Below are 63,717 nucleotides of genomic sequence, written 5' to 3' on the forward strand. Positions count from 1 at the left end.
ATCAATCATTGATTTATAATCCAACCACTAGAAAGAGGTGAATCTAACAACTTACTTGCTATGTCTAGTATCTATACAAAACGTCACAATAAATCATATGTTTTTGCAACTTCTATCCTTGATTAACCACATCTATCAACTTACAAATTTCAACAACTCTAACATAGATTACAAATCAAAACTAGCAGCACAACATTGACCTTGCAAATTGTAGGATATGTATACTACCAAACTTAATCCAAACATGAAATTCCACGTTTAAAACTTGTATCCATAAAACCAAGTGTAAGAGGTGAGAGGAGAGAAATTGTACTAACAAGCTCAAATCCAACAACAATACAATCACAAGCTTTAATAGAAGTTCTACAAAAAAAATAAAAAAATGAAAAAATAAAATAATTATAAACTTATTAATTAAACCGAATACAAGTATATTAAGAAAGATGCAAGCTTTCAAACTAGCATTGAATTAAGGTATATATGGCATTAGCTCAATAATATAAGCCATAATTGCATCCATAACTACATATAAATTTGGATAGTACTAGAGCATTAAAGCAAGCATTGATGTCCATAACTCAAGTAAAGTGATTTCATCCTAATGTCCACAATTCAACCAAAGTAAATTTATCATGATATTTATAATTCAACTAAAGCGATATCATCTTGATGTCTATAACTCAACTAAAATAATTTTACTATTATGTTTATAACTTAACTAAAGTAATTTTGCTTTGATGTCTACAATTCAATGAAAGTAATTTCACTATGATATTCAAGATCCAACTAAAGTAATTTTATCTTAATGTCCACAATTCAAACAATATCCATAATATCCACAATCCAATTTATTCAACAATAGAATTTAGTCAAATAAAAAGATAGAAGAGGAATGGCAAGGAATTCAAAGCCTTTTTTTTTTTTTTTTTTTTTTTTTTTTTCACCATAAATCTTAATTTATAAAAAATTAAAAAAATATATATATTTTTAGCTTCTTTAAGTGAGAATAAGAAAATTAAAATAAGGTGCAAGATTTTAAGATCTTCTCTAAGACTTTGGTTATTGCTCTTGCTATTTGTTATGCTATAATTTATGCTTATTCAAAAGTATATTTTTGTAGAGTTCCAAGTTCATTTTTTTTTTATATTCATAATATTCATAATTTTCAATAGCTAAGCAAGGATGGAACCTTGTCCTATATACTATCAAAAAGCCTTGGAGTGTATGTGACACATAGTTTGATGCTAGCACAACAAATAAGTTTAAAGATGGAATTCAATAAGATATTCAAATAAAAAAGATTGTGCCATATTAACAAATATGTGTAGAATTCTTTTATAAGAGATAATAAAGTGTTGAATTTTATGTGGATATAAGTGCCTTAGGTGATGAAAGTAAGATTTCGAATCCAATAATTATACTGATAAGACTTATTATGTAATAATATAATAAGTAGATTTAAGAAAGTTGTGCCAATAAAAACCATTTTGATAACTAGTAGTATCACCATATCAAAAGTAGGATTTATTTTGTACTTGAGAGAGTTTTAGGCTTTAAAAACATCAACAAAGAAACTTCAAGGCTCTCTCTTTTTTTGGGATTTGAATGTGTGGCAATTTGTATTGTAGCTTTTAATACATTGTTAATTTCATCAAGTCTCGTAAGCATTTGGTGTACTCAAAAATATAATTTTTTTTGCTTAAGTAATAAAAGAAGCATGATTTTCTAGAAATTGGTATAATCTTAGTACTAAAATATCATTATAAATGTATTTCATATTAGTTCAAAAGTAGAATTATTATATTATAAAATTACCATTAAATAAAATAAAAAATAATAATTATATTTTAAAAGAAATTAAATATAATAATATAATAAATATCTGAAAAATATAGGTAATAGATAAAGAAGTAATATAAATTAATAAATGTTAATACTATTGTTTTGTAAAAAAGACTTCTATTTATTTTGTAGAGCTACAAATGAAACAAATCAAAGTATGTAAAAAAATCATTTATATAAATAAATAAATATATATATATATATATATATATATATATAAAATAATTAAAAATATTTTTTAGCCAAAATTACCTTAATAAATCAAAAATTCATATCCAAAGAAGACAAGTTTTGAATAAAGATTAGAATAAGACCTCAAAGTACAAAATTAGGCATCTATAATAATTCAAGGGTTTTTTGGTTGATCAAAGTACAAAATTTGAAAGCATACAAGATAGAGGTTCTTTGGGCATTGATTTGGAGTAATTAGAATATGTATTGACTTTATGAAGGCTTTGCAGAGTCAAGGTTATTTTACAATGACTTTGAATTTTTGAAAAATATATAAAGCTTATTCTTTGGAGATTTTTGTGATATTAGTGGATGATCCATAGGTGAAAATTTGTGATTTTGCGATCAATATTGTTTTGAATTCATTTTGTAAGTTTAAGCTTAATCCAATGGTTTATTCAAAGGTTATTTAAATATAAATATATTGGAATCTTAGAAATTAGAATTTAGATGATCAATGAGGATTTCTAAGATTTTCAGCAATCTATTGATTGAATTAAATTAAATTTTTCTCAATAGTAGTAGACTTTATTTCCAACATTTATGAAACTTTTAAAAGCCATTAAATGGTATAATTAAATAATATTGATGCTAAGAGATTAGCACCAAGGTTAGAAAATGAGGCCGACCAATATCCAAGTGGATTTTAGAATTTAACTTCTATTTGATAAATTAGATCTTTTTCAAATTAATTGTGCTTTTATTTAATTTGATAATTGAAAAGTTTGAAAATTTTGAGTTAAAATCTAAGATTATAAAAATAATTATTAAATTTTCAATTTATTATAGGATTAATTAAGAATTTATTTAAGATTTAAAATTTAATTAAGGTTTTATCAAGGTTTGATTTAAGATTTAGAATTTTATTAGGATTTGATTAAGATTTATTTTAGAATTTAAAATTGTATTAAAATTATATTAAGATTTTATAAATTTTAATTTTATATTTATTTAGAATTTTTAATTATAATATTTAAAAATATTTTTAAAAATTCTTTATGATTTCTTTAAAAATTCTTTATGACTTCTTTATAATTCTTTTATAATTTCTTTAAGACTTCAATTGGATTTGATTAAAATTTGATTGAGATTTTTAAGCTTTAATTGGAATTTATTTAAGGTTCTATTAGAATATTAGGACCTTATTGTTTCAATTTCCAACTTAGCTTTCACAGCCAAGTGTTTGATGTATTCTAAGGCAAGGCTTCTTGTAATGTAATAGCATACAAGTTTACAAATGTAACAATAAGTCATTATAATTGTTCTACTAGACAAAGATGAGTTTTTGACTATCACAATCCAAAGATAATAGTAGATATGTGGAATGAATGTACATAAGATACTACCAATAAGAAAGTCCACCAAAATCAGTGAAGTAAATTACATTATGAGGATGCGCAACCATGTGAGTAGAATTGAATTTTGGCCTATACTGCATGGTATGTTTTAACAATGGTTGATGATTTGAAGCTTCAAGTTTTTCACTTTATATCTTATTTATGAACATGTCTCTTAACATAGAGACTTATGGCTTTGTAAGTAGAAAGGATCCTTTGTCATATAAAAAGTTCACTCGCAAAGACTAAATTTGTGAGTTTCAACAACTTTATTTTATTTGTTTTTAGGAGTCTTTTATTTTTACTTGTCTTTATTCAAAAAAATTACATCTAAGATTAATATTAATCTGGAGATAAGACATCTAAGCTAGATGCTAATATCAAAGTAATATTTTAGTAGAATTTTGTTTTATATCAAATTCCTAAGAAGATGTAATATGCTATCAAGATTATATTTAATAGAATTTAGGATCTCTTAAATAACATTGATATTTTTCTTTTGTTGGAATTTAGCCTTATTTTTTTATACTTGTATAGATATTCCATCTATTTAAAATTAATTAGGTGGATTCTAAAATTTGCATATAAATTAAGCAATACAAAGATAATCTTACCAAAACATTCAAATTTTCTACTGATACATTCACACCTCTTGTAAGTTTTTATGCTCTCATCTTTTATTTGAATGTTATTTTTTTAGATATAGTTCTATTTTATCATTAGTTGAAGACTAAGTTTAATAAGTCTTATACATAACAAAATTTATGTATTCTATTGAACATGATAATCAATTGAATTTAATCTTTTAGTATCATTACATATAACAATAATTTTAAAGCTTTTAAAAATGGACGAATTTATAAGCCACTTAGAGCTAAAAATAATCACTTAAATATTATGCTAATAGCAATCAAAGAAAAATAACATAAAAAATAGCTTATAAAGTTGGTAGTATATTATATTGCTAGACATTGCAATTTGTATCTATTAAGCATTGTGCTAATTTCTTTTACATAATATGAAAAAACCTTGGTAGATTTTATGGATGATAAAGTACATGTACTTAGATATTGAATGAAATGACTCAAGGCATAAATGTAGAGGGTCTTGCAAATGTGATCAATTGTAATACTTTTTTTTTCATATACCAAGATATTTCTATCAATGGTTATGGATATTTAATAATATAGTGTTGAGATGAAAGAGTGAAGGTATCTTGTATAAATATAATAAGATTAGTTTATAAGTGCATAAATAAAAATCATATTAGCTTACATAAATACATAAGTTTCTATAAACATAAATCATATTAGCTTGTATAAATACATAACTTTTGATAAACGAATAAGTATAAATCAAATTATATTAGCTTGCTAGTGTGGTACTCCAATTTCAACTTACATTCAAACTACTCAACAAGAAAATTATTATAAGCCTAAATTACACTTAAATGAGGTTACAAAATCTTTATTATTAACATAAATTAATCAAAAATAAATCCAAGTTAATTGGCAATGCAACAACAAAAGATTATAAAGTATAAACACCACAAGTATAATTATTATCTCCAATGCTTTTTAAATTTTTGCAATAGAGTATATTTGTACTTATGCCTTCAACATATTAAAATTATGAAAGAACATGTTGTGTAGAGTATGGATTTCACATATTTTTTGTGTTGCACAAACAATCTTTTTGACAACTTACTATTGGATTCTACAAATCTATGGTGATTGTTGTCAATTCCAAAAAACTGTCACATATCTTCTTGTCATGGATATACATATTTATCTAAATAAAAAAATATCAAATAGAAGATAAATATAAATAAATTTGATATTATTTATAGATACATATTAGATTTTATACACGTTTATAGTTAATTGATAGGTTAGAAACTTGGCCAACAAGTTAACCATGTATTGCATATGTGGATAACTTGTGATACAAGCTAATAATATAGTGTACGTATAGAAAACTTGCCTTAAAAGTTAAGACATGTGTCTTACAAATTGGACACTTATTAGAGGACTTATAGATTGTCGCTATATAGTTTTTAATTAAATAGTATATATATAGAAGCAAAAATGAAGCCTTCTTCACTCTTATCAATATTTTTTTAATTGGTAGTCTTATTTCAAGATTTTCCAAGCTTTTTGTCTTTAGCAATAGCCATTTTAGTTTAATATTATACCACCTTTTGAATGATTTTTTAGTTGTTTTGAGTGATATGAGAGTGTATTGGTCTATTAACTCTGTGAAATTCATATCCTTGATACTTCTACTATTGGTTTAATGCAACAAGCTTGAATGTTGGACCAAATTCTTTAAATACAAAGTTTAATTTGATGGAAGCAACAAATCTCTTTGGAATAGACTAAGCCATCAAAAGTAAAAAATTCACCAAGTAATATTAACTATAGAAATTATCAACCATTAAAACTACACTATTGTGCAATATTTTTTTAATTTGATATTAATAAAGGAGTTCTAATGTGGTTGTAAATGTGCTTGAATATAGACTGTTGTTGGTTTCCAAGGAAGTTATAGCAAACTAAAAGATGTATTGAAATTTGTGACATTCACGACATGCAAAATAAATATTCTAAATCTATTTTTTTCATAAGTATATTCCATAATTATATTATATTATATATATATATATATATATATCTTTTTGTAAGTTTTATATATCTAAGATGGATAAAAAATATATAACTAATCTTATTTGTTCTATTGTATTTATATGTATATTATTATATAATATTATAAATAATTATTTTAAAAAATAAAAATTGACAAAAGACCATAAAAATAAATTCTATAAAGACATTGGTTCTTATAATAGATAGTATGTACAACCACATAACTTACAAGATCATTTTGGTACAATACAGTAATCATATTCTTTTGAGCTACTTCTATAAGAAGCATTTAAGCAATTAATGCCTTTAGTGCAAGTTGGAGGCAAAAACCATTAGAATGTCCTTCTAACAATTGAAAAAGACCAGGATTATGACTTCTATATTGAATCAATAAGTGCAAGTGTTTGTCAATATGGAAACAACATGTATATAGCTCAAATGGCCAGCTTGTCAGCCATATGATTGACCTAAGGTGACAAAGTAAGTTAGCATCATGTCTATTATATGCATAACCTTTGTTAAACTTAAAGACAATAAGGCACCTATAAGCATAATGTCTACAAATAATATAACCTAAGGCATGTATAAATCTATCTAATTTTTTTTAATATCTTCAAATGTGTAATATAATCTTTTTAGAAGGTCTATATTAAGTGGATTTTTTATTTTAAAATGAAACGATCTCAAAGTAGCCAATACTCTTTGCTTCCTACCTAAATTGTAAGTAATGTAGTAAAGAATTATAAAACTAATATTATTAAAACATAACAGATTGAAAGAGGGTTGCGCAAATTCAAAGTTGTAATTAAGAAAAAAACACAATGATATTTAAAATTGCACATATTACTACATTTTTACCATTTAATGCATCAATCTATTCGAAATTCTTTCATTAAATGGTATTTCCATGATTGTATTACTTTTATACATCTAATAACTATAATTATTCCAATCAATCTTTTAATGATAGTTATAACGACAAAGTTTACCTTAATAATTTATTTTATAATTTTTGATAATAAATAGATTAATTTAAAAATAATTGGAATTAATTTAACATCTTATTAAAAAAATTATATACGTAAAATAAATACTTTAAAGTAAAATATTCTTCTATAATTAATTTTAAATCAGATTAATTTTGTCTTTATGATATTTTTTATTATGTAATTTAATAAAAAATTTAATATTTGATAAAAAATTTATAAAATATTTTAAATATATTTTTTGAAGCCCTATAAATAAATATAATATTATTAGAATTTAATTTTCTTAGTTATTAATCAAATGTCATTTTGTGGTGAAAAATAAAGTAAATTTTATGTATGTATTATAAATTCTCTTTATTTATATTTTATATTTTTTAAATTTTAGGTAATTTTAAAGACAATACAATTAATATAATAAAAGAAATTAAATTCTTATAAAATCTTATTTTAAATTTTTAATGAAAGTATCATTTTTAATAATATAATTATTTTTCTGAAAAAAACTTTATTTGAACTGATTTTTTACCAAATTAATACAAAGTCGGTACAATTTTTTTTATTTTAATTTATATTTAATCTCAAATAAATTCATCAGAAAATATTCAACTAATCAACTAAATACTTGGAAGGCATAAAGTAATATAATGTGAAAATATTACACATTGATCTTTTAAATCTATAAGATTATTTTATAGTTAATTCAAATGATTTATATTAGATTAACATATTATGCTATCGTTTATTTCTAATTAGTTGTCATTAAGTAGAAAACTTATTGCTCTCTTAAAATAGCTATAAAAATATTTAGGTTACTTTTTTAATAATTAAAACCAAATATATTTCTATGATTATAGGTATCTTAAATTTATTTTTTACTTTGATTATCTTTGTAATTGTTTATCTAACATAATTGCTTAGTATATTTTTATAAGTAATAAAATAAATTAAGTAACTAATTCTTGTTTGTTGAATTTAATTCTATATTAGGATCTAAGTTGTTATTATTTATTTTTTTATATATATAATCAATATTGTACACATAGTCTTAAAAATATTTATTATTTTGCTTCAAAATAAGCTTTATACAAGAGATCTTGCTAAACTTCAATACTATTTAGTTCTTTAATTCAAGTAGAGTTGCACATTTATAAGATTGAAATTCTGAGAATCTAGATACATTTTTTTTTTTTTTTTTTTTCATTTTTCATTTGGATATAATGATATATTTTATTTATTAATAAAATACATGTATAATTTACAAAACTTAGCACCATTCCTTTGTTGTTCTAAAAAAATGACCGAAATTTCAGAGTTCATTCTCTCGTATAAATCAAAAGCCTAAAAGAAGTAAGAATTTTGAACAAATTAGTGTATAACATGCATGACTTTGGTCAAACATGAGTTTTAAAATTAAAAAAGAAAGAGAGAATCGTGCTGTTAATGTGAGATGGACGTTTAAGTGCAATGTGGTGTTATTCTTCTACTTTTTGGTACATTTTGTGCTTGCACAAGACCATGTTTCAGTACACCACGATCGAAAAATAACATCCATGTTGCAGCCGTTATCACATGGTTTCCAAGTGTTGGGTTCCATTTTCTATTTGTAAACACCGACTACGCAATAAACAGCAAACCCATCAAGCTCTGACACTCTTCGACAATAACTCCACACCTGCCAAAGCATTTGTCATATTCTGAACTTGAAAGTAAACCGTTCTTTTTGTCAAGAGCTTGACACTTGCCCATTGACCTTGCTTTGGATTCCTCAATCTTGCTGAGTTCTAAACTTTCATTCGTGAGGTGCAGTAGTACTGCTTTCCTGGAGCAACTCATTAGTCAAGTTACAAGTTGTGATTTTACACAACATTAACTTGTGGAATTTCAACAGAGTTAACACCAGTACACAAGCTCATCTAGATAGCACGTGAATCATGAATTCTGGCCTTCGATTTTTTAATGTTGATGCATCCGTCTTGAACAATCAAACAGCTGGTAACTTTTCGAAGAATCAGCCAGTTCTTCAACAGATGCTTTAGCTTCGCATCCAGATCAGGTTCAAAGTTCTCATGTGATGCTACCTTTGGTACCACATTCAAGACAACTGTGGTTCTAAATCTCAAGGCTGTTCCGCTGATCAGTGTCTAGTTTCTGTAATCGTGATCCCGGAAGGTATGTTTATACCACAGGGTTATTGCCTGATTTGTGTTGATTCAAGTTAGATGCGTCGACCAGCACCTCCGCCTTTGAATGTAAGCTCTTATAGCATATTAACGCAAGAGCTTGAGTGGACAATTTAGTGCTTGTAGACGGAACTGATTTCTTATCGGGCAGATATAGTGGAGAGAGTCTGCAAATTACTTCAAACAGACTTATTCTCTTTCAAAAGTGGCAAGGGAGCAGCCAGCATGTTTGCTACTCGAACGTTGTTCTAACTACAAGAGCTGCAGTTCCTCGAACAACAATAAGCTCTTTCATTAACCGATTTCAATGTCTATCGTGAAAGGTTTCATCCCGTGTATTCCTCACCCACCAACCAAGGCGCGTTCTGAGTAATTAAACTACGTTTTCATTCACTGCTCCATGCAGGTGTATCGCTGCGTGTGAAGTTACCCATTCTGGGATAAAGTAGTGATGCAAAAATATTTTCGCGAGTTTGGCTTTGGCTCAAAAAATATGAAATGCATTTTCCTTAAAACAAGTAGACCCTGTGAAAATAACCTGTTAATCTACTCAAGTGGCAGGGATCACAATTTCCGTGCTCACTTTCTGACCTTATCTGTCGTCCACTTCTACCCAGAGCAGATCCGATTATGCACTATCATCGAAGGTAGTTGATGTTGCAATGTGTCACCATGCAGGATCTGCGTCACAGAAACTTGACAAGGTATTTCTTAGCAAAATCTTTCTCTAGATCCCGAAACCTATCTATACCATAAACCGCTACACGCTACCTCGCAGAGTTGCAGTCGAAGATTCCGCCGTCTCTTGGGGGAGCGAGTAGCCAAGGCCGAAAGTGAGTGACTGGTCAAGCGACCAAAACCCTATTCCAGGGAGGCTTAATTCCGACACTTGATGACGAGCAGCAAGTTAGTTATAGCCGGATGATCAGGATATTGGCCTCCGTTCTTTTGCTTTTTAAATTCTCTTCCAGCACTGTCCGTAATAGGACATAAGATGCACGTTCTGGTGGAATACGATTCAAGTGCACCCCAAAAAAAACCCCCACATGAGCATTGTAGCCTTTTTTGCAGCATCTGAGCTCGGTGTCATGATTATTGCACATACACGTCAAAACACCATCAGGATCAGACGTTGTGATCATTCACGGAACTGTACTTCAGTCCACGGCTCTACCCATATATAACCTAACAGTCCAAATTTACCGATTTAGAAGTAAAAAGTGCTTCTCCTTTTCTTTTTTATCCCCAATCGTGAATGGACGAATCGCAGCTGCGCGAATGGGCTGCCAATTCACGAGCATCTCCCGCAACATGGGTACTTTTCAGGGCTTTTGTGCTTCGACGCCTCTGGTCCTTCAAGACCCAGCATCGCATGAATCCACAGTCGCGTCTTGGCCTGGCATCAAATCTGACAGCAGTGACCTGCGCTCGACGAGCGAGCGATCAGACCCCCGCTGATGCTGCGATGAGGTATCGCTAACGACCAGCATCCCCGCTTGTCTGACAGCCTCTAGTTTGACGAAACTGAACCGCATTCTCCACACCGCATCGTCAAATCACGTGATTTGAACTACGAAACTGAGAGACAACCATATCAAATCGACAGATCCTGCAATCTTAAAATCTCCAGAACTCATTCCACAGCCGCAAATCTTTACTCCACCACTTCCTCCTCCCCCTAGTGAACTGGTTGGTCATGCACACCAACCACAGCACATAGTTCTATTTTGTTACTTAAATTTATTCTTTCCCTTTCTTCAAGAACCTTAACTTTGATTAGACGTCACTGTAAAGATCAGCAATCTCAAGTTTCCACGGAAGGCTGCAGGCAGGCACAGTCAAGTTTGTATAAGGCTCAGCAAAGCACAGAGACTGTGGGTTCTGAGCAGGAATCCCTGCAGCAGCTTATTGAGGAGGCTCAGTGAACAGCAGCATGTGAAGACCCAGAGCCGTTGCAGACCTTTGGGCGACTCACATCGTAGGCAGTGATTCATGACATGATAAACACATTGGTGTTGCTTTTTAGGCCTGCACTTTCTGAGTGGTATGACGACATAACCTCCCCTTCTCTTCGTCGTCTTCTTTCTTGTTCTAGCCCTATATCTATCCATTCAACCACTTTCCCTGCAAAGGGGCCCCAGAAAACTGGGCTTCTGCAGTCAGGGCTGGAAAGGAGTTGCAATCCTTTCTCTCCCCCAAACAGTGTCCCAGCACTTTTGGGGGGTCTAGGTAGATGCTTTTAATGCACTGTGATGAATACTCTAGGTTCCAGATTCCATTCCCTCCTATTCACCTAAGAATAGTAGTTCGTAGATATATGAACAGTGAATTCGGTGCTGACAGAGACATATGCAGCTGAGTGTCCAAAAATCTGGTCTAGATTTTAGTGTTTGTTGCGGATAATGTCGTTTGTTGAATCATGGATGGCCGCATACAAATTGGGCATAGGAATCGTTTTGAAACTGTGTTGGGATTCTTAAGAGACACAAAATTGCTTAATGATCCATGAAGTAGATGGGATTTAGCAAGTATTAGGAGAGTTATAGTAGGGCCTGATTCTCCTCAACTTGCCCTGCTGTGGTTAACAGGGTGTTACAGCCATGAATGCCTAGTTTTTTTTTTTTTTTTTTTTTTTTTTTTTCTCTCTCTCTCTCTCTCTCGCTCTTTTCTTGAGTAAGGTGTGTTCCACTCACAAGTGAAAATTTTAAAATGAGTAAAAACCATTGTATCTTGTTTTGTTGTTTTCTTACCTCTGCAGACCCTTTATTTTCTCTCTTTCACAATTACACAATACAAAAAAGACATGAAATTTTGGATAAATAAGAAAACAAGATAAATATTGGAGATCTGCAAAGGTAGGGGAACAACAAAACAGTGGACACCATGACCAGAAATTGTGACCCTCCCAAACTCATCTGCCTTTTCAAAGCCCCAGAGGCTCCAGCAGCACCCAACAGAGCTCATGTATTCAATACAAGTTGAAAGCCCAACTAGGATTCCAAGGGTCAATGAGCTTATCAGAATCCTATCATGATTTTATCAGAAAAACAGCTTGTGAGTGGGTTCCAGCAGCAAACAGCCACACACCTGGATATCAAAACAACAATGTGCGTTTTGTTTGGAATTCTTTAGTTAATTCTCCTGAGCATTGAACAGTCACCACATGGCAAGCTTTGTGAGCACACATTACAGAGGGCCACTTGCCAGGAATGACCAAGTAGGTACCCAGTTTGTTGCATTGTCAGACAGAGAACAAGTCTAACAGGAACCATCACCACAAGTTTCACTGAAATTGCGACAGAAAAAAAAAAAAAAAAAAAAAAAAAATCATAGTTGAAGGTCGAGTTTTAAAGGACAGAGAGAAAAAGACTATGAGAATGAGAGGAATCAATGGGCTTTGGAATTGCACATTGAATGCAGATTTACAAGACATGCTCATGCACAGTGAATGTTGGCAAAAAAATCTAGACTCCCATGCACTTATGGTTTCATACTTTACAGCTCAATCCTTGTTTGTTCCCTTTCAGATTCTTCTGCATGATGGATGCATCAAATATTTTAGATATTTTCCATTCTTTTTGTTATTTTTGTTGTTCACTACTGCATGTGATGGTTGTGTGTCAAAAAAATGTGTCAAGTGGTTCATGTTTTGTGAGGTTGTGTGCAGTTCTTAGCAAGAAAAGGTACTGTCTTTTAGGAGAAAAGTTACATGATTTAGGAATATCAATTCCCATTTGACTTGGATTTATTGTGTTTTCTTAAAACTTTGAAACATTGTCCATTATTTTCTAAATAGACTTGTATCAAAGGAGATGGATCAAAGCCTTCTCCATAAAGTTTGAGTTGTCCTCATTGTCTTCAAATGCCATTTGCCACAAGCCAATAATTTTCTAAAATTCTATTTTGTTTTCCTTATTGTATTTCACATGTTTGTTATTAATGTTTTCTCTGCCCTTATCTTTTTCTGTGTTGCATCTCTTTTCTCACCATGAAAGTTACAGTAGATATTTTCCTTTCACTCCAACCACATAAAACCACAGATTGTGTAAGTCAAACTAGCACATTCTTCAAATATTATGGTTTTCTTTTTTTCAGATACTGTAGGGTCAGCTCCTGCAAAGAGAGCAAGATTGGCCCCATTACAAATATGCTGAACCCAGTCATGTGCAATAGCAAATAAGAATGACGCACTGGCAGCTGTTGGCACCCAATTGGGTCCCAAAGCCTGGGCATGAAACAGGTCCCTTGGAAGGAAGTTTATTAATTTATCATACTTATGTCTCAAGTATGTATATATATATATATATATATATACATACTTATATAAAACATAAAGAAAAAGTGACTACTGCTCATAGGCATGCATTGTTTGCTCTACTATGGAACAAAGTTGATGTCTAAGTTGTTTAGGTGTTAAGACTTGCTTCCTTTGGGATGAGATTTAACACCTTTTGACACTAGAGGCCGTCATTCATGATGTAGATGTTAGGTGTGCTTTGAGTACAAAATTTGGCAATGGCCACCTATGGCCGTCACATTCTTGAGGACCTTGAGCAAGGAAGATATGCTTCACAACTAGCATATTCTTTGTTCTTAGAAAGAGAGAAAAAAATGAACATGTTCTCATAGTGATGAAATGACATTTGTTGGTAAGTGTGTGGTATGTCTATCATTTAATGTTATCTTGTTGTAGTACAATGGATGGCATAAAAGGAAAAAAATTGTGCAGAATTTGTATGTATGTATTTTGTATTTTCTAAGGTTTGATTATCTACATAATTTTACAAATATAAAATATAAAGAATGAAATAAAAAATTGGTATTTATTTTGTTGTGTATAGAGTGAACTGATTTTATAACAGTTCTTCAGAAAATAACCTTGAAAAATTATAGCAATATTTCTTTAACATCAGTTCAAATATGCAATGCACATTAAAAATTAGTACTCTAATCAAAGATTTTTTAATTGATTTTTTTTTTTTTTATTTTATTTTTTATACTTAGAATTTCCAACATTAAATAAATAATTCAAAGTTTGCAATGGTTATACAACAACAATGCCTTATTATACACTTACATATCTATAATAGTATTGCCATCTCACAATACATTCTCCAAATAATCTTTATTAGTATTATAATATATTTTACTTACTTCCATGCCACATTTAATTGTATTTAGAAACACTTTAAGAATTGTCAAGACTTCTTTTCCAGTGTGATAGTGCATATTAGATCTCAAATATAACTTAATTTAAAGTAAAAATCAAATCAAATCAAACCTTGTTAGATTCAAACTTACAAAAAAAAGAAAAAGAAAAAGAAAAAGAAAAGTTAAGTAGTTATTTACTAACTATAACATATTATCAGTTAGTAAGAACAAAAAATAATCTGACATAGATAATATCTTTGTTATAAAAAGAGTACAGTCTAGAAATGAGCTTTTCATCATTTTTTAATAGCGAAATTTCTTTTATGATTTTTTTTTTAGTTTAATTTTACTGCTATTTACTGATACTAAACAAAAAATCTAAACATTATAAATTTTTATTATTTTTTTCTAAATATTGTTGATTTTTTTTCATTTTACTAAGAAATATGGATTCTCTATCTAATTTATTTTGATACTATAATAATTAAAATTTTACAGTTATATTTGAAATATAATTAATTTTAAGCAATTCTATATGCTTTTTATGTTACACTATCTTGTATAAGGTTATAACCAATAAAAATCGTAATATCAAAACTAATTAATGTATGTTCAAAAGCATTGAATCATAGCGCATATTTTTGCATCTGGTTAATTATATAAAAAAATATTAGAACTTATTTTATTCTCCTAGTATTATTATATATATATATAGAGAGAGAGAGAGAGAGAGAGAGAGAGAGATATAGAAAAAGTAATTAGAAAGTGTTTGTTAAGTAACTGAATACAGAATTATACACATAGGGAAATACACATATGATAGAGTTGTTTTATTCAAATTTTATATACCCTAAACACCTATCAAATAAGATATATATATATATATATATATATATATATAGTGTTAAAGGGCAATACCTTCAAACTCCTTGCCAACAGAGGGCTACAAAATAGCACCAACTTCCTCCACCCCCCTATCTTGTGAAACTCTCAAAAGACCAATTGTAAATACCCAATAATGCCAATATATTGATAAATGTTTTTTAGGGCCTAAACAATACTCTACTAAAGACATTTTTAAAGATATGGGTTTAAAATATTTTTTTTGAAAAATCTTTATTACGAATAGGTTACTATACAATCATTGCAAATATCGTCCAACTTTGATACCTGATTGGTTAATTCTTTTTTAATGTTTTTGATTATGATTTTTGTCAAAAATCATTATAAGTATTCAAAATTTTACTTTCCATATTGTCTTAAAAAATAACGAAATATGTAAAAAAATTCAAACAATTTCATATCAATTGCGATTTAGTCAAAAAGAAATTGACTGAAGTTAATAGTCACCATTTAACAGTTGGAATTCAAAGAAATGAGTAAAATTTGAGGATAAATTCCAAGTTTATCTTATACAAAGAAACTATCTTGTTATATATATATATATATATATATATATATGGATTAGAAAAATATAGATATTTTTATAATATTCATCATAAAAAAATGTTCATTCATAAATTTATTATTTTTTATGATATATATATATATATATATATATATATATAGAGAGAGAGAGAGAGAGAGAGAGAGAGAGATATTATATTCTTATTAGACATTATAAATTGTGATATATTAAGCATTGTTAATATTTTCTGGAAAAGCACCAATACATAATTGGATTTCAAAGAATATATATATATACATATATATATATATATTACTCTACTAATAATTATATAAAAATTTTAAATTTAAAAATTTAAAAATATGTAAAAAATAAACATTTATCTGAATTCTTTATAAAAAAACTGAACCTAATTTAGATAGAACAATCAAATTATACTTTAACATAATTTAAGAATTGGGATGACTTTTAAATCCTTAATTGCTCCAATTAGATTCAGATTGGTATTGATTTAAATTTAAATATTTTGATTGAGCTTTAAAATACTCCGAGTGGTTTTTGGTTATAAAAAGTTTGTTAATTATAAAGAATTGTTTATAAATCTGATATATGTTGAGAGAGAATATAGTAAATTAAACCAAATTAGATTCTTTTTGGAAACCATTTAGTGGACATCTTTTTTTAGTATGTAGCCACCTCCTATGCCACACCATAACAACACCATTAATAAAAGTTTTTTCAATGAATTAGATACTGATGAAGTTGAAAGGTATTAAAAAAATTAAATAAAAAAAAAGAACCAACAACAACAACAACAACAATCCACACATTAATATTAGCAATATTAATAATAAGAAAATATATAAATAAAGGTGATGTCCACGTGGAATTTTTGCTAATTGGACATCTCTCTTTTATTTGAACTCTCTAAATTTCAATAAATAACTTTAACACAAGAAAAAAATAATATAATTTCTATTCATGCTTTTTTGTTAATTTGAAATAGTATTTTATTTTTTTTATGATTCTTTTATATAATTGAAGAAATCAAGATTCTACTTACTGATAGAATATTATAGGTTAAATTCTTATTACCAATTTAAATTTCATAAATAAAATTAATTTTAAAATTTATGTATTTATCAATAAATAAATAAAAATATCCTAAAACATTATTAATCCATATTTGATTGCTAAATTATTTTAAAAAAAAATTAATAATCGAGTATACAGTATATCAAGCTTCAACTAAGTTAAATATGTAAATTTTACTTTAAAAAAATTATACAAATGTCTTTAAAAAATTAATGTAGCTGTTTATGTTGTATTTATTAAATTTATTATTATATAACAAAATAAATTCTGCCTTTACATTGTAATATTTTTTTTCAAAAATAGATTAATTAAAAATTATAAAGCCACATCAATACTTAAATAATTTATAATCTTTTCTTCTTTATGCATTATATTTTATATTTCATATTTTAATTCTTAAATTTATTTGTTGCTTTGTATTAAATCAATTACACTAATACACATGATTATAATTATTTTTAAAAAATAAGGAAAGTTCAGCTTTGTAATTAGTATAGAGGAATGTAAATAAATAGCATTTTTCAAAAGCAGATTGAATATACATATCTTGCACCTAAATTGAAGCAATTAAGCTAGAAATTTGTACAAAATGTATTAGAAGCCATCCAAAGCAGAGTCAGATGGCATTTTAAAATAATAATATTAACAAGAGTTTTAGGGAATTGCTAAATCAACCCACCTTTTTACTAAGTCAATCTACCCTCTGCCAAAAATGGTTATTAGCTCTTGCGACTCACTAAGAAAATACATGGGATTGGAGGGAGGTGGGTCTATTTAGTGAAAAAGTGGGTTGATTTAGTAATTTTCCATTTTTATATCATTTGCCAATCTTGTAGAAAAAATAACATGCAAAATATTGTAGAATACATTATTTGAAGGAGATACTTTTGTCCAAAGTATTTTGGTGGTGAGGTGGTGCCTACAATAGATGTTGAAGTTTTATCATCACAAATCAAGTTATTGGCATTGTAATGTGCACCAAAGGATTGTTTAGTCCACCATAAATCTTAAGGAACATGCAAAGTCTGACTTAAGCCTTAGAATGTGTCTTCTCAAAGGCTTGCAAAGCATGGGTTATTTATAGGACCTACCAAGATTCAATATTAGTTTTACTAAGCATGTGTGTGTATCAGATAAAACTTTGATAATGATAAGAAAATTATTAATTGTGAATCTTAACAAAATGGGTATGTATTAAATAAAGCCTTCATGTTGGTAAGAACCCATTCATCATATGCTCAATCAATACAAAAAGAGACATTTAAAGATTTCACTTGGAGTATTTTGTGGTCAAAAAATTTTTAAAATGATTTTTGTTTTTATTCAAGTATGTGTATTTTTCAAGAGCTAATTTTGACAAGATTTGGAATACATGGGTCAAGCTTAAAGCAATATTTTGAATTGATCTAATTTTAACACTACATCTTTCACAAGAAAACAATTTCAGTATGTTTGAAGTGTTGGATTGGGAACCATATCATTTGCTGGTTTGTTGTACAACTGCTTGTTACGTTGTTGGATTGTATTCCTTCCTAAAATCAATAACCAATGGAGTGTAAAGCCAAAACAAGCACACAAAGCATGCTGTAAATTAGCACCTCAGGTCTAGTTAACCAAGCAACCATGATGGAATTTACCAGCCATATACCATATTAAGTTAGTACCCAGATCTTCAAACTAAGAAAGAATCAATCAATCACTACAGAAGCAAAACCACAAACCCTAAAAACTAACAGTGCAAGAAATAAGGCTACACAAGTCAGATGCTTCTAGGTGATTATTTATTATTATTTTACTATTTCTATTTCCAACATTTTCATCTCCAGAGCACGTGAAAGCCATGCAAGCCATGCATTTCAAGGCACACATCATGCAAAAGAGAATCTCCAACATGAGATTCACAAGAGTGGAATCAGAGATTCCAGCACCTGTCTGTGTTGTGTGTGTGTGTCTATGTGTGTCTGTATTTGTCTGTCTGTCTGAGGACAGGAATCTGACAAAGCCCATGATTCACTCACAATTGGAGTAATTCCATGCTTCTCACTCACTCACTCATGCTCTTCACAAATGCATCAACATAAAGAATCAATTGGACAGTTTTTTTACTTTTTCTTAACTTTGATAATTGTTATATTCGTTGCATTATAGTTGTCCAATGCTTCTATGTATAGACACCCATTTTTGTTCCAGCCATCAGCCCCAGACCATGACACACCTCCCACACACATGCTAGTTGTGCCTCCTTCTCCACTCTTACAATCTTGTCCCTGTTCATTTTTTTTTGCTGGTCAAGCTGTACCTCACCATGGATAGATGTATATGTGTGTATAAATTTTAATTTATTTTTATTTTTATTTTTTGGTAGTTTTTTGAAACATAATGTTGTGAAAGGTATGATGGGCAGTATTGTGGATTGTATCTTTGACTGTGCATTTTTTGTTCGAGTGAGAGATGTTTATGTGTATTTTGTTTGCTTCCTTTTTTGCAATAGCAGTATGTCTGCTGGCAATGGATGTTAGGTTGTAGGTTTCCATGTTGGTCACATTCAATAGTATGAAAAATTGGCTAAGGACAAGGATTTTAATGAAAAAAATAAAAATAAAAATTAGTGTTTAAAGGTTTGCAGTGTGTCAGATTGGAGGAGGAGGAGCTTATTAAAGTGGGTTAAGCTTCTGATTTAAGGTGCATAGTCTAGAGTGAAAGTTGCTGTGAGTGTGTCTGCTCTCTTTACTTAAATATACATACATTTTGAGGATGCTGTGAGGGATTTATCAACCAAATGCATAATCAAATGTTTTCTGCAAATTGATTTAAGTGTAGTGTTTTTTTGAAATATGTTTATCATTTGGCAACATGAAAGCAAAGAAAAATAAATTGTGTATTAACTTGGTTGTTGTACAATAAAAGAATTGCTTACTTGTTCAAATGGCTATGTAAGTGCTTCTACTTGTTACAAAATCAACACAACAGAAAATTAGTAAAAACCAAACATTCTGCAGAAGTATCATGTATTATTTGAGAGCTTAGTTAAGAATCTTATTGTACATCAAAGTAAACCAAATAAGAAACAATTAAACTTTTAATGTATAATGAATAAATAAATAGCTACAGACATACATACAAAAATACATGAGTGAGTTTGACAAGATGCTACTTGTCCTTATAATATTTGCTAACCTTCAAAAAAATTCATCAACAAACATGAACTAAACTTGCTAGGAAAGTTCTTTTCTCTTTTATCCTTTGGGTGACACCAAACTAATATCTTGTATGCGAATTTGATTATCTTGCAGTGCCTTGCAAATCATTGAATGCCAAAAGAGCATTCTCTAGCTTCCATTTATGATGGAATCTACACTAAATAGCAAATAAGAAATTCTCATGAGGGAATTATGCAAGTCAAAAACCTCCTGTTTATATTTGACATTTTGTTGTGAGAAGGAAAAAGAAAAAGAAAAAGAAGAAGCATGCTTTTAGGATAGATTAGTGTGGCTTAGAGTTAGGGATTCACACAAGCATTACTAATATTGCACCTGGCATATGTTTCACACAAGGCTTATAAGGGAACTATCAGTGAGTAAAAGAAAAAAAAAAAAGAAAAAAGAAAAAAGAAAAGTGATCTCCAATTAATTATTGTTGGACTTGCTTTCACTCTTCAACTAAACTAACTCTCAAAATACTCAATAAACCAAATTCTCAGCAAAGCAACCCTAAAGCCATTTTCAAACTTATCATCAAGGTATTGGGCCGGCTCCCAAAGCCAACCCCACGACGTGTAAAAGTAAATTTTCCAAGTCGCTCATGCTTCACGCATAGTAAACGAATGTTCCCATGGGGTAAAAAAACATGCGTCACAATAAAATTGAGAAAGCGCGGCTGGAGCCCGTTCCACTGTCCGGGCCCAGCGGGTGATGGATATGGAAACCAGACCCTTTTACCGGGGAGCCTAATACCGTCCCACCTTCCTCTTTGGGAGATCCGTTTCCCACACACTGCGCGCAAAGCCAGATTCGCTTTATTTCTCATGGCGATGGTGGTGCTCGCGATTGCTGAATTGTTGTTTACATTCCAGCAATTGATTTTCAATCTAGCGCAGGATGGTTAGATGTAAAAGATGTGCTCATGTGGGGTCCGCCGAGAGAGCCGGGGATTTGACGAATATTTACGGCACTCTTGCGGACTCATGGGTGCTGTTTTCGAGAAGGTTTTCACGGGTAGTTGGTCGAGGTGTTCATTCCAGCGACGTAATTCGTTGCTTGATGGGAGCGGCGTTGGTGGCCGCATGAAGCTTTGAGTCCTCCTTGGGTTAATAGTCTTTTGTGGATTGCTTTTGGCTAATCGAGGCGGAGGGTTGGTTCTTTTCCGAAGTCGGTGGAGGTGGCCCTGCGTGGCTGCGTAGATCTGGACTTATTGGGATTTGTCTAATTGTAGTGAGAGAACAGGACGTCCAACCGTAGTGGTTGAAAGAGATAGATTCATCTGGATCTGTTGTTTCGCTGTTGTGCGTTTTCCAGGAGTGCAGAATGGTGTGAGTTTTTTTTTTTTTTTTTTTTTTTTTTTTTTTTGAACTGCTGCGAGGATTACGAGGGGGCTATGAGGTGGATAACCATGGTAAAGATTGTCATCCAGGGTTTGAGCTTCCACAAAGCGTTCTGATCCCAGGTCTCTCGTGTTGCTTGCGGGTCGATGTTGGCGCGACTGGCGGCTTTCAAGAGAGCTCGACAAGTTCTCTTCGATTACGTCGCTGAGTGGGAGCCGCTGAACCTTGTTGGATACACATCAATCCTCGCAGGAGAATAGAGGGTAAGGAGCCCTACAACCCCCAGCACAGAAGGAAGGCATAGATGAGATCGTGTTTGAGTTGAGTTTGGGTAAGTCCTGCCACTCTTTTGTGAAAGGACTAGCAGGAGTAATGACGCTCGAGAGAAGGAGAAACTCTGGAGGGATATTTGTTTTTTGCATGTCGCTGATCACTCAGATCCATATGATACGTGTGTCGCAATATGAGGGGCGTTATTAGTCAGTGTGCTCAAAGAGAGCGGAAGTAGGTGGATCAGTTTAGCCAAAGTTTTTCGGGAATGGCTGGGAATTGACGTCACACAGCAGACTGGAGTTTGAAAGCTTTTTCTTCAAATTAGTGTCTGCGTTAGGTGAGGGATGATAATCAGTGTTTGTACACGAGAAACACAAATGCGTCGCTGGCAGTGCATATAAGTCCATGCACTTCCAGTTTATATCGATGCTGTTCCTAGAGTGCTTGAAGGTGGTTGGCTGCAGAAAACCTGCCAGTTCGAGCACGAATGCTTAGAGTTGAAGAGAATTTTGAAGCACACTTATCGTTGACCTCTCTCTAGCCAAGGACCCCCAGGGACTTGGCAAGGTTTCAATTACGCGTGCGTTGAGGAGCGAGCGAGTGCTTGTTTCGCAGGAAGAGTACAGGATTGTGATTAGCCACCGATTTTTGAAGTTCGAAGCTTGAAACTTGACGTACAGCACAAAAACTCGAGGCCAGTACGCGCTGTGGCTTTGACCCTTCCCTTAACCGCAGCATAGACTTTCTTTCTTTGATACCTTTAGAGTTCTTTACAATGTTAAAGTTGCGGGAGAGCCTGAGAATACGCCTACCGCGTCGGGTCGGTTTCCTGAGAGTTTGCCGTTTTTCTGAGAAACAGAACCTTGAATTTTTAGTGCTGGTTACGTTGGAAATTCTTCGTGCTTGTGTTCGCTCATTTAGGGGTTTTGAGGGTACTGCTTTTTTGACCACCTGAAGGAAGCTTGATTGATGATTTCGTATTCTTTTTCAACTGAAGATAATGCAGGTATTGTAGAATTTGAAGAACTTTTTGCGATTTCATGTAACTGTCGATAGATTGGAGATTCTGTGCTATATTACAGAGTTTTATCGCGTCACGGTTCCAGTACAAAAGCCAGTTCGACAGGGTTTTACCGTGATTTGACAACTATGAAGTTGTATGTATTATACTCGCCTCCTGCCGTCAGAAATTACTTGCGTGGCGTAGCTGTGTAGTAACCTGACTGTAAAAGCGCTACAAGATGGGAAGGGAAACATCGGGTGGTTAAGATCACATTGATGCTCTCGATTTTATCAGTTCAAATAGTTGCTTTGCTGGCGAATCTACTGGGTTCGGAGCGAACGAGTGAGGTAACCAGATTCCTTTAATTTTGATTTTTGATTTTTTGATTTTTTAAAAATTTATTTAAGAGAACCTGCATCTATTGCTTGCTTTGACTGACGTGGCCTTTTTAAAGGAAAAGGTTGTGAAAGAATTTAGAACAATGAATTGAGACAATGTCTTCGTCTGTGCAAGTCAGGGGTGCCTCACGTTTTGAAGTCGCTTCGTTCCGTGAGGCCTTAGATGTCTTTTTTTGGTGTACAACGTTACCACGACGTTTTCAGATATTGGTACACACTGATATTCATTTCGACACTGATCTTGACCTGTCCTTGTGATTCATCAGGGGTATGATACAAGCAGCGAATCACTGCCTCACTTTTTTAGTAAATCTGCACCAATTGTTGAGAAGCTGGACTTAAGTAAATTACCTAGACAAGATGGTGCATTTTGGACATTACATGCTAGCCAGCCAAATACCCGGTTGGGAAGAGTACGTCTTTTCTAATTCCTTTTCTGAGAAGAGAAAGTAAAATGAAGTGTGGTACTGATCTTTGCGTGCATTGAGGGTCCATGTGAATGAGTAATGTGTTTGCCATTTCACTGAGCAGCGAGTGGTGTGTGATCAGGTATTACATCGGATACAAATCACTAAAGAAAAGGATCAAGCACTACTCTGGTCGTGTTCGTGCGTCAGGTGTGACAGACGATGAGCGCCATGAAATTGTCAAAGCTTTTTCGGAGCTTCTGGACTCTCAGGTTTTGCTCTGTTCACTTGCCATTGCACATTTGGTTGGTCAATAAGTGATCAGTGGGAGGGATAAAACCTTTGTAAATATCGATTTGCAGAAGCAGATTTTTATGAGTGAATTCAAGAGAACACTATGACAAGTTTTATTGGGAATCTATGGGTTCTGAGGGATTCTGCATCATATTTGTGAAACAACTTTTCTTGGGGCGGTGCTGCAGGTAGAGAAGATCGTGTTATTTCTAATTGAGAGGCAAGGTCTTTTAGCGGAGCGTTTGCAAAGATTGCGCGAACGGAGAGAAGTTGCATCTCGAGAGTATTATGAGGCGGATGAATCTGGACTTTGTGAGCCTCCATGTAGCCCGGTAATAGTCCCCTGGCAAATGATGGATGAGTATAGGTAACATTCTGCAGAGCTTCATTCTCGTTACATTGTGATGTCTATACTCTTGCAAAATGCAGCTCAAATCTATAATATTGCGACAGCTTGATCATTCAAGAATTTTGGCATTGCAGGAAAATTGGTTACGATCTCCTACAGCTATTACATTTTGTAGAGCTCAATGCTACAGGGTTACGTAAAATATTGAAGAAATTCGACAAGCGGGTTGGGTTTCGCCTTGGACATCAATATATATCCTCAAGGTCCAATCACCCCTACTCACAGCTTCAACAGGTGTTTCGACAAGTGGTATGTGTACCGATTTTTCACCCCCTGGCTTAAGAAAACACCGTCTCTTATTCAGTCCTTTTTGTCTCCAAACGCTTGCAGATACGTCCAGGGCTTTGTTCATCTTTAATACGATTGATATGTTGTTTTGGGTAATTTGTTTCTTTTATTATCTCCAAATCTTGCATCATGCTGTGTTTTCTTGCTGGTTGCAGGGGTTAGGGGCAATGGTTGCAACTATATCTCGTAATCTTGCTGAGCTAAGACACGAGAGCTTAGAATCAGCATCAACAAGTAGTGCTGTTTCTCTCTTCCGCAATTCTTCCCTTCCTAAGCGAATTGTGGAGCAGGAGCCTGTTATTCAGGTATCTTACTTTTAAAATTTAAAATTATTATTATTATTATTATTATTATTATTATTTTGGGTATGCGTTCAATATTTCTCTAAAAAGAACAAGTTTAACATTTGTATCAATTTTTTTTTGGTTCCTTCCTCATTACAAAATATGTGGTAGAACACTAGTACGTTACAGACTCCAATGACTCCAATGCGGAAGCTTGCCGATGAGATCAACGTGGAGGTTGCGGGTGCTTGTTTTTAGAAGTCACTGAAATTAATGACTTCGCTCGTTTTATCTATATTCGTGCAGTTATATTAATTTGAATTTCTGTTTCGTAGTCTATTGTAGAGACCATGCATCGTTTGACCCAAGAGGTCAGCATTCAAACGTTCGTGGCAAATGAGCTTCTCCTTCCAGCTCCGAATGGCGGAATATCTGGGATGCTCCGGAAGCAGGAGGTTCATGATTTCATGTCTATACAACTAAATCTTATGAATACCTTCCTCTACATGGTACTTGCTCTTCATCTCTCCGTCGTGTACAGGTTCTTACCTGTGCTCTGAGGTTTAACATTCACATGTGCAGTTATTGTGATTGTTCAAATTGATTGTCGAATATACTAAATGCCTGTTTCAAATGCTCAAGTATCAGAGTACGTGTTCTCTCTTCTGTCAATTTATAAGTAACAATTAGGGTACGTATTCTTTCAGGTGAACTACTACATTGTGGTACCATCTTCAGATGATTACGCCCAGCTACTACATGCTCCAGCCACTATGTGTGGATTTATCATAGGGTCCATGCCTTTGTCGGCTCTGGTATCCTCACTTGTCTACAGCTGGTGGTCCAATTTTTCTTACACAGCTCCTCTCATCATCAGTACTCTGATCTTGATAACGGGAAATTTGATGTACGCCTTGGCGCTCTACTTCAACTCCATTTGGCTCCTTCTCCTCGGGCGCTTTTTGTGTGGGTACGTGTAGACCGAGGTTTTCTCTTCAACTGTTTTTTTAAAATCTCCTCTGAATATGTTACAGATTCCTGTGATATAAAATTTTATAAAAATAACGACGTAGTTCCGTCTATCCAGAATAATGTGATTGATTTGTTTTGAATGTGGGTACTTGTTTGGCATCAATTGTTCAGGATGGGTGGTGCGAGGGCTATCAACAGGAGATACATTTCTGACCACGTTCCAATGAAGCAGCTGACTAGTGCGTCTGCTGCTTTTGTGAGCGCTAGTGCTCTAGGAATGGCGGTTGGACCAGCTCTTGCTGGTGCTCTTAGTAACCTCAATTTCGAGGTATCTGACTTGTTCACTAGAGTGTACTCTTCTTCTTCTTCTTCTTCTTCTTATATATATATATATTTTTCTCAATGGACTTCTAGCTTTAACTCAAATGGCACATCTGCTAGTGGTTGGGTGTGTACCTCAAGTCCTATCTTAGTATTAAATTGCGTTGCTTGTACAGATTCATGGAGCACCTGTAAATTTTGTCACTGCCCCAGGATGGGTAATGTGCCTTGCTTGGGTTGTATATTTACTTCTTATTATTCTTTTTTTTAAAGAGCCTGAGAGGCCTGCTCCTTCTGGACCCATCTCAAGACAAGCCTCTGAAAACAATCTGGAAGGCATTCATGACTCTGCACCGTCTCCAACGTTGAACCAGCCTTTGTTATCAACATTATCGGGAAATCTTCCGAGTTCATTGGCTGCTGGGTTGCCCAAGTATCAGCAATCAGACGAAGAAGAGGGCGAGATGGATGACTCAGATTATGGTGATGATAGGGCGGTTGAAACAGTGGGTGAGCTTCTGAAGGAGCTGACAATGCCTATCAAAATATTGTTGTGGATCTATTTCATGCTCAAATTTGCTTCGGAGCTTCTCATATCTGAATCCAGCATATTGACTACGTATTATTTCAATTGGTCAACATACCAGGTAAGGATACTTTGCGTTTGCTTCCTCTATGCTTTTTGCCGTCACCCCGAATGCTCTTCACAAACTGCGCCTGTAATATGTATGTATCCTTCGTTTTAATCAATCCCTTCTGTTGTTATTTCTCCTATTTTGTTATCAAATTCGAACTCGGTTTGGTTAGTCACTGTTAGAGTTCTCGCTTTTTATAAGTTAGGCAAGTAGAGTTTTAGTGCACAACGTAGAGGTTTGCATCCCCATAAAGTCCTTAACGTGATTGATCTGGGATCGCAGGTTTCCATCTTTTTGTCGCTTCTTGGATTAACTGTACTGCCGATTAGTGCGGTTGTTGGAAACTGCATCAGTAACATCTACGAAGACAGGTCAGTATAGCGTTTAGAAGTGTGATGAATACCGTTAAGGACCAGACGAACAAGAACGCATAAGTGAATTACTCTAATTGAATTACACTGATTTGCTCTTGTGAATTGATGGTTCATTTTCAAGAAAATGACACATGTCAGGGACTCTTCTAAACTTGAGGACTTGTGTCTGGCAGGGTGGTGATTTTGTGGACGCAAATCACTACTGGCGTTGGTGTTCTTGCTATCTTATGCTACAGCCCCTTTTTCCATTACACCACATACCAATATGTGGCAGCTGCAGTCGTTATATTTGTTTCTACGAACGTTCTTGAAGGTATCAAAATTTTCTCGTGCCTGGTTTGAAAGCTCTGTTTTTTTGTTTCTTGATGTTTTTCAATTATATTTCACTCTGAGAATTCTTTGTTTTCTACGACATGGCTCTGACAGATCTAGGCCAGAATGAATAGGTGAAAAGTAGAATTGGAGCTGATCAAGACAATCTCAGTTTCTCCTACATAATATTCATTTGATATGGCTCTGCTCCAGTGCACCTAAATAATAAATGATCTCTAAATCCTAAACCTGACCTTCATGGGCTGGATTGATTGCGCAGGAGTCAACATGTCACTGTTGTCTAAGGCAATGTCACCACGCTTGTCTAGAGGAGTATTCAACTGCGGGCTCCTCTCTACTGAAGCAGGTACACTTGCGCGAGCTTTGGCGGATGGGATGATCACCGTTGTAGGAAGACTTGGAATGGAAAACATCGTGAATTACACCATGCTTCCGACGTTCTTAATCGTGGCCTTTACAACTACTTACACATGGGTTGGCTATTACTCCCTATATTAAGTATTTATTGTTATTATTATTATTTTATTAACTCGTGAGATAGAGGTCATTTCTAGAGCGTCTACCAATTTAATTTAATTTCTTCTCTCCTGTTCTCGAATCATAACTCTCATGGTCTTGTCGTTATTTTTCCTTCGAGTACATGGGATGGAATGAGAGATAAAGGGTCACCATTAAACTCCTTTTTTGATGTTTCCTGAGAATTGAAATGGAAGTAGAGGTATCAACAGCTACCTGCGTATACTGCACCATTATTGGATAAAAAAACGAGTCTTCTCTGTTGTAGCTGTTAAAAACAATTGTCAACGGCTTGTACAATTGCAATGCAACATAAGCATAGCACGCTCGTGTGGGTGAACCTTGTGAACGAAGGTCATCATTTGCCACTTCAACGCCACATTCTCAATTTTAATCACGAACTTGTGAATACTGCAATTGATGATTAAAAATAGATCTTCAGGAACAAAAAATTTTCTTGGATTAAGTGATTGATAGTTAGACCATATATGTTCAATGATTGGGAAGTAATTATGTATAAACTATTAATTGGCATATTAATGAAAACCAATGTTATTTTTGAATATTATTTGTATTATGACCAAAATGTAAGACATATGAAGTCAAGATATAAAATTTAATGGAAAATAATATTTAAAATATAATTATTCAATTTCTTGTAATTTGTTTGTACTTATATAAATCACCTCAAAGTTATTGCCAAGTTCTTGTAATGCAATTCATTTTATTAAAATGTAGTGCGATGTTCTCCATAATAGCTCATCTAATATAGGAAAATTAAGTAGATGAACAAGGTGGTTTAACTCTAGTTAAATACTACTATGCAAGGAAATATCAATTGATATGACTTCAGTATTGTTACAAATAGGATTGATTTCAAAAGATGATTTAGTATTATTTGGTGCTGGTTATAAATAGTGGCTCCAATTGTCCTACCAAACTAGTGGATCTTAATGCCTTTTGTTGAGAGCATTAAATGTAGTCGGCGCTCTCTATTATATTTATGTAGTTACATTGAATAGTATAGCTAGAGTATTAAGAATGTAGTGAAGAGAAACTGCTTATCTTTTCTTCCTTTTCTTATATACAAGTGAGACAATTACATCAATACATAGTTTTGTTTAGAAGCTCTCTCTCCTTTTATATACTCTCTTATGTGTATGTATGTGTATGTGCATTACTTCTAACTCTTGTGTTTCTTTCTAAAACATTCTTAACACATTATCAGTATGACTGCTCTTATGTACTACTCTTGGTTCTTAAAAAATTGTGTATACCTTATCCTTCATCTTTCTTTCATTTTTTTCATTACACTGAATTGCCTTGCTTGCTGCTTGCTCTCACCTACCGTCGTCACCATCATTGTTACCATCATTGTCATCGTCACCACCACCATTGTTGTTGTTGTGATGTAACATGACTAATAGTTGAAAATGGTGAAGGAATTATTATATTATAGAAGATCTTACTTCAAATATTGTAGCAAGTTATCTTAGAAAATAGATAATAGTCAAAGAGAAAGTAAAACTAAAGGTGTAAATACTATCTTTTTACAAAGTAAGCTTCTACTTATTTTATAAGGCCATAAATAAGGCAAAACAAGATAGATTAGAAAATTAAAGGATATAATCAAATGTAGGAAGAAGTTAGGAGTTGATTTTAGGAAAAATTAACTCAAAAGGGCAAAATTTATTACCTGGAGATGATTGGTTATTAACCTCGGTCAAAATCAGACCCTCAGGCACAAAACCAAGCACCTATAGTAATTTTGAGCTTCTTTTGTAAATTGAAGGGTGAGATTTGAGAGAAAACTTAATAGGGTTTCTTTGAGCATTGATTTTGAGTGATTTGAGTATATGATGAGTTTGTAAGAGCTTTGCAAAATCTCAGTTGTTTTGGGTGATTCTAGAATTTGTGAAATAAAAAAGATATTATATTTTGGAGAATTTTGTGAATTTGGTAGTAGATCTATAGTTTAAATTTTGAGGACTTATAAAAATAGTTGTTTGAAGTATATGTATACATTTGTGAAATTTTAGAACAATTGAACAATTTGAAAATGAGATATTGGCACTAGAAGTTCAACATTCAGATTAGAGTAGGAGGCCAATCAATACCCTAGTAGGTTTTAGGATTTTTCTTCTATTTGATAAGTATGATTATCTTCAAATTTATTGTACTATTTTTTAATTAAGAGGTTGAGAGGTGTGTAAATTTTCAAGCAAGATTGATGGTTTAATCAATAGATATTAGGATTCTAATATGCCTTAGGATTTGATTTAGGATTTAGGATTTATTTAGGATTTGGTTTAGGGTTTAAGATTTAGGATTTTTTTAGGATTTGATTTAGGATTGAGGATTTTTCTAGGGTTTGGTTTATGATTTGGTATTTATTTAAGATTTGATTTAAGATTTAAGGTTTACTTAGGATTTAGGATTTGGCATAGAGTTTGATTGAAGTCTATTAGGATTTTAATTAGGATTAAATTAGGACTTAATTAAGATTTATTTAAGATACATTTTGTAATCATTTTGATATTGCTTTAGGATTTCTTAAGGATTCTTTTAAGATTTATTATGGATTTCTTTTGAAGTCCTTTAAGATTTCTTATGGTTTCTTTTGTAATTTCTTTAAGGTTTCTTTTGAATTTGATAAAAACTTGCTTAACATTGTTAAGAATTTAATTAGAACTATTCAATAATCTATTAAAATTAAAATTTTGTTATTGCAATTTCTATTCTACCTTCTACAACTAGGTACTTAGAGCATTCTCAAGCAAGACTTCACGTAATATGACACCGTCACTATTACTATTGCTATCACTATCATTGTCAATGTTGTTGTAATATGTGAAGTCTTGCTCGAGAATACACTGGGCACCTGATTGTAAAAGGTAGAATGAAAATTGCAACAAAAAAATTCTAACTCTAATAGAATACTAAATAAAGTCTAATAAAACTATAAAAATGTTAATCAAGATTTAATTAAATTTAAAATAACCTTAAAGAAATTACAAATGAAACAATAAGAAATCTTAAAAGAATTCAAAAGAAATCCATAATAAATCTTAAAAAAATCTTAGAATAATCACAAATATATCTTAAATAAATCTCAACTAAATACTAATTTAATCCTAATTAAAATCCTAATTGGACTTCAATCAAACTCTAAGCCAAATCCTAAATAAATCCTAAATCCTAAACTCTAAACCAAACCTTAATCAAATTCTTAGACAAATTTTAAATCCTAATCAAAGCCTAATCAAATCCTAACCAAATCCTAAATCCTAAATCAAATCCTAATCAAATTTTAAATCTTAAATCAAATCCTAACCAAATCTTAAATTCTAAATCAAACTCTAGACAAATCCCAAATCCTAACCAAATCCTAAATTCTAAACCAAATCTTAATAAAATCCTAAACCCTATACTAAACTCTAAATCACACTCTAATCAAATCCTAATCCTAAATCAAATTCTAACCAGATTCTAAATCCTAAACCAAACCTTAACCAAATCCTAATCAAATCCTAATCAAATTCTAAATTCTAAATCAAATCCTAAGATAGTTTAGAACCTTAATATCTTTTGATTAAACCATTGATCTCCTTTAAAATTTTACACATCTCTTAATTTATTAGTTATAAATAAGCACAATAAATTTGAAGACAAACTCACTTGCCACATGGAAGAAAAATCCTAAAATCTGCTTTGATGTTGGCTGGCCTCTTTCTCCAACCTTGATGTTGATCTTCTAATACTAACATCTCTCTTTTTTACCATTCAATTGATTTTAAAATTTTTATATATATAAGAAAATAAGTCTAATACCTACACACATAACTTTCATAATAATCCAATTGAAAAATTATAAGAAATCTTAGAAATCTTTGTAAGTCCTAAAATTCTACTTTTTGAGATCATAACCCACTTAAACCTTAATAATTCTCAATTTAATTTTTAGATCAAGCTAAAATTTATAATACATATTAAACACAATTATAATCATTAATCTATAAAATTTTACTTGTAGATTTGTTACAAAACTCTTGAAGTTATCCAAAACATCAACTCTATTTTATTTCACAAAAATCCAAGTCATCTGAAACAATCTTAACTTTGTAAAGCTCTTACAAAGTCATTGCAAATCCAAATCATACAAAACCAATGGTCATAAAAATCCTATCAAGTTTACTATCAAATTTTATTCTTCAATTTACAAAAGAACCTTGAAGTCACTATAGGTGTGTAGTTTTGTGCCTCACGATCTGAAGTCAACCTAAGTTGACAACTAGTCCTCTCTAGATATCAATTCTTTGCTACTTGAGGTAAATTTTGCTAAAATCTATTCTTAACTCCCTCATATACATGCCCATATTATTTAATTTTCTAATTTATTTTATTTTGCTTTATTTATGGCTCTATAAAATAAATAGAAGCCTATTTTATAAAAGACAATATTAGTACTTTTTAACTTTACTATCCTTTTGACTATTATCTATATTTCTAAGATAATTTGCTATAATATTTTGAATTAAGATCTTCTATAATATAATAATTTCATCTATTAGCCATATTACATCATGACAACATCATTGTTGTCGTTACCATTAGTGTCTACCATCACCATTGCCATCCATCATCCATCGTTTGGTGATGCTATTGCAATCCACATCCAATAGATCTATAAGAAGATCTATAATAATATTATATTATTATAAAAATAGATCTTGTATATAATTTAGAAGTTCATGGAAGGTATTTTTATATATATTGAAGGATGAGTATTTTTTGGAGGATACTGATTGAATTACCAAGAAATCATTCTTGAAATAGATTGAACAACCTAACAAGAATTTGGAAGCTACAAAATTATTAAGAGAATTTAAAAGATAATTTTTTTTATTATCAAAAATAAAAAAGTTAATATTATAATCAAACAAGGTTGAATTGTTTCTTTGAGCTATTGATGGAAAATTACAAGAGAAATTAGAGATGTTTCTTGAAGACACGGAAGAAGATGAAGGGTTGACAAGAAAAAAAGTGCTATTGAAGTTGTTATTGGATTGCTTATCAAAAGAAAAAAGAAAAAGAATAGGATTGCTACTTAAAGAATAATACAAGTACCAAAGATTCCAATGTCTACTATACGATTGACTCTGCTTATTATTCAATATTATCATATTACATGGCGTTTGGCTTGAGAATGCACTAGACTCTTAGGTGTGGAAGACAAAAGGAAAAATTACAACAATAAGCCCTTACAATTCTAACCAAATCCTAATCAAATCTTAGATAAACCTTAATCAAATCTTAGTCAAATCCTATCCAAATCCTAAACAATCCTAAATAAATTCTAACCAAATCGTAACCAAACCCTAAACAATCCTAAATAAATCTTAACCAAATCCTAAACAAACTCTAAACAAATCCTAAATAGCTCTAAACAAATCGTAATCAAACCATAATCGAAACCTAAATAATCTTAAATAAATCCTAATTCTAGATCAAATCTTAACCAAATCCTAAATACTAAATCAAACCCTAATTCAATCCTAACCCTAAATCAAATCTTAATCAAATCCTAAATTCTAAAACAAATCTTAACTAAACTCTAAATACTAAAGCAAATCCTAAACTCTAAATCAAATCCTAATCCTAAATCAAACCTTAATTAAATCCTAACCATAAATCAAATCCTAACCAAATCCTAAATCCTAAATCAAATCTAAGTAATTCCTACAATAGATTTAAACCTCAATTATTAATCAATGAACCATTGATCTTAATTCAAAATTTCCAAACTTTTAAACAATTAAATTGAAAATAATCACAATTTTTTTTGAAAAGGATCGAAATTACCAAATAGATGATAGCCTCAAAAACGTGCTTGGATATTGGCCGACCTCCTTCTCTAATCTTGATGCCAATCTCTCAAAGCCATTATCTCTTCTTTTCACTGTTTGATTGATCTCAAAATTCTCATAAACATAAGAAAATAAGTCTAATATTATTTTATATAAATTTCATTCCAATCCAACTAATAGATTACAAGAAAGCTTAAAAACCCTCACTGGACCTAAAATTCTACTTTTTGAGACCTTGACCCATTTAAACCTTAATAACCCTCAATCCAACCCTTCGATCAAGTTCAAATTCACAACACATATTGAACACAATTATAACCATTTACTTACAAAATTTCACTTATAGATCTATTACAAAACTCTTGAAATCACCCAAAACATAAATCCTATTTTATTTCACAAAACCCAAGTCATCCGAAATAAACTTTGACTTTGAAAAGCTCTTACAAAGTCAATACGAATCCAAATTATCTAAAAATAATGTTCATTGAAATCCTATTGAGTCTGTTCTCTAATCCCTTTCTTTGATTTATAAAAAGACTTCCAAAATCATCATGAGAGCTCAATTTTAAGCCTCAAGGTTTGATTTCAACTCTGGTTCATAACCGGCCCTCTCTGGGTATCAATATCTAGTTTTTCTAAATAATTTTTGCTAGAATTTATTGTTAATTTCTTCTTAAAGATTTTTATATTATTTATTTTTTTAATCTACTTTTTTTTGCCTTATTTATGGCCCTACAAAGTAAGTAGAAGTTACTTTTCTAAATTGGCAGCATTACTACTAAAAGTTTTACTACCTGTAGAATAAATATTAATTTATTTTTGAAAGATATTGGTAAAATATATTAATAGTCCATATAATAGGAAATTCAGGAGGACAGATGAGTGATTTAATTCTTAAAAGTGGTTAATTATAGAATTACAGTTAGAATCTGGAGAATCAGAGGAAAATATATAGGAGTTGTAGAAGTTAATTAAGGTGCCATCGCTGTGATAGTTGTGAGCCGGGGTAAGCTTGGTGCTACTTCTTTTCTTTTGTTTGTTATTTTCATTGAATAAGAGGATTGAGAGTTTCTGAATATTATGAAGTGAATTATGGAATGGAAATGTGATTGGTATTATTTGAGAAGAAAGATTGAATGCTGAAATCCGATTGTAGTTCAGTAGAGAGAATGAGTCTGTGTTTGTATGAAACACCGTAATGTGAATGGCAATTTTGTGTGAAGAATTCCACTGATTGGAATGAGGGTAATTGTGTGCTGAAAGCTGTGAGGGTGTAGTATTACAGTTGGAGATTATGAGGGTGAATATATTGGTGGAAATAGCAGTTATTGGTATGAATGAATTGCTGTAAGGAAGAGACCGATAAGATGAAAGAGGAGATTATAGTTTCCTTGTGTGTTCAGATATTAGAAATAGAGACGATACATTCAGGAGGTAATTGATTGTGTGACCCTAACGTGAATGCTTAAGCAACTAGTCATTCCCCATGTTCGAATCCCCCTATACGAGTTTATTCTCATTAGATTAATGTGGAATAAGTAAAACAAGCAATTACATTTTGGTGCCACTACCAAAGAGTGATAATAGCTTTGAATTTTAGGAATTAATTACCAAACGTTTGAGAAAATTGGCAATGGAAGATGATTTCAGTAGTGTTTGAAGCAAGATTATGGTTAATAAAAACGAGAGTATTGCATCAAGGAAAATAAATCAATTGAAAGAAAGATAGGGAACAGTGCAAAGAAGGAACTTGCTTAGAGAGGAGTAAGAACGTAATTTTAAAAGAAAGCATCGACAGAATTGGATTAAATCATGGTTGCAAGCTTGTCGGTGCATCCGAACATATCAAAAACCGGACAGACTATTAATTCTGCAGTCGTATGTACCGTTAGAAAAACTGCCAAGAATACTTGCAGGAAATTTTGTTAACATTCCAGTGGAAATCTTGAGGCCGTTAACTGAAAGAGAAGGATGCGTAGAAGAATTTGGTACTCCATTGGATATTTTTTCAGTAGAGGGTACCGCTGAAACGAGCAATAATGGCTCTTCAAATTGGCAAAAATTGGTCGCCAATAAAGATAACTATATTGTATTCTAAAATTTGACATTTTTACATGTAATTCAATCAATAAACCTAATTACAAAAAATAACAGTAAATCGAGGAGCACTAAGAGCTCAAAAATTAAAATAAGAGAAAGTAGAGATTATTTTAAAACGAAGTTTAGTGGAAGAAGAAATTCAATAGCTTCAGTAGGACTAGCCGTTCCGATTGCAGTACAAATGGGTGCAGTAGGCGATCGTACGACTAGTGTCGTGCTACTACCTACTTTTTGGGGATTTTCGAGTGCAGATCCCGATCAACATTTGTCTCAGTTATTTATAGCATGTATAGCTAATAATGGCAAAACTGAAGATATTTGGTTGTGATGGCTGCCAGCGACTTTAAAAGACATGGCGTTTGAATGATACAACCGCCAACCAATGGATCAATTTCTGAATTGGGAAGCATTGAAGAATGCATTTTTATCTCATTTTTGGCCAATTGGTTTTGACGACCGCCTTCGAGAGAGATTAATGAACAGTAAAATGATCCTGTCACGGACACAAAATACAAACTTGAAATCTAACAAGAAGTTCAAGAAGAAGTGGCAGAACTAGATTAAACAGATGAGTACAAGAACAACACCAGAAAGGTGAGCTAGAACTCCAAGAGATGTGTTGTCGAGACTGAAGAACTCTTCAGCCTCGACTCCTATATATACTACTGGCCTATGGTTCTAAGAAAGCGCATCAAGAAGCTTCCCAAGAACTATAAAGCTTCTCGAGCAACTACCCAAAAGCTAGGAAGCTTCTCAAGTAACTTCTTAGAATCTACTAGAATATTCTAAGAATCTTCTAGAGCCTTTTAAGGGAATCTTTAGAGAATCTTCAAAGAATCTTTAGGGAATCTTTGAAGAATATTCTAAGAGAATATTCAAGGAATCTTTTGGAAGTTTCTAGAGACTTCTTTCTAGAAGGTTCTAGAAACTTGTCTCTAGAAAGGTCTAAGGACTATGTCCCTAACATCACGTCCTCCTTTAGCTTCGAGGTCTCCGAGAAGCAATGTTATCGTCAGTCAATACCAACGTAAGAAAATGAAGATCTCTCGCATAACCTCTGCTATGAACTCCAATTGTTGTTCATGAGGTAAGTGATTCAATGGTCCTTGAAGCCAACGGTAGTGGCCCATGCCTTCAACTTCTGACCAAGCATGAACCTCTTTGTCTTCATTGTGAAATTTTCCTGCAAATACTCCTTCTGGCTGACCATTGTAGGCAGGCTCGACCTCAAATACAATCACCAGCGATCTGTTGCTCGGAATCCTTCGACGTCATCGTGGTGCAGGCGGTTCTTCATCTCGCGGTCGTCTTCGTGAGCTAATTGCTTGAGATGACATGACAAGTGTAGTATCTTGACTATCCATATTCAAATGCTAAAACAATAAGAACAAACTTGGGCTACTAACAAAGCTCTACGCTATCTTGGAGAGAATGACTACATCAACTATGGATTTTGGTGGTGCTCTCTCCTCTTTTGTGTTTTCTGGATGAGCAAGCTTCAGTAAGAAGCTATCGTCGAACCGGCTTGGGTTTCTCAGGATATCGTCGATGAAACTCCTGTACCTTTTGTGGCGCATTCGCGAGATTTTCGACCGGCTCCCATGTTCGTTCATTAATATCGTAACCGCTCCAATGCACAAAGTATTCTAATTTACCCCGTCTTTGCCGTGAATCCAGGACCTTTTCCACCTCGTATTCTTCGTGGTTCTCTATTTCTATGCTAGGTGGTGGATATTGTACTCTTCCAGGAAAAGACGATTCTCGATAAGGCTCCAACAAAGAAACATGAAAGACAGGATGTACCTTCATAGTAGCTGGTAATCCCAGACGATACGCTACAGGATTGATCTGCTTCTGGATAACAAATGGTCCCAATCTCCGATAGTCCAATTTGTCACATGGTCGCTTGGTCTTAATATTTCGTCGAAGCAGCCAAACTTTGTCTCCAATCGTGAATTTAGGTGCCTGATTCCAAAATTTGTCCGCGGACGCCTTGTTAGATTCTTGGGCAGTTTGCAATTGAAGCTTCAATGTAGTTTGAAGCTGCGAAAGCTCCTTCACCAATCCTTCAGCTGTCGGATTGTTAATCGTTGACGAACTCCATAAGTCAAGCTTCGGATGATATCCATAATTGGAAAAGAATGGCGTTTGTTGAGTTGACGCATGAAGGGTGTTGTTATATGCGAACTCGGCTAGCGATAGATATGCGACCCAATCATCTTGTTGATAGTTGATGGTGCAACGTAAATATTGCTCTAAAACTTGATTCACCTGTTCTGTTTGGCCGTCCGTTTGAGGATGAAATGCCGAAGAAAGCTTGATATCCACCTTCAATATTTCAAAAAGAGATTTCCAAAACTTTGACACAAACTGGGTTCCTCGATCCGATACGATATCATCTGGTAGACCATGATATCGATACACATTATCAAGAAAGAGTCTTGCTGTGTCTTCGCTTGACGATGTCTTCTTGCAAGGGACAAAATGCGCCATCTTTGTAAGCCGGTCTACAACAACAAAAATGCTGTCAAATGGATTCGATGGTGGTAGATCCGTAATAAAGTCCATGGAAACCGAAGACCATGGTCGGCGCGGAATAAGCAATGGCTGTAGAAGTCCATAAGGCCGATGTTGAGGGTTTTTGGATCTTGAACAAATGTCACAAGATACAACAAAATCTTTCACATCCTTCCACATTTGAGGCCACCAGAAATCGCGGGAAATAAGTTCCAAGGTCTTATTGAATCCAAAATGTCCCGCAGCTGGAAAGTCATGACGAGATTGAAGAACTCGGAGTCGTGTTGGCCCTTTTGGGATATATAACCGCTCTCCGAAATATACTAGATCTCCTTCCATCTTGAATTTATCATCACTAGCATGTTGCTTGATATCAAGGGCTAGAGAATCTTCAATGGTTGCGGCCCGTACCTGATCGAGGAAGTTAGCATCAATTGGTACAATAGCTGCGTTGAGCCGAAATTTCTTTGGCTTCAACAAAGTCGTGCACTGTTGATCAAATGCTGCATCTCCAGTCTTTGGCGCGAGATATGATCTCCTTGATAATGCATCGAACAATCCTTGTTGCTTCCCAGGCCGATAAGTAATAACAAAGTCGAACTTGGATAGCGACATACTCCACCGAGCTTGACGCCGATTCAAAATCCGAGCCGACATAAAATACTCCAAATTCTTGTGATCCGTATATACGATCACTGGATGTGCAGTTCCTTCGAGAAAGTGGCGCCATTCTTGGAAAGAATCTACTATAGCAAGAGTTCCTTATCGTGGATCTCATAGTTGATCTCAGCAGCAGAGAATTTTCGAGAATAGAACGCAACTGGATGGAGCTTCTCATCTATGCCTATCTGTGAAAGTACAGCTCTCAAAGCAAAATCCGAAGCATCTGTCTCCAAATAAAAGGCCTTTGTAAAGTCCGGATGTAACAAGATTGGAGCTGTAGTAAATACCATCTTCAAATCTTGAAATGCTTTTTCTGCGATAGGTCCTCATTCGAGCTTGTCCTTACACGTTAACCGAGTGAGGGGGGCAGCAACTTGAGAATAATTCTTGATGAAGATCCGATAGTAGTTAGCAAATCCAAGAAAACATTGTACGTCCCTAACCGTCTTTGGAACTTCCCAAGATATGATTGCTTCCACCTTCTTTGGATCCATCTTCAAGCCTTTCGTAGTCGCGATGAATCCCAAAAACTCCATCTCAGTTTGGTGAAATAAGCACTTCTCCAATTTGGTATAGAGTCCTCGCTCCCGTAGTTTTTTGAGTACCATACGAACGTGCTTCTCATGTTCTTCCTCGTTTTTAGAAAATATCAAAATATCATTTAGATAGATGACAACAAAATCGTCTAGATGCTCTCGAAAGATGTCATTCATCATGTGTTGAAAGACCGCTGGAGCATTAGTAAGACCAAATGGCATGACATTATATTCAAAATGGCCATACCTTGTTCGGAAAGCTGTCTTCCATTCATCTCCTTCCTTGATTCGCACAAGGTTGTAAGCTCCCCTTAGGTCAATCTTTGTAAAGATCCTTGCACGCCCAAGTTGTTCTAGAAGACCAGAGATCAAAGGCAATGGGTAGCGATTCTTTTTTGTCACCTTGTTGAGACCTTGATAGTCCACGCACATCCGTAGTGAGCCACCCTTCTTCTTCACAAATAAGATTGGTGCCCCAGCTGGCGACTTCGAATGACGGATGAAGTTCTTGGCTAGATTCTCATCAATGTACTTCCGCAACTCAGTCAACTCCGTCTGCGACAAATTGTAGATTGGTCCAAAAGGTGGTTGTGCTCCTTCTTGCAATTCAATGGCACAGTCATAGGGTCGATGCTCTGGCAGCATATCAGCATTCTTCTTTTCAAAGACAGTTTTGAATTCTTCATACTGCTTTGGAATAACCAAAGTCGGAGTTGCATCTTCTCGAGTCGGAGTTGCGAAGATGACAAGAGGTGTATTTTGCTTGGCTTCCTTCATGAAAGCCCTTGCACCTATAAACAAGGATTTGTTTCTAGACATTGTCTTGGCAGATTCCACCTTCAAGGAGTTTGTTGGAAATGTCACTTTCCGCAACTTCCAATCTATCAATGGATTATATCTATCAAGCCAAGATAGTCTCAAAATGATAGGACATGAAGGGGTCTTGATAACATTAAACACAATATTGCTCTCATGGTTTTCAAGACGTACTTTCAATGGTTTAGTTTCATGTATAACATTGCCCGAAGACAATGGTCGTCCGTCTATGACTTCTACATGGACAGGCTTAAGTTTCTTTACAAGAGAAATATTGTGAAGCTTGGCAAATTCTTCATCTATAAAGCAAGCAGATGCACTCGAGTCTAATAAAGCATCGACTTGTAGTTCTTGAATACCCAGATGTAAAGGTACCATAAAACAATCTGAAGGTTGAGCTGAGAGAAAGGGACCTTGATTAATTTTGGAGGTTGAGATGTCCAGCCGCACGGTCCCTATTGTGGCTGGGCGTCCTTGTTTTCCTGCATGCTTGTACTCCTGAGTCTTGTTGTTTGAGGCTTCTGTTTCTTCTGTCAATCTACAGCTTTATGGCCCGCTTCTCCGCAATATAAACACAAGTTTTGTTCAAACCGTCGCTTCCTTTCCTCAGCTGTGAGGGGTTTGAAATGTACCGCATCAATTTGCATGGGTTCAAGATCTGTGGAGTGATTCTCTGGACCTTTTGAAAATGTAGCAAATGCTCCATCATTTCTCCAGCCTGATCGTCTTTCTTGTCGTAATTCAAAGAGGCGGTTGTCACAAATAATTTTTTGAGATATAAGTTCTTCTAAAGTATCCGCCTTAGGCATGGTGATCAATAAGTTCTTGACATCATCTCTCAGTCCATATCGAAATCGTGTCATGAACGCCTTATCATTCCAATCAAGATCACATGTAAGCTGTTGAAATTCTATAGCATAGATTGCAGCAGAACGTGATCCTTGTCGCAGATTTTGTATCTTTCTTTCAGCCACTCTTTCTCGATCGCTATCTCCAAACGCAGCAGTAAGTCTCTCTATGAAAGCCTCTAGGTCGTACAATATTGGAGAATCCTTCTCCAATAGTAGAGCAAACCAAGAGCGAGCATTTCCTGATAGAAGAGTACCTATGAAAGCCACCTGGGTAAATCCATTCGGATAACGAGAAGGATATAGGCGTAGGTAAAGCCGTACTTGTTGCACAAACCTCGGAAGTTGGATCTTGTTCCGTCAAACTTGTCTGGCATACTCGCTTTTGGTTCTTTCGTACTAATCCTTGAAGTATCTATAGGGGTCGTATGTGACACATGTCTTGCTTCTCTCAGTCGAATAATCTCTTGTTGTAGGCTATGAATTTCGCGTCTAGCTTCTTCGGTCACTAGATCAATTTGAGGTTCTTTACTTGGATTGCGAAGAAATGCAATCTCCTTTCGTACACTATTCATAAGAGCTTGAAGATCTGCAAGAGTTGCCACTCTATTGTCTACTTGTGGAGATGCACTGTCTATGACTTGGCCTACTTCCATATTTAGAGAATAGATGGAAAAATTTTGAGAGAAGAAGAAATTGCTAAGTCTCTTGGAGAAAATTGTAGCACTACGTGTCACTAAAACCTACTCAAAGAAAAGAAAAAAAAATACTAATTACAGTTTTAGAGGAGGATAATCCGCAACTTCTAAAAATGCCTCAATGCTTTCGAGAAGAGGGATAATCCGCACTCTATCAAGAAGGCAAAGCTCTGAAATCGATGTTAACAGTCTTTTTTACTAGCTATGCTAAACAAAAAGAAGGAATTAATATCAGTCCAAGAGAGGGTAATCCGCAACCCTTAGAACGCTCAAGTATCTCCAAGGAAAGGGGTAGTCCACTCTCTGCCTCAAAGAACTAAGCTCTAATATTGTGATTGAGAAAATATCAGTTTAGAGGAGGGTAATCCGCAACCTCTAAAAAATGCTAGTATACCTTCAAGTAGAGGGGTAATCCACACTCTACTAAGAAAGAACTAGCTCTGATATCTCAAGTTAGTGTAGTCTCGACAAATTGTCACGGACACAAAATACAGACTTGAAATCTAAGTTCAAGAAGAAGTGGGAGAACTAGATTAAACAGATGAGTACAAGAACAACACCAGAAAGGTGAACTAGAACTCCAAGAGATGTGTTGTCGAGACTGAAGAACTCTTCAGCTTCGACTCCTATATATACTACTGGCCTATGGTTCTAAGGAAGCGCATCAAGAAGCTTCCCAAGAACTATGAAGCTTCTCGAGCAACTACCCAAGAGCTAGGAAGCTTCTCAAGTAACTTCTTAGAATCTACTAGAATATTCTAAGAATCTTCTAAAGCCTTCTAAGGGAATCTTTAGAGAATCTTCAAAGAATCTTTAGGGAATATTTGAAGAATATTCTAAGAGAATATTCAAGGAATCTTCTGGAAGTTTCTACAGAGTTCTTTCTAGAAGGTTCTAGAAACTTGTCTCTAGAAAGGTCTAAGGACTATGTCCCTCACAGATCCTAAGGGAGGCGGTGGAATCATACTATGGCCGAATGGCTGATATACTCAGTAAGTGGCCGAATCACCAAATATCGGAGGTATTTATCTTATCCATATTAATCAATGGTTTACACCCACCAGAGCTAAAAATGCTTATAAAGGAAGCTCAACCCGTTATTGTGGTTGCATCTATTAATAGAACCAAGGTTTGGAAGAAATGCCATTATGATCAATTTTTAATTACGGGAGCCACAATGATTCCAGTTCAAGGTAGATATCAAAATCCGACTTAGAACCAATCAATGGATAGTTATCCATGGATGTTAGAAACAGGGGCCAATTCTAATACCAATATTCAGGGGCCAGTTAATGTCACCCCATTGCAAGCTATACCACCGAACGTGACAATAGTGTATGTTCCATATTTTTTGTATCAACAACAAGCGTTAACTACAGTAGAGATACCAATAATGCTAGTTCTAAAAGATTTCAATGAAACCTTGTTATTAAATTTGACGAAGAAAATAGAGGAAATAGTCGTCAATATGGCCAAAGATAAGAAAAAGAGGCAAAAGCCTACCAATACTAAGACCAATGTATGGTGCAGTAATTGTAAGGGCCACGGTCATTTTGTAACAGAATGCCCTTCACCCTCATAAATAATGGGTCAATGTACATTTTGCGGAGGAAAGCACCTAATAGCAAATTGTTGGAATTGGCAAAGACAACAAGAACAATTTAGTAATGAGACCATGATCCCACCAACCTAGTGAGACGTCAATCAAGTACAAACGGGAAATACGTTTGGATGGAATGGAAATCGATTTAATCGATAAAATTGAGTATTCAATAACTTTCAAAGTTTCAATTTTAATCAGCAGTCTGCATCGACCCCCAGAACTACGGTAAGAAATAGTAGAGGTATCAGCAATATGCTCCACCAACGTCGTCAAACCAAGTTCGCTCAGTACCAACAGGACAACCAGGATTATTTTCTAACCCTATATGAAACAAGCCTAATAGGTATATATCGGTGGAGGTACCCAATATGCCTGATAGAGGTGTAAGAAGACTACTTCATTGTTTTTGTTGTAGACAGATTGATCATTATGCCAATGAATGTCCCAATCCCAGAGCCAGTGACAATTATGTGCCAATTTTTGGAAATTGTAAGTAGTCGGGGCATACCTATTAGCAATGAAATGCTCCGTTCAATTTCAATAATCGGGATCAGCAGATCCAAAGCTAATGAAAAATTGAGGAGATAAATCGAGGTCCTCAAGATTCTCCAGTAAATCAAGTAGAATGTATCTAAGCCATTCTTACTCAGAGTCAGGAAAAGAAAAAAGGACCAATTCAATATTTGGATAATCTCGATGCGAAAGACCAATTTGATCCAATTAGACGACCATCCAATCCAAGTCTTGTTACGGACTTCGTACCCAGTATGAGACCTGACTCAATGGTACAACTCAATGAGGTTCCAATTATGGAGGCTTCAGTTCCGTTCCAATCAGTTCCGATCTCTACGCAATTCCGAGAAACGTCTTATTCGTTGAAAGATCCTCTCGGAGGCGGGACTTCCAAGGAAGCCTTGGCTGCTGTTCCAATTTCGAGTCTAGGGCAGAAGAATATCTTACCTCATGGAGTTAAACTTAAACCAAATGAAAAGAAAGAGGACATTGGAAATTATCCTAAATATGGAACCCAATTATATTTTGAAGGATCTGGATGCTATTCAGCCTTCTATTTCTATGAAGCAACTGTTGAAGATCAGCAAGTACTTGCTTAGTTACAACCACATAAAATTTAAGCATAGTATGTTACTAATAGTAAAAAGGTAGCGAAGAGGTAAAGTAAGTTATTATGGTGGTACCGAGGCTTTACTAAGAAGAGGTAGAAACAGATGTAATATCAAATGGATGGAAGTTGCCTCGTTGATAAGCAAATCACCACCTATAAGTAAAGAGTGTTGGAAGTAAGAATCATCTTCCTCCACACTTCTATTAGAGTACAATACTTGTTGATGCTAAGTGCTTGTAGCCTTTAGACTTCTTTTTCTTCAATAGGTTATGGGCCCACTTACATTTGCTTGAGTGTCTTTTGAAGTCTTTGAAGTATTTTATTTTGTAAGTGTGGAGTAGATCAAGTTGTTGTTGTTGATGTTAGGCATTAAAAATACCTAACTTTCAGATTCAGATCTAGATCTAGATCTTGGTTTGCTCTTACTTGTGGTTAAGAGTATTTTAGTGTTGATGGTTGATTTATCACATAAAATTACTTATTTTGCTTTATACGCCTCTTTTGGTGTATAGAGGTGATTTGTGAATCTAAGAGAGATATTAGAGTCACAATTTAGATTTGGAAAGGTCACCAGAATTGTGAGAAGCCTTAGAAGTGAAGTTGAGAGTGTTTTTGAGAGTAAAAAATACTAGTTTGTTTACAAAGAAGGATTCTGTGATTTTAAGGCAGCTAAACCTTCTTGTTGATTTTAAGAGTATTAGGACTTCCTCTTACAATCTTTGTTGATACAACTCTGCATTAGACATGGCTTCAAGTGAAGGTGAAGGCTTGAGAGTTATTGAGAAGTTTAGAGGTAAAAATTTCTACCATTGGAAGGTCAAAATGGAGCTTTTGTTGGCATCTTTGGATCTTTGGGATATTGTAGATGAAAGTGAAGAGGCTCCAAGCAAAGATGCTAATATGAAGGAGAATAAGGAGTTCAAACGTCGTGAAAAGAAGGCTTTTGGGTTGATTGCAACAAATGTGGATGAAGCCAACTTCTCTCACATTATCTCTTGCAAAGGACCAGCGAAAGCATGGAAGATTCTTTGCAACATCTATGAAAGCAAGAACTTATCCAACATCATTTATACGAAGAGGAAGTTCTTCACTTGTAAGATGGAAGAAGGTGAAGACTTCATGGCTCATGTTGATAAGGTAAAGGCTCTTGCAAACCAACTAATAACTATTGACAAGCCTTTAGAAGAAAGTGATATTGTCATGACCTTGCTAATGAGCCTTTCTGAATCCTACAACTACCTTATTATGGCATTGGAGTCCATCAAGATAAAAGAACTTACAATAGACTATGTGATGGCAAGACTTGCCCATGAAGTAACCAAGAAGAAAGAAAAAGAGTCCCAAAGTGAAGTTTCAGCATTGTATTCACGTCAAGGTAAAGGCAACTATCCAAATCAATGAGGTAATATCAAATCTTGCTTCATTTGTAGCAAAATAGGCCATTTTACTCGAAATTGCTACAAAGGCAAAAAAATGAAGAATGAGAATATAAATAGTGTGCAAGATGAGTTTGGAGGACAAGATTATGCATTCACGGCAACAAATGGGACCTCTATGGCTGCCATATCAAGATAGATTGTGGATTCAAGTTGTTCCAAGTATATGACACCTTATAAGTGTTCATTTGATACTTACGAAGCTATTCCAGCATCAAACGTGGTGTTGGCAGATAGTAGTACATGTGAAACCATTGGAATTGGTTCTATTATGGTGGAGGTCGTTGTGAATGGACAAACCAATCAGATCAGATTCAAAAACATCCTTCATGTGCCTAAGATGAAGCAAAACCTTCTTTCGGTGAGTAAACTTGTAATGGAAGGTTTTAAAGTTTAATTTGATATGAATGGATGTTTTGTAAGATCATTGAGTGGAGACAAGGTCTTCAAAGGCTTGAAAGATGGAAATTTATACTACCTCATTTGTAAGAAGGTGAATGGAGTGGAGGTAGCTGCATTTACTGAGTTTATATCAAACGAAGACAAGTTGAATATATGGCATCATCGCCTTGGCCATTTAAATGTGAACAGCATGAAAGAGCTCAAGACCATGGTAAGTAGCTTAGATCTTGGAAATACAAGCCAAAATGTAAAACAACTTGCATATGAAGGATGCATACAAGGCAAACAACAAAGGGCTTCATTTCCAAGGAGTGTAGCAACACGTGCTACTAAGTTGCTGGAGATTGTCCATTTAGATGTATGTGGATCTATAAAAAATACAAGTATTGGAAGATAAAGGTATTTCCTCACTTTCATTGATGATTATTCAAGAAAGATTTGAATCTATATTCTTAAAGCTAAGAGTAAATGCTTTTAGAGGTTTAAGGATTTTAAAGCACTTGTTGAAAAACAAAGTGAATGTAAAATCAAGGTGCTACATTTGGACAATGGAGGTGAGTACATGTCTAAGCAATTTGATGTTTATTTGAAGAATGAAGGAATTGCTAGACAAACCACAACTTTGTACACTCCACAACAAAATGGTATTGTTGAAAGGGCAAATCGAACTATTATAGAGATGACAAGGAGTATGTTACATGCTCAAAACTTTGGCTATGTATTTTGGGCGGAAGCTGTGGTAAATGCAGTATATACAAAAAATAGATGTCTAACAAGTGCTCTTATATCAATGACACCACAAGAAGCATGGAGTAGTAGACAACCTTGCATTTCCCATATGAGGACCTTTGATTGCATTGCATATGCAAAAATACCTAATTGTATGAGGTCCAAACTTGATACAAAAGGTACAAAGTGTGTATTTCTTAGTTTTTGTGAAGGTACTAAGGCATATAGGCTAATGTGCTTGGAAACTAAGAAGATCATCAAAAGTCGTGATGTTGTGTTCCTAGAGCACAAGAGTGCTTGTGAGCACTTAGAGATGTGTCCAAGTAGGAGTAATGGTGTATTTGTGGACACATCTTTGAATTCAACAAAGAAACAAGAAGATGAAGACAATGAAGATGATGAAGATGAAAAGCCAAAGAAGGTTGAAAAGATGAAGGCTCTTATAATTGATAGGACCAGCAATGAAAGAAATGAAGATGTTGAAGATTGAGATGATGACAATGATGAAGACTTTCAACCATTGAGTGAAGAACGACAAGGTTTAAGAGTTGAAAAAGAATAAGGTGAATGTTCTTCAATCAATGAAAGGAGATATCTTTTGAGAGAAAGAAGGCAACTTGTCGAATGGTGGAAGGATCACATCTTCCTTCAAGTAAGTGAAAAAAATATAAATGTTGCTCTTCTTGTTGATCCATTATCTTTGTGTGATGCTATGAAGTGTGAAGATGCAATCAAGTGGGAGAAGGCTATGGAAGAAGAGTACCAATTTCTTATGGACAATGGTACATGGAAATTGGTACCTCTTCCACCAAATCAATCTAGTGTTGGTTGTAAATGGGTGTTTAGGACTACAAGAAATGCAATGGATTTGGTGGTGAGGCGCAAGACAAGATTAGTTGCCAAAGGATATTCACAAGTTGTTAGAATTGATTTCAATGAGACTTATGCACTCGTTGCCAAATTCACCACCATAAGGACCATTGTAGCAATTGGGGCAACAATGGATTTGGAAATATACCAAATGGATGTGAAGACGGCCTTTTTGAATGGAAAATTGTAAGAAGACATTTATATGGACCAACTTCAAGGATTTGTATAATAAGGCAAAGAACATCTTCTTTACAAATTGAAGAAATCCTTGTATAAGTTGAAACAATCACCAAGGGCATGGTACCAATGAATTGACACCTTCTTTGTCAATGAAGGATTTGTAAGGAGTGAAGCTGATCATTCATTATATGTGATGCAATCTAAAGAGTTCTTGCTGATTGTAATCCTTTATCTTGATGATTTGATCATCTTGGCTTACAATATGGAAAAGATGGATTGGATGAAGGCCAAATTAGAGAAGAAATATGAGATGAGTGATTTGGGAGAATTACACTATTGCTTGGAAGTAGAATTTGTAAGAGATCATGGTAACAAGACCATTACAATGAGCCAAATAAAATACATTGAAGAAGTGTTGAAACGATTCAACATGGAGGAGTGGAAGCCCATTGAAACACTGTTGGAGGCAAATTTGAAGTTGATGAAGCTCACGGATGAGGAGTTTATACAAGTTGAAGGTGAGATGCAAAGTATTCCATACAAATTAGCAATAGGCTCACTCATGTATGCAATGGTGGCTATAAGAGTGGATCTTGCATATGCAGTGAGTGTTGTAAGCCAACACATGTCTAAGGCTGGACCAATGCATTGAAAAACAGTAAAGAGGATTTTGAGGTACTTAAAACGTACAAAAGACTTCAAATTATGTCTTGGTGGTAAGAACATTGACTTGTAAGGTTATTGTGATGCGGATTGGGCTGAAGATATAAATGATAGAAGATCCACAATAGGATATATATTCTTTATTGGAGTGGGAGCCATTTCATGGAATTACAAGAGACAACCTACTATTGCAAGTTCAACAATAGAGGCAGAGTACATGGCAGCAAGTCATTGTGCAATGGAGGCCTGTTGGATAAGGCAAATCTTAGAAGACATTGATCTAGTGCAACTAGAAGCAACTCCCATTATGTATGACAATCAAGGATATCTTGCATTTGCAAAGAATCCAAAGCATCATTCAAGGACCAAGCACATTGATGTTCAACATCATTTCATACGAGAGAAGATTGAAGATGGAATAATAGGTATGAAGTATTGTGCTACAAATGACATGCTTGCTGATGTGCTTACAAAGGCATTAGTAAAGGATAGACATCATGACTTGATTCAGAGTTTAGGATTAAAAGCCTTTTGAATATTAGCAAAGTGGGAGTGTTGAAGAACAGCAAGTACTTGCTTAGTTACAACCACATAAAGTTTAAGCATAGTATGTTGCTAATAGTAAAAAGATAGCAAAGAAGTAAAATAAGTTATTATGGTGGTACCGAGGCTTTACTAAGAAGAGGTAGAAATAGATGTAATATCAAATGGATGGAAGTTGCCTCGTTGATAAGCAAACCACCACCTATAAGTAAAGAGTGTTGGAAGTAAGAATCATCTTCCTCCACACTTCTATTAGAGTACAATACTTATTGATGCTAAGTGCTTGTAGCCTTTAGACTTCTTTCTCTTCAATAGCAACTTCTAACGGTCACACCAGAGTGCCGTTCTACATTGAATTCATCGTTAACATGGCATAGGCATTGTAATAAAGAAGTTTGTGAAGTCAGTTTGAACCCTGACCTAGGTGCACCAACCATCGATGTTTCGATTGATGGTGTTATGATCTCGGATGTTCAGGTAGATGGTGGTTCTAGCATCAATTTAATGAATGTTGATACAATGGATGCTTTAGATTTGGAACACTTAGTATCCTTGACATTGGTATTACGGATGGTAGATCATAGCTGGGTTAAACCAATGGGTATCTTAAAGAGTGTTCAAACTATGATTTACGGTATTACATATGAAATCGACTATATCATCTTTTGGTTACAACATTCAACTTTATCATATCCAATTTTATTAGAACGATCCTGGCTTTATCAAGCAAAGGCCAAGAACGATTGGGGTCGGGGTACTTTGACAATTGGCAAGGGCAGAGACAAAATGGTGTTACAAATGTACCTAGTACACTATCACGGGGAGTCTCAATTGCCAACATCTGAATTAACGTCGGACGATGAGCTTAGCTCCAATGACGACGTAATAGCACTAATTACAGAGGTACCTGTTGAGGCAGCAATATACCGTGGAGTGGTGTACCAATGTGGAGGTCCGGGGGGAGTACTTGATATACTCGACGGACTCGAAAAACTCGGATTATGTTAGTACTGATTGGACGACCAAATATGATGTGCACTATGTTAATGCCCTGGATACAGGATTTAGTACTTTATACATGTCAAACTTACCGACTAACTTTAAACCAGTGTGGGATGTTGAAATAGAACATCGTCGTTGCACCTTTATGTCAAACTATCAACTTGGTGACCACAGCAGAATCTCACACAATTAAGGTCTATGAAGGTATTAAGGAACAAGAGTTGACCTGCTGGATCGAATTTTTCTTGCATCATAAATCCACTTTTGTTTGGACTTATGATGATTTAAAAGGTATTTCTATTGAAGTCTGTGAGCATCGTATCATTTTAGAGAAGAACGCTAAACCGGTATGACAGAGGCAACATCGCCTTAATCCTAAATATTCCCTCATGGTGAAAGAGGAATTGAACAAGCTTCTTGCGGTTGGTTTTATTTACTTGGTACCTAATAGTGAGTGGATTTCTTTAATCATGATGGTGCCGAAAAAGAATGGAAAAATCTGAATTTGTTAGGATTTCTGAAAACTTAATGCGGCCACCAAAAAAGATTACTTTCCATTGCCCTTCACGGGTAGTATATTGGACGCTGTAGCAGGGCATGAATGTTATTTGTTCCTAGATGGATTTTTTGAATATAATTAGGTTCAAATTGCAACGAAAGATCAGCTCAAGATGACCTTTACTACGGATTGGGGCACATTCGCTTATTGCATAATACCTTTTGGGTTATGTAATGTCCCAGCCATGTTTCAGAGAGTGATGACTCAAGCCTTCTAAGACTATCTCTGACTATTTATGGAGATCTTTTTAGATGACTTCTATGTATTTAGTACAAAACAAGATCATCTTAATTGTCTTGGCAAATATTTAGCTCAATGCGCTAAGTTTGGGATATCGTTGAACTTAGATAAGTATCAATTTGGTATTTTGTCAAGTAAATTATTGGGACATATCATCTCTAGCCATGGTATTGCTACGGATCCGGACAAAGTGATACTTATAATGAACTTGCCTAGACCAAAGATGGTCTCTGGTGTTCGAGGATTTTTCGGCCATGTCAATTATTATCGACAATTTATTTGTTTGTTTGCAATTATTTGTCAACCTTTAACGAACTTACTGAAGAAACCTCCGTTAGATGGGACTAGTCCCATCTGGACCATGGAATGTATCGGGGCCTTTGAAGCATTGAAGTCAAAATTGATCTCTGCACCAATATTGGTGGCCCCTCGTTGGACCGAGCCCTTTCATGTGTATGTTGATGCATCTAATGTGGCTACTGGATCGGTGCTAAGTCAGAAGGATGACCAAGATCTGAATCATCCTATCTATTATGCTAGTCGATAATTGGTGGCTGCCGAACGTAATTACACTACTACTGAACGAGAAGCGTTGGGTATGATATACTCGGTTCAAAAATTTTGGCACTATTTGCTTGGGTATCCATTTATCTTTTATGTGGATTATGATGCCCTCAAATACATGATTAATAAGCCTCAATTGAGTGGACGCATTGCTCGATGGGTGTTATTACTTCAAGAATATAATTTTACTATCACTATACGACCAGGAAAAAAACATGCCAATGCGGATCACTTGTTCCGATCGTCCAATATCTTGAGTAATGAGCCTATTAATGATATACTTCCTGACGCGTAGTTATTTGTCGTCAAAGTGATTACAACTGACTATAGTGAATTGATTCAATATCTGACATTGTAGATATTTTCACCTACATATAATGAAAAACTCAAGAAACGATTGATTTTAAAAAGTGCACTGTATATGATGATGCGAGATGCCTTGTATAAGCAAGGCTGGGATGGAATTCTACTCCGCTGCATCTTTTCCTGTGAACTACAATCGATACTAAAGGAATGTCATTTGGATAGTTGTGGTGGACATTTTGCGGGAGACAGTACTGCTCGCAAGGCTTTAATGGCCAGATATTGGTGGCCCACAATGTTTTTTGATGCGCACCAATTTGTTCGTCGTTGTGATTCTTGTCAACGAATTGGTCGATGCACGGGTACTTCAGCAATGCCATTAGTACCAATCTTGGCACACACACCATTTAAGAAATGGGGAATTGATTTTGTTGGACCCATTGCACCAACATCAAGACATGGACAAAAGTAGTATATTTTAGTCGCCATGGACTATGTAACCAAATGGACGGAGGCTATTGCTACCCGCAATGATAATGCCAGTATAGTGGCCACTTTTCTATATGAGAATATTATTACTCGATTTGGATGTCCGAAGGAATTGATTAGCGATCGAGGCACCCATTTCATAAATGCTACCATAGTATCCTTGACGAATACATACAAAATCAAGCACAGGAAAATAACACCATATCATCCTCGGGCCAATGGACAGACAAAAAAGACCAATGATATTCTATGTAAGATTTTAACCAAAATAATTTTGGACACTGTCGTATTACGTATTTTCTTGCTTGAGAACACGTCGAGCGTTTGGCTGTAGGAGATAGTATGGAGATTCGCTAATATTCAAGCAGTCTATTGGTTTTTGACTATTAAAATATAAACGATTACAAGAATATATCGTAAATCTATACGGATGTCTTTTGACTGCTCGTCGGAATCCTTTTTGTTCCAGCCGATGTCATGTTGTAACACAAGTATACCGTGAAAATATAAAGAAAGGGGACTTTTATTAATGTTCAGTTACCTCGAATATAGGGAGCAACGACCAATTCCAGTGCCAATATTCACGGGCAGGTTCAGTCACCCCGTTACAGTCAGACGGGGCATACTGAAATGCTCCGTTCGATTCCAATAATGGGAGTCAGCAGAAAGGGAAAGGACCAATTCAACGATGGGTGAGTCTGGTTTGAAGAGCCAATTAGATCCAATTTCAAGACATCCAATCCAGGTCCTATTACGGCCCTCTTACTGTCACGGCCATAATCATGTAAACTAATAATTACATATAAAAATAGGTAGAAGTAAGTAAAAGTAGGTAAAAGTAAGTTAATTCTATAATATTTAATATAGAAGCTTCCTAGAAATTTCTTAGACGCTGCTTTGACTTCATAGGTGTCTTTAATTGACTTTTTGGATTAGAAACGTGGTCAACAAGTTGGCCATGTGCCACACATGTTGTTAGCTTGAAGATCAAGCTAACTATGTGGCCCACATGTAGAAAAACTTGCCTTATAAGTCAAGGCATGTGCCCTACAAAGTCAACACATATTGGAGGTCCTATAGAACGTCACCACGTAGCCCCTAGTTAGATAGTATATATAGAGACAAGAGTGAAGGCTTCTTCACTCTTGTCAACTCCTTTCTTGCTTCTAGTCTGTTTCAAGGGTCTCTAGTTTTCTTGTCTTTTGGCAATAGCTATTCCAGTTTTTCTTTCAATATATATACTTGTTTATATGTATTTTGTTACCTCTCTTTGGGTGAATGCTCACTTATTTGAATTATTTTTTCATCGAGTTCTTGTCCTCGACACTTATCTAATATGAGACCTGACTTGGTCGAGCAATCCAATGCGGTCCAATTACGAGAACATCCAGGTCTTACTACAGGCCTCTTAGCCAATATGAGACCTGAATTGGTCGGGCGACTCAATGTCGTCCCGATTACAGGGCTTTGATTTCGTTTCAGGCTGTTCCATTCTTTGTGTCATTCCGGGAACGTCCTTTCGGTAAAAGGATCTCTTAAAGGTAAAAATGGAAGAAAAAGCTCTGATGGCAGAGCCAATTTCAGATCCAAGACGGAAGATTGAAGGAATTCAAATGTTAGGATTTGAAAGAAGAGAGAATTAGGGTTAAAGGAGAGGATAGATTAAGAAATAAAGAGGAGAGAATAAGTTTTTAGAAGGGTTGGAGAGCTGGCTTCATGCTTTGGGCGGAGAAAAAAGACAGGGGATTGGGATTTTTTTTCTTTAGAGGGTTTTGGGAAGATTGAGGCAATCGTTGCTGAAGTCAGTGTTGTACTGGTGAATCGAGATTTTTAATGAAGTGGATGTGATTACTCTTGATTGTTTTGTGAAATGGAAGTTACGTCTGTGATTGAAGAATTAAAAGGATGTCTATAGGATTGAGTATGCGGAGTGAATGAAATTTATTGGATTAATCTAACAAGACAGTCAGTGGATACAAGGTTGTGAATATAAAGCGATATCGGAGATTAACAGATTGGGTTGTTTGAGGTTCTTTGTAACGTCTAGAGATCTACCAGCTGGGGCAAAAAAGATTTCAGCGAGAAGTCGAAGGACATCCGTAGAAAATTACAGTATATTCTTACAGTCGTTTATATTTCAACAGTCAAAAATCAATAGACTGCTTGAATATTAGTGAATCTCCATACTACCTTCTACAGCCAGATGCTCGGCGCGTTCTCGAGCAAGAAAGTACGTAATATGACAGAAAGTAGTGAACCTGATGTGAAAGCTTGAGGTGGAAGGTATTGGATTTTGTTTGGTTTTATTTTTATATTTATGGAGAACAAAAATAAAAATTTTGAAGGATCTTTGGGAGGAGTTTCTGGTGGGGGTTCTTTTAAAGGACAAGGTATGCACATGGATCCGTCTATTGCTAGTATGTTTCATGCCTTCTCATTATCAATGCAGCAATAGCAAAGCAATGATCAAAAAGAAGCTTTGGCAACCAAAGCATTGCAAGTAGTGGTCAATAAAATTGATCAATTTGATGGAAGAAATATTTCAAGGTATTTAAGATGTTATGTTCGTGAAATGGAATTAAATCGAGTTTCTGAGAAGAAAATGATTGAAATATTTGGACTTGCCACGATACCGGAGATAAAAGACTATATTACATCAATTACGGATTATTATAGGAATTCATGGGAGGTTTTTTTACATGCATTGAAAGACGAATATTTCTTGGAAGATGCTGATCGCGTTACTAAGAAGTTGTTTCCGGAATGGATTGAACGGCCTAATAAAAATTTACAAGCAACAGAGCTACTAAGGGAATTTGAGAGGCAATACTCTCAATTATTGAAGGTAGAAAAATTGACATTGGAGTCAAACCAAGTTGATCTATTTCTTCAAGCTGCTGATGGAGAATTGCAAGGAAAATTGGAACTCCTTCTTAAAAATAAAGAAGAAGATGAAGGATTGACAACAAAGTGGAAGAACATTGAAGATGCGGTGGGGTTGCTTACAAAAAGAGAAAGGAGGAAGAATAGGAGTAATATTCCAAAAACAGTACAAGCATCCAAAGCTCCAGTACGTACAACACCACCAACAATGCCTACAGTTCAACCTTCGACATCCTTATCAAAGAAAGTAGATATAGAGATGGAAGAAATTATACGAGGAATACGAGATCTTCAAATCAAATTGGCAAGACTTGAAGATAATACTTCTACAAATAATTTAAAGAATGTTTCAAAACAAGGATATGTACAAAGATGCATTTGGTGTGATGATGCTTCACACACTAGGAAAGATTATAATGAATTTAATAATATGATACGGCAAGGAATTATTTGCTGGAAAGATGAGAAGATAGGATTAAAAGATAAGGAGGATCTTCTTCAAATCAAATTTGGCAAGGGAAGAATGAGAGCATTGGTTCAAGATTACTTAAAAGAGCATGAAACAGCAACACGAGAAAGTGCAAGTTATGGTGCTAGAGTAGATGATGACCTTGGTGGAAGTACGGAAACTAGTGAGTTTTGGGCTTCTGCCATTTCTACAATGCAAGAAGGGAAATTACCTCGAGAAGTGTTATTGAGGACTGCAGCTACAATATGAGGTGCAACAGGTTGGGAGGATCCTATGGAGTCTCTTTCAGTTCATGCATATATTGCTAAGAGCCAACATGAAGCTTTGATGGAAGAAAAGAAATGAGGAAATTTTGATGATACGAGAGAAGGAAATTCTTCTAAGAGACAAACTCGAGGAGACAAGGCTCGGGAGGCAGCTTCACAAGAATTGCCTATAAAGGATACCTCAGCATCATTGGAAGAAAAAAACAAGGGAGACAAAAGATAAGGACAAATCAATTGCTTATAAGCTACTTTCTGACATTGAAGCGGCAATAAATTTAAAAGGGGTGTTGAAAGAACGTATATTAAATGCTAAGGTGGAATTTACATTGAAAGAAGTTTTGGGAATTGCAAAGAAGGAGTTTCATGATGTTATCATTGATAGCATTAAGCAAAAGAGGTAATTAATGGACGAAACTAGAATAAGTCATGCTATTGATGCAAGAATATATAAAGATGAAGAAGATGTTGATATTGGTTACAAGCAACCAACAAATGAAAAGAATGGATATAATCAACGAGTACGTTTCAAAGATTATAGTGATAAGGAAATGGAAACTTTGAGCCATTATACTCGAAAGCATTGGACAAAGACATCTACTGAGGTATTGGTGAAAGTAGGAGATATAGAAGAACCAATTGTTGCTTTAGTCGACCATGGTTCTGAAATAAATCTTATGACTAAAGATCATTATAAAAAGCAAAAATGGCCAATTGATATGGAACATGGATGGGTAATACGAGCAGCTAATAACACATGGGGCAAATTATATGGAGCTTGTCTAGATGTCAAAATTCGGATTGGGGAAGTTGCGACGGAGCAACATTTCTTTGTTCAAGATACGTCTTATTCGTTGATTTTAGGACAACCTTATATTACGACAACACGGATGGAAACAAAAGTACTTGACGATGGTTCTGCTTATGCAAGGATACGTAGCGAAGATGAGAGAAAAGCTGTATAATTTCTAACAGTACTTCCTAACCATGAACGGAATCGAGATAGGTTGAGGGAGAAACCATTGCCAAAGATTGTTGAAGGATTTAAGGATTTTGGAGAGGTACCACTGTAAAGCGAGATTATGAAGGTACAAAAGAGGAGGTACTCTCGTGAGATGAAGGTGCCTTTGATGCGAGTTTTATTGGTATTTTGGAGAATGGAAATATTATGTATAAGAAAGTTGATGATTTTAAAAGAAAAGAAAAGAAAAGAAAAGAAAAAAAAGATTATATGATATTGAAGGAGGATTACGCAAGTTAGGTACGCATCAAGAAGATGAAAGTGATTTGGATAATGAAGGTGACCAAGACGAACTAGATTAAGATGTAGAGAATATATTCTAAATGAAACAGCAATTGGGTAAATTGGTGCATACCAGAGGATGCACAGGTTAAGAGGGGGTGGATGTCATGTTGTAATATGAGTATACCATGAAAATATAAAGAAAGGGGACTTTTATTAATGTTCAGTTACCTCGAATATTGGGAGCAATGATCGATTCCAGTGCCAATATTCAAGGGCAGGTTCAGTCACCCCGTTACAGTCAGCCGGGGCATACTGAAATGCTCCGTTCGATTCCAATAATGAGAGTCAACAGAAAAAGAAAGGACCAATTGAATGATAGGTGAGCCTGGTTCGAAGAGCCAATTGGATCCAATTTCAAGACATCCAATTCAGGTCTTTTTACGGGCCTCTTATCCAATATGAGACCTGACTTGGTCGAACAACCCAATGCGGTCCAATTACGAGAACATCCATGTCTTACTACAGGCCTCTTAGCCAATATGAGACATGAATTGGTCGGGCGACTCAATGTGGTCCAGATTACAGGGCTCTGATTTTGTTTCAGGCTGTTCCATTCTTTGTGTCATTTCGGGAACGTCCTTTTGGTAAAAAGATCTCTTAGAGGTAAAAACGGAGGAAAAAGCTCTGACGGTGGAGCCAATTCCGGATCCAAGATGGAAGATTGAAGAAATTCAAATGCTAGGGTTTGAAAGAGGGGAGAATTAGGGTTAAAGGGGAGGATAGGTTAAGAAATAAAGGGGAGAGAATAAGTTTTTAGAAGGGTCGGAGAGCTGGCTTCATGCTTCGGGCGGAGAAAAAAGACAGAGGATTGGGGTTATTTTTCTTTAGAGGGTTTTGGAAAGACTGAGGCAATCGTTGCTGAAGTCAATGTTGTATTGGTGAATCAGGATTTTTAATGAAGTGGGTGTGATTACTCTTGACTATTTTATGAAATGGAAGTTACGTCTGTGATTGAAGAATTAAAAAGGTGTCTATAGGATTGAGTATGCGGAGTGAATGAAATTTATTGGATTAATCTAACAAGACAATCAGTGGATACAAGATCGTGAGTATAAAGCGATATCAAAGATTAGCAGTTTGGGTTGTTCGGGGTTCTCTATAACGTCTAGAGATCTACCGGTTGGAGCAAAAAAGATTTCGGCGAGAAGTCAAAGGACATCCGTATAGATTTACGATATATTCTTGTAATTGTTTATATTCTAACAGTCAAAAACCGAGACACTGCTTGAATATTAGAGAATCTCTATACTACCTTCTACTGCTAGACGCTCGGTGCGTTCTCGAGCAAGAAAGCACGTAATACGATACTGGTAGGTCTCTAGACGTTACAGAGAATCCCGAACAATCCAATCTGCTAATCTCCGATACCGCTTTATACTCACGACCTTGTATCCACTGACTATCTTGTTAGATTAATCCAAATATTTTTCATTCATTTCGCGTACTCAATCCTATAGACACCCTTTTAATTCTTCAATCACAGACGTTGTCGTGTTGTAACACGAGTATATCATGAAAATATAAAGAAAGGGGACTTTTATTAATGTTCAGTTACCTCGAATATTGGGAGCAACGACCAACTCCGGTGCAAATACTGAGTGGCCAGGTTTAGTCACCCCGTTACAGTCAGCCAGAGGATAATGAAATGCTCCGTTCGATTCCAATAACGGGAGTCTGCAGGAAGAGAAAGGACCAATTCACACGACGGGTTAGCTTAGTTCGAAGAGCCAATTGGATCCAATTTCAAGAATCCAATCCGGGTCCTCTTACCCAATATGAGACTTGCATTGGTCGGGCAACCCAATGCAGTCTAATTACAGGAAAATCCAGGTCTTACTACGTGCCTCAATCAGTCTGACGCGAAGAGCCAATTGGATCCAATTTCAAGAATCCAATCCGGGTCCTCTTACCCAATATGAGACCTGAATTGGCCGGGCAACCCAATACAGTCTAATTACAGGAAAATCTAGGTCTTACTACGGGCCTCAGCCAGTCTGACGCGAAGGACCAATTTGACCCAATATGAGACTTGCATTGGTCGGGCAACCCAATGCAGTCTAGTTACGGGAACATCCAGGTTACTACTGGCATCTTACCCAATATGAGACCTGCATTGGTCGGGCAACCCAATGCAGTCTAGTTACGGAAAAATCCAGGTCTTACTATGGGCCTCAGCCAGTCTGACGCGAAAGACCAATTTGATCCAATTACGCAAACATCCAGGTTATTACGGACATCTTACGCAATATGAGACCTGCATTGGTCGGGCAACCCAATGCAGTCTGATTACGAGAAAATCTAGGTCTTCCTATGGGCATCTTACCCAATATGAGACTTGCATTGGTCGGGCAACTCAATGCAGTCTAATTACGGGAAAATCCAGGTCTTACTACGGGCCTCAGCCAGTATAGGTTCGAAGAGCCAATTGGATCCAATTTCAAGACATCTAATCCGGGTCCTCTTACCCAATATGAGACCTGAATTGGTCGGGCGACTCAATGTGGACCCGAGTACAGGGTTTCGATTCTGTTTCAGGTTGTCCTATTCTCTGTGCCGTTTCAGGGAACGTTGTTTTCGATAAATGGATTTCTTAAAGGTGAAAACAGAAGAGGAAGCTCTGACGACGGGAGCCAATTTCGGATCTAAGCTCTGACGATAGGAGCCAATTTCGGATCTAAGCTCTGACGATGGGAGCCAATTCCGAATCCAAGACGGAAGATTGAAGAAATTCAAAGGATAAGGTTAGGGGGAGAATAAGTTTTAGAGGGGGGGGGGGTTTGGATCGAAGAACTAGCTTCAAGCTCTTTTCAAGGTTACTAGTTCGGTTTCATTGGAGGTTTTTGAAGATCAGGGATTGAAGAGGAGCTTCATGCTTCGGGTCGGGGAAGAAAAGACGGAGAATTGGATTTTTCTTCTTTATAGAATTTTGAAAAGACTGAAGCAATCGTTGCTGAAGTTAGTGTTATAATGGTGAATCGAAATTTTTTAATGAAGTGGGTTTGATTACTCTTGACTGTTTTGTGAGATCGAGTTACGTTTGTGATGAAGAGTTAAAAGGGTGTCTATAGGATTGAGTATGCGGAGTGAATGAAATTTATTGGGTTAATCTAACAAGACAGTCAGTGGATACAAGATTGTAAGTACAAAGCGGTAATGAAGATTAACAGTTTGGGTTGTTCGGGGTTCTCTGTAACGTCTAAAGACCTACCGGCTGGGGCAAAAAGGACTTCGACAAGCAATCGGAGGACATTCGTATAGATTTACGGTGTATTCTTGCAGTCGTTTATATTCCAGTAGTCAAAAACTGATAGACTGCTTGACTATTGACGAATCTCCATACTACCTTCTACAGCCAGACGCCCGGCGCGTTCTCGAGCAGGAAAGCACGTAATACGACAACGTTACTTTGATTTCACAAAACAGTCAAGAGTAATCACACTCACTTTATTAAAACTCCGATTCACGAGTACAACACTGACTTTCAGCAACGATTGCCTCAGTCTTCCCAACATCCTATGAAAAAAAAAAAATCCCAATTCTTTGTTTTTTTTCTCGGAAGCATGAAGCTAGCTCTCTCTCCTTAAAACCCTGATTCTCCCCCCTTTCATTTCTTAACCTATCCTCTCTTTTAATCCTAATTCTCTCCTCTTTCAAACCCTAGCCTCTAAATTTCTTCAATCTTCCGTCTTGGATCCAGAATTGGCTTCGCCACTAGAGCTTTATCTTCCATTTTTTGCCTTTTAAAAGGTTCTTTTTTCGGAAACAACGTTCCCTGAAATGGCACAGAAAATAGGATAGCCTGAAACGGAATCGAAACTCCCATAATCGAGACCACATTGAATCGCCCGACCAAATCAGATCTCATATTGGCTAAGAGGCCCGTAGTAAGACCTGGATGTTCCCATAATTGGGTCAAATTGGTCCTTCGCGTCAGGCTCGCTCAGTCATCAATTTAGTCCTTTCGATTCTGTTGACTCCCACTATTGGATTCGAACGGAGCATTTCGTTACTGATAAGTATGCCCTGACCGACTGTGACGGGGTGTCTGAACTGGCCCCTGAATATTGGCACTGGAATCGGTCCTTGCTCCCAATATTTGAGGTAACTAAACATTAATAAAAGTCCTCTTTCTTTATATTTTCATGGTATACTCGTGTTACAATACGACATCCACCCCGTCTAAACCTGTGCATCCTCCGATATGCACCAATTTACCCAATTGTTGTTTGATTTATAATATATTCTCTACGTTTTTATCCAATTTGTCTTCGTCACCTTCATTATCCAAATCACTTTCATCTTCTTATTGCGGAATCTCTATACGTTCATTAAGGTCTTCCATATTCATTTCTGCATATCTTTGTTTAAACAATTTCACTCTCTTCTGTGCACCCTTTTATAGGAACAGCATTCAGAAAAGGCATAGTCTTCTCCAGAATAAAATCTCTCAATACCTTATTCATCCCATTCATCATATGTGCAACTGAGTTAGTCGCCCTTTGAGGAAGAGTGCACATTCTAATCAATCCAAGTGGTGTCCTCATCATCGTCATATCTCTACTTCCTTCGACAAGTTGAAATTGATCATAACCTGAATACAAGTCACCCATTGAATAGATCGCCCTTCCTGCAAACGTCTCAACAAATTCATGTAGAATAGGTCCAATTCCTACATTCCTGATAATTACTGCATTCATCGGTTGCATATCTTGAATACACCGCAATGACCCATTCTTCTTAGAAACCGTAAACCATCGACTAGAATACGGTGCAAATGAGGGTTCCAATATTTTCATCTTCATCTTTTCTTTTATTAGTTCCACCAATTTAGGTAAATATGTCCTCGATATTAGAATAGGTCTTAGATTCCAAGGTACATGCGGTATAGTGAAGATAACCATAGGTGTTATAATATTCGGATCTACACATCCAATTTCATAAGATTCGAAGGCATATGATCTACCTTGTTTAGCCAACATCTTTTTGAAGCATGTAATTTCCTTCGGCAATAAAGAACCATCAGAACCAATCTTCAATTCTTCAAAAGTCTCTTTAGTAAACTGATGTCCAATACTCATTGGATCTCTTAAACTTGCTTCTTTTGATGCTTCTTCTATTTGTTTCTTAAAATCTTCTGGTAATGGTCCGGCAATAGGCTTTACCTTCTTATCTGCCATTTTATATCTCGTCTCTACAATGACTTCTAGTGCTTGAAGAGATTCAAGTATGGTATAAACCTCTCTTGATTGAATCTCAATAATCTTATCATTATCTCTTAATCCAATAGATGTAATCAATTCCAATGAATCTTCTAGTCCATTTTCTTCATAAATATCTAAAATCCTCTCATCATCTTGTAATGTACTTAACTTATGTAATTCTCCTTCAATATTATATAATCTTTTTCTTTCTTTTCTTTTAAAATCATCAACTTTCTTATACATAATATTTCCATTCTCAAAAATATCAATAAAACTCGCATCAAAGGCACCTTCATCTCGCGAGAGTACCTCCTCTTTTGTACCTCTATAATCTCGCTTTACAGTGGTACCTCCCCAAAATCCTTAAATCTTTCAACAATCTTTGGCAATGGTTTCTCCCTCAACCTATCTCGATTCCGTTCATGGTTAGGAGGTACTGTTAGAAATTGTATAGCTTTTCTCTCATCTTCGCTACGTACCCTTGCATAAGTAAAACCATCGTCAAGTACTTTTGTTTCCATCCGTATTGCCGTAATATAAGGTTGTCCTAAAATCAACGGATAAGACGTTGTATCTTGAACACAAAAATGTTGCTCTGTCGCAACATCCCCAATCCAAATTTTGACATTTGGACAAGCTCCATATAATTCGCCCCATGTATTATTAGCTGCTTGTATTGTCCATCCATGTTCCATATCAATTGGCCATTTTTGCTTCTTAAAAAGATCTTTAGACATAAGATTTATTTCAGAACCATGGTCGACTAAAGCAACAATTGGTTCTTCTATATCTCCTACTTTCACCAATACCTTAGTAGTTGTCCTTGCCCAATGCTTTTGAGTATAATGGCTCAAAGTTTCCATTTCCTTATCACTATAATCTTTGAAACGTACTCGTTGATTATATCCATTCTTTT

The 63,717-nt window shown here is 34.9% G+C and overlaps 1 protein-coding gene across 5 annotated transcripts; it reads left to right on the forward strand.

The window, feature by feature from the left end:
* Positions 1-21,136: 21,136 nt before the first annotated feature.
* LOC112285070 (SPX domain-containing membrane protein At4g22990) lies at positions 21,137-28,013 on the forward strand. Of its 5 annotated transcripts, none has more exons than XM_090251976.1 (14): positions 21,137-21,681; positions 22,698-23,041; positions 23,359-23,505; positions 23,642-23,771; positions 23,982-24,160; positions 24,277-24,451; positions 24,646-24,795; positions 25,110-25,283; positions 25,482-25,744; positions 25,918-26,074; positions 26,244-26,714; positions 26,985-27,073; positions 27,250-27,389; positions 27,669-28,013. In XM_090251976.1, exons 3-14 carry the CDS (start codon positions 23,453-23,455, stop codon positions 27,905-27,907), a joined length of 2,220 nt encoding a protein of 739 aa, XP_090108102.1. In that variant the 5' UTR covers positions 21,137-21,681; positions 22,698-23,041; positions 23,359-23,452; the 3' UTR covers positions 27,908-28,013. The 5 variants fall into 5 exon arrangements, with proteins under 5 accessions (XP_090108102.1, XP_024381351.1, XP_090108101.1 ...); XM_090251975.1 differs by having other exon boundaries at positions 21,533-21,681; positions 22,689-23,041; XM_024525584.3 differs by having other exon boundaries at positions 21,533-21,681; positions 22,689-23,041; positions 23,982-24,125.
* The last annotated feature ends 35,704 nt before the right edge of the window (positions 28,014-63,717 follow it).

This window comes from Physcomitrium patens, chromosome 7 (assembly GCF_059467195.1).
Source record: "Physcomitrium patens ecotype Gransden chromosome 7, ASM5946719v1, whole genome shotgun sequence".
Lineage (NCBI taxonomy): Eukaryota > Viridiplantae > Streptophyta > Bryopsida > Funariales > Funariaceae > Physcomitrium > Physcomitrium patens.

Coding starts and splice junctions, on each gene's coding strand:
- LOC112285070 (XM_090251976.1), top strand. CDS start 23,453: ATGGTGCATTTTGGACATTACATGCTAGCCAGCCAAATACCCGGTTGG. Junction 23,506..23,641: donor CAAATACCCGGTTGGGAAGA/GTACGTCTTTTC, acceptor GTGTGTGATCAG/GTATTACATCGGATACAAAT. Junction 23,772..23,981: donor CGGAGCTTCTGGACTCTCAG/GTTTTGCTCTGT, acceptor GCGGTGCTGCAG/GTAGAGAAGATCGTGTTATT.